The following is a 72,089-nucleotide window of genomic DNA, read 5'->3' as shown; positions in this document are numbered from 1 at the left end:
AGCATGGAGTTAGTTGTTATGTACTTATCAATGAAGTCCACAACATCTTCATTGGGATCTTTCCCGTAGATAGGATCATTTTCTATCCATAGGAGCCCATGATCATGCTGGCTACCTCGGCTCTGAAACTCGGTTACAAAAAAGTAATATTTGAGTTTTTCCAATATGGTTATATCCTTGGTTAGCAATTTCTTCATCCCGTTAAATCGGTTCAAGTAAAAGCGGGTTGTTGTTATAGGGTCGGCTTGGACCAATCTCGTATGTATGACGCTTCTGTCTGTGTGCTTGCATGCATGATGGGGTTGAGCTTAGTAAGTGCTCTAATCAAGGGCTTCCAACGTTTCTCAGCCGCGGCAGAAAATGTGATGAAGAATATTGGTGGTCCAAGTTGTCTAATCATAGCAAAGGCGTTTTTTTTTTGTTTCTTTTTGTAGTCAGGTGATGTTCGCAATGCCTCAAAGTCACGATATTCAAGTTGGGAAGACAAGACCTTCTCAATGTTAGTATCTCCAATAACCTGTGCGGCCACTAGTGTATTGTGGTTTAGCTTGCCTTTGCGCATACGGATCCAAATGGATCCCATGATTTTTTGAGTCATTACTTTGACTGTTTTGAAAAAAAGATTCTCTAAATTTAGTGAGAACCTTCTATCACTATGCATAAGCTCCCATTGAGCCACGTGCTAATATTTATGCTTAGCAACTGTATGGTATTTACGGGGCTCACCATAGAAAATAGTAGGGAAACTAAGTTCTTCACAATATTCATCTTTGAAAATACTCAAAGGATTATTTCCCTCGGCAGGAGCTACAAAGAAGATTTTGTCATTGTGATCTACTACTTGTTGTGATGACTCAATTCCATGGAGCATAACATATGTAGCTAGATCATCTTCTTCTGATGGTTGATTGTTGTCGGCAAAATCATCAGGCAAAGGACAATGAAGACTATGGAAATGGCTTACCCACTCGTTGTTCAGAGTAATATTTTCGTTCTTGTATAAATATGTTTGCAATAGTTGAGCAGTGGCTTTCATTGTAAGCAATGGTCGAACAACCCCAGAAAGGTAGCAATGATTGTACTGTAGATGACGCTTAATACCCACTAGTATGGAGGCTTCATCATGAATAAACCTTGGCAATATTTGTTGTGTTTTCCCCAAGGATGCCAAAACATTAACAACTCTATTTCGCAACCCAAATTGACCATCGTATGTAAGCTCCCTAATTTTGGTGAAAGGTAGCCTAGGACTTACAGGGCGGCTTTCTAAACGATTTAGCTCCTCTACTATAGCCAAGGGGAGGTTAAATCCTATGGAATTCAATTGGGTGAGCAGTGCACCATGTTCTTGCTTTCTACGACCGCATGAAGTGCAAACATAGTTTTTGTGTATCTCATTGTTTCTAGACCTCCCAAGTGCCGACCTACGCCCTTTTTGAGCTAATTGTGAAAAAAACATTAAACGTCCACATTTATAACATCGATATATAGGAACATCGTTTGCTGTTTCTACGTACTGTTGTATAGCTTTTTTTGGTGGGGAGGCTTGTTCAATGTTTATGTTGAACGGAGCTGTGGGGTGTAATTTTTTTTAAGTTTTTTAATTTTTGATGTTATTGCACCTATTTCTCAGATGGTTCTATCACCTAAGCAAGCAAAGCAATGGAGATAGGGAGTTCATTCGGTTGCTGGAGAATCAAAGCTGTCAATGACTCTATCTCATTTTTGTCCCAAGTACGAGGCTTGCGTTTGTGTGAGGATCGATTGTCCCCCAAGTAAAAAAATAGATTACCACTTCTATCAACAATGATGATTTTGTGAAATTTCGTTGGATTGGCTCCACTATTGAATGTTGTGTTTTTGAGTGAAGTTCTTGGCACACCGTAAATATAGACATCACATGCAATACTAAATCTAAAGGAGAACACATGGATAATATCAAGCACAATACTAATAGATGATGTGTGGCTATTTAATACTTGGGTCAAAATGAAGGAATCATGTCTACTGGAAGCCAAAAGCAGTAGAGAAGGTGTGATCATTGGTGTTTGCTCCAATGATACTCTCACTGCCTCTATCATGATGTTGGTGATTTTTTGTACTGACGAGCGCGAATTTATTATTTTATTGAGCACAAGGAAAACATTATTATTCCATGGGTGATTAGCAAGGAAAGCACTATCAATATCATTTTGAATGAGTTGTTCAAAAGATGCATTATGGTTGGTTGAGGAAGCTATGTACATGCAGTTTTTCCTCCCCTTACGCTATGGGGTGGAAGGAAGATAAGTAAATGAAACATGCACACACTGAGAGAGAGAGAGAGAGAGAGAGAGAGAGAGAGAGAGAGAGAGAGAGAGAGAGAGAGAGAGAGAGAGAGATATGGGAATTTACAAGATGAGCAATGGATGAAAGCAATATAATACAAAGGGTGTTCTTCGGCGTGGAGGTGATGGAGCTTCAATGTTGTAGAGGAGCACTACTTTGTCGCTTCGATAAAAGATGTGATGAGGCCTAATTTGTTGACATTGAATTTGCCGGTACGAACAAGGGAGGCTAGTAGCTCACGTGCATCTAGCACATCAGAAGCATATAAGTCAACAAAGTTTCTCAAGGTGCAATACTTTGTCGACTATGTCACCCGCTAAGGAAATATCAATTGGGGAAGCTTTGTTGGCCAAAATCTTTCCTTCAAGCTTGGGCACCAAAACAATAGTTGTATATTTTGAGCAAATAGAGCAAAAGTCCGCCTCTTGTTGGTGGTGAATTTTAGTACATTTGCATTGACCGCAAAAACGTTCCACCAAAATTGAGTTCACATTCACAAAGTACAGTGTGCCAGTTACCTATGTATAGGCACCTGACGAGTTAGAGCTTTTTTGAGTTATTGCGGTGAAAAAGGAAAAGCAAGATCAATACTTACTTCTTGATTGTGACCAACATCAAGAATATGGGCCTTATATGCTTCCTCCAAACGGTGCTTGAGACGAGGACTTTTGGCATGTGCTAGGATAGTAATATCCAAGACTGAGAGTGTATTGCTTCGACCTGTGAAGGAACCTATGTTTCGTGCAACAAACATAGGATGCACATCGGTCTCCAGAGCACGAAAAATAGCGTGGTAATCGTCTTTACGTGCATTCACGAAGCTAAGCTGTGATGGCAAGAGAGGGAAAATATTAGAAAGCTGCAAATCTATAGAAGGGCGAAGATAAGTAAGCCTTACAGTGGCACGGTCCTTAGCTGTTGGCCCATCTGCAACAAAAAGATCACCTTGGGAAAGACTAGCTTTTGAAGTGCTAGCATGGACCTGTATAACAACAAAAGCTATAGTTCCAAAGTGTGTACGGGTGACTTGTGCATGCAAGGACTGTGCCTCATCCAAAAATTGACGCACTTTGCTCTCTGGGTAGAAACTAAGGCTGACTTCAAAAGGCTTTTTCTTTTCTATAACTGTGGAAGCATTGAAAAATAGTACATAAGGAGAAGTGCAACCATCTGACTTAGTTTGTCTTAATATCGTGCCGTTTTCAATTTAAAAAGTGCTGATTGAGGGCATGGAAAAAGGAGAAATTCCGCCCCAAAATAGACAAAAATAGTGTTTTTTTTATAAAAAAAAGTGTAATTTTTTGTAGTTTCCTCTTGAAATATTGAGATGGGAATTTACAAGATGAGCAATGGATGAAAGCAATATAATACAAAGGGTGTTCTTCGGCGTGGAGGTGATGGAGCTTCAATGTTGTAGAGGAGCACTACTTTGTCTCTTAGACAAAAGATGTGATGAGGCCTAATTTGTTGACAGTGAATTTTCCAGTACGAACAAGGGAGGCTAGTAGCTCACGTGTATCTAGTACATCAGAAGCATATAAGTCAACGAAGTTTTTGTCAAGGTGCAATACTTTGTCGACTATGTCACCCGCTAAGGAAACATCAATTGGGGAAGCTTTGTTGGCCAAAATCTTTCCTTCAAGCTTGTGCACCAAAACAATAGTTGTAGATTTTGAGCAATTAGAGCAAAAGTCCACCTCTTGTTGGTGGTGAATCTTAGTACATTTGCATTGACCGCAAAAACGTTCCACCAAAATTGAGTTCACATTCACAAAGCGCAGTGTGCCAATTACCTATGTATAGGCACCTGACGAGTTAGAGCTTTCTTGAGTTATTGCAGTGAAAAAGGAAAAGCAAGATCAATACTTACTTCTTGATTGTGACCAACATCAAGAATATGGGCCTTATATGCTTCCTCCAAACGGTGCTTGAGACGAGGACTTTTGACGTGTGCTAGGATAGTAATATCCAAGACTGAGAGTGTATTGCTTCAACCTATGAAGGAACCTATGTTTCATGCAACAAACATAGGATGCACATCGGTCTCCAGAGAACAAAAAATAGCGTGGTAATCGTCTTTACGTGCATTCACAAAGCTAAGCTGTGATGGCAAGAGAGAGAAAATATTAGAAAGCTGCAAATCTATAGAAGGGCGAAGATAAGTAAGCCTTACAGTGGCACGGTCCTCAGCCGCTGGCCCATCTGCAACAACAAGATCACCTTGGGAAAGACCAGCTTTTGAAGTGCTAGCATGGCCCTGTATAACAACAAAAGCTACAGTTCCAAAGTGGGTACGGGTGCCTTGTGCATGCAAGGACTGTGCCTCATCCAAAAATTGACGCACTTTGCTCTCTGGGTAGAAACTAAGGCTGACTTCAAAAGGCTTTGTTTTTTCTACAACCATGGAAGCATTGAAAAATAGTACATAAGGAGATGTGCAACCATCTGACTTAGTTTTTTTTTTTACAGTTATATTCTCAATGTGGACAAAGTCTCCTATAGTAAGGGTGTCAATGAATTGCTCAATAACAGCACAAGTGATGGTGTCAGTGTTGAGTGGATCAACTAGGTCTGCCTTAAGGTAACGCATATACTTAGCGACTTCTGGGCTTTGTTTGTAAGTTCCATATCGGTTAAGTATGCACCCCTCGAATGCGAAACAAGGGCAAGTTCTAGTGATGTCAACAATGCGCAATAGAGGGATCTTAGTGGGAATATAAGGCCCAAGAGAAGATGAACCAGTGGGAATTACATTCTCATGGAAACACTTAGTAGCAATATGTGCTTCTAGTTTGGCACCCTCCGCAACGCTCTCTTTTTTTGCAACTACAGGTGGTGCCCCCCCCAGTAAAGGTTTGGCTGCCACAACAAAAAACAAAACTCGTAAGGGTTGGATACATCAGTAGAATATCTATGCGGTGCAAGCAAGTCTTACTTAGTTCCGTTGTCACCTCACACGTCTTGGAAAGTGTATGTGCTATTGCACCACTTTGTTCCACACGCTTGAGGGATTTGGGCCCAAAGCCAAGAGAAGAAGAAACATCAACCTTAGGTAGGCTCGAAGCGCTCCTTGTGCGGAGTGGAGACACACGATCAAGAACAAGGGCACCATCGGGTCCCAAAAATGATGCACCTGTATCACGGTGCACTATCTTGTGTAACTCTATAAAAACAAAAAGGAAAGTCACATTATTACCAAGCATATATCAAGCATTTTCTATAATTTAGCAAGCTATTGAGTCACCATTTTCAAACTCCATCGAGCGAACATCACTACATTCATCGCACATGGGTTCAACGTTGTCATCGTAGCCATCGTAATGTCCATCGAGTGGATTTCGCGAGGAAGAAGAGGCAGCCATATTAAGAGAGGATGGTAAATAATGTTTACACAATTATTACTTGATGTGTTCAAAAGAAGCAAAGGGTAAAGAACATCCTTTAGCTAAATGATAAATAAGTTCATAGAAATAATACTTCACACAGTCACAAGCATCTTAGGATCAGTAAGGGAGAGGGATGTTTTTGAACTAATTTTTGAAGCAGCAAGACCACTTATATACTACAAGCTCCCTTGCCTTTCTCCACGAACTAATTTTTGAAGCAGCAAGACCACTTATATACTACAAGCTCCCTTGCCTTTCTCAAGGGTTCACTATGTCTTAAAGCTAACCTACTATCACATCTATTAAATGGATTTGACACATAAATGGATTTGACACATTTAGACACATGCAAGAGGTGACATCAAATTCAAAGGGATTAATGAACTAGTGGACAAGTGTGTGTTGGTGGTCTAGGGTTCCCAACATGCTTATGTGTTGAACACCATAGAAATAGCGAATGAACGAGCCTAAAATTTTCTCTTGACAAACTCAGCGAAAAGAAATTCGCATGCTTGAGAAAACGATTTTTTCCTGAGCACTTGGTGGAAAAAGGATTTCCGAAAACCAGTGCTCGTTGTAAATTGTGTCTCGTCTTAGTAGTATGCTGGTTTCAATTTCAAAAATGCCACTCGAGGGCACGATAGTATTTGGGAAAAAGGAGAAACGCTGCCCTAGAATAGACAAAAAATAGTGTTGAAATTTTGTAAAGTAGCCTAATTTTTTGAAATTCCTCTCTAGTGTTCGAGAAAAATGTGTCGTCTTAATATCGTGCCGTTTTCAATTTTAAAAGTGCCGATTGAGGGCATGGAAAAAGGAGAAATTTCGCCCCAAAATAGACAAAAATAGTGTAAAAATTTAAGAAAATAGCCTAAATTTTTGAAGTTTCCTCTCGAAATATTTTCGTACCATAGCCTCAACATTGCCAAGCTATTTTTTGCGTTTTTACACTATTTTTCTCTCTTTTGAAGTTGACAACATTTTCGAAATGGAAAACGGCATGGTATTCAGTTGAGATACATCTTTCCCTAACACTACCTACAGTGAAACACTTTCTCTCTTTTGAGGTTGACAGCATTTTCGAAATCGAAAACGGCATGCAATGTTAAAAACATTTTCCCAAACATACAAAATGTCTTTCCTTATTTTTGCCAAGAGGAAAATTTAGAAAATTAGGTTACTTTTTTAGTTTTTTACACTATTTTTCTCTATTTTGGGGCGGAATTTCTCCTTTTCCCCTTGCGCTCAACCGGCATTTTGGAAATTGAAGACGGCACGATATTAAGCTGAGACAAATTTTTCCAGAACACTGACGGCATGGTATTAAGTTGAGAGAGAGGAGATCATGCTTGTTATTTTTTAATATTGTGGATGATTGCCACGTAATGGATTTCATCTTCAATTCTCTACTTCACCATGAGCCACTGACACAAACGGTCCTCAAAGGTCTAAGCCTTAAATAGGCTAGAACTGCATTTTAGAAAAACTCTCTCTCTTTTGAGGTTGACAGCGTTTTCAAAATCGAAAACAACATGGTATTAAGTTGAGACAATCACAAGCAATCGCCTCATCGACTCGTCACCAATGTACCAAGGCTTGCGGAGCCCGTGTATTGTCATGCCTCCAAGGGAGTACCTATGGAGCCTATCCCTGTGGCGCAATTCGTTGTTGAGTTTAATCAATTGCAGCCAGTCACTATGCGCACAGTACTCGCAGAGAAAGAGCTCGAGGACCTCGTGCTCAAACTCTGCAGAGCCGTACTGAAGCCGACAGCCTCACAAAGACCAGCTCCCTCGCCCTCCGCAACCTCGCAAAGAGCAACTCCGTCCAGTGCTTCTCCATCGACTGTCGAACCTTGCACGCAGTCGCGAGTACAGTGGACTGGCTCTAAGCCTTTAAGGCTCTATAGAATTTCACACGCAACTTGCCTCCACATGGAAGCCATAGGTAGTAGCACACCCAAGCGAGCCCAACACTAAGGCCAATGCTTTAGCAGGCCAAAAAGCTTTGAGGATCTACTTCCAGCGATAGCCCTTGGCTTAACCTTTTGCTTCAACCTTCCACGTCTTTCTTTCTTTTTTTTTCCAAAACTCACAATAGTGAGTGAATTATATTAATCCCCACAAAAAATTACAATGTCTTGTCATGCTCGTGTTGAGCAATGACATCATCCAGGGACCATAATTACATCGGCAGCGATCCCAACCAACTCACCCCCTTATCCTTGATACAAAAGTTTCATTATCATGTTCTTCTGAGATCTTTTAAATACCGATAGCCAAGATTTTCTCCCATCCTAGGCATACCCTCTGCTCACAATAAGGCACAAATAGTCCTAGACCAATCCTCCAAGTGTTGCTTGCGCCCGAGCGTCCAAATTAGCACACGGCGGTTCCTTGTCTGCCATACATTATGCAAGAAGAAGTACCTGACAATTTGAGGCCTTTGATAGTTGGGCAATCCATGAAGAGGTGTGCTGGATCTTCACTAGCCACCTGCACCCCAAGCACCGATCTGACCCAATCCCTCTTTCCTGAATCTTCACCCCCGTCGGTAGAGCACCCCAAATTACCTTCCACGTCTTTCTAAGCTCAAAAGCTTCCAAGGACATTGTTTTTTGTTTATTTTAAATGCTCCGTACAGCTAGATTTGGAAACGTTGAGCCTCAAAAAAGCTTCCAAGGATTTTCTAAGGCTCAACTTTCCCCAAAAAAACAAATCATAGAAAAGAACAACCTTACCCTCAATATTTTTGAAGGCTTTTGTAAGGTTTAATCTTTTGCTTCAACTTTTTAATTTTTTTTAAAGAAACTCACAATTGTGAGTGATTGTATCATAAAGTCACCAACAAAAATACAAATCAACCTCAAAGCTCAGGCCGAGTCTTGAGGGACAGAGGGTTACAACTGACCTTAGTTACTAGTACCTAATAGCTAACTATTGTATTGGGCTCGACTGAATGACGAGGGTTTCCCTAAGCCAATCATCCGAGCTATGCCTTTTACTTACCACATATATTATTTCCTTGCTTTCTTGTATAATCTCTGCAAAGCTAGACTCAGAGGTCTCACTATCGAAGACCCAATAGTTCCTGGCCTTCCAAATGTTACTAAAGAAATAGTATATGACAATTTGAGTACAAGTTATTAATGCAGAGCTTCAGAACTGTTTGCCACCAAGGCATAAATCGCTAAAAACCTTATCTTCCACGTCCTTTGTACCCATTTGCAAATCTTACCTGCAAGGCCTCTAACCGTCGGGCATTCCATGAAGAGGTGGCCGATGTCTTCACTAGCCAATTTGCACCCTGAACATCTATTAGAGTACCTTCCATAGAAATATCTTCATAAACTGGGGCCACTGTGGATTCCAAATGTTCTTCGTAACCTCTATCCATCGAGCCTCCGACCATTGCTTCTTCCACTACTTATTTAAAGGGGTGAACCAATCAACCTCGTGAATTAACGTTTGGTAAATGCCCTTGGTGTGGGGTTTAGAGAATCAGCTACTCATGGGCCATTTCCAAGCTTTCCACTAGAACATGGACCATGCATTCTACAACCCTGCTGGCAAGTAGCTTCTCAATGCCACTGAGTTGGAACTGGTCAACCACCTGCTCAGAGAATTTTCAACACTTGCTATTCCTATCCCATAAGTGGCGTAGTCATTGAAGTCCTTTGTTGTTCATCTTTCTTGCAATTTCTCTCCAATAAGGGTTCAAGGTAACCCCATCAGCTTTAGACACCCAGGGAGACCACTGGGAAATGGATTTCTGGAAGTACCTGGTTAATTCACCCATTCCAATGCTCCAGTTTCTCTACAACACTTTTGCACCAGCTCTCCCCTAATACCACCCAGTCTTAAGCTAGCCCACCCCGGGGCTAAAAGTTTGTCGTGCACCTCAATCCCTTTCCACTGACCACCTTCAGAGCAAAGATTTGCCTTGTCAATCATATCCTTGGTCATGATAGCCCAAGACTGGACTTGATTTGCGATTGATACCACAAACTTGGCACATAGGGCCTCAACATAAACAATTGGGTTGAGAATTCAAAAGCCACCTTGGACCAACGATCAAGTGATACCTTTCAACTTTGCCCATTGCCACGATGCCGAGGCTTTAGTGTTGTTCCTCCATAAGAATCTTTCAGCTGATTTTAAAAACTCGTTCCAATTACATTTGGCTATTTTGAGGAGCGGGGTCGTGAAGGCAATATAGGGAAGCATAAAAGAATTGATCACTCTGACCCGACTCTGGAAGGGAAGCAACACATACTCCCACCTCTCATTTTCCTCTGAATCTTCTCAAGGACCCATTGGAACCTTTACTTATGAGTAAGATCCACCCCAACGGGAGCCCCTAGATGTCTAAAAATCCTGCCTTTAGACACAATCTCCCCAAACCAGATTGATGGGTTGAATGAATCATTTTCTGTTAGGGAGATCAATCTAGACTTTTTGATACTACACTTCAACCCTGAATCCACAACAAATGTGTGCACAATCTCAAGGGCCTTTCTAAGTACCTAAGGGCGGGCTTTCACGGAGAGGAGGGAGTCTTCAGCAAACATCTTGGCTAGGAGCTGGTTTCCCCCCCGCTCAACAGCAACTTCGAGCATCGTTATCAGAGGATGAGACCCAATAGAAAAGAGAAGAGAGGCCAAGGGGCACCCTTGCTTGATCATCAATCTTTTGGATTCAAAGGACCCCACAATTCTATCATTGAATAAGAGCTCCGATAAACTACCCTCACCCAGAGTGTGTGTAAGCTGACAGAGGGTGCGCGACCCAAAGCCCAGTGATTTCATGACATCTTGAATGAAGGATCACACAATCCTATCATAAGCCTTGTCTAGATCTATCTGCACAGCAGAATGCACTCTTGCTTCGTAAAGGCAGCGTACTCAATGCCAACCAATGCAGTCAAGATGTTGTCATATATTGACCTTCGTTTAATAAACCCGTGTTGATGAGGGAAGATGACTCTATCAAGGAGGGGGGCCATTCTAAGAGCGACTGCCTTGGAAATGATTTTGTATGCCACCAACATCATAGTTACAGGACGCCAGTGCTTGAGCTGCGAGCAACACACCTATTTTGGGATAGGCTTGATAAGTCCTCTTTTCACATTGCTATCCAGAGATCCCTTGACCAGAGGTTGGTTAGCCATATACGTGATCGAAGCCTTGAGGTCCTCCCCGAACTCCATGAAGAATTCAGTAGTCAGACCATCCCAACCAGGGGATTTCTCCTTGCCAAGAGCCTGCAATGCAAGCAAGCATTCATCTTCAGAGAAGGCCATCTCGAGGCGATTGGCTTCAAGTTGGGAGCAACTTTCCTGTTGACACTCTCGAGCAAGGTCACTCTGGCTTCTTCCACTTCTTGGAGTGGGTTTGTGGTTGACCAATGATTTGGCTAAGGTGATCGAGCATCAACCTAGCCATTACGTATGGATCTTGTGTAGCATTCCCATTCCCGTCTCTGAGCGAGAGGACGGAGCCGTGGCTCTTCTTGATTTTTAGAGCCCTATAAAAATGCGCTTGATTGGCGGCCTCTGGCTAGAGGAAGGTCTCTCTGGATATCAGTCTCACCCTCTTGACCTCCTCAAGCTGGTGCTCAACAAGGTTGGCTTTCGCTTCCAGCCACCTTTTGTGTTCATTTTCGAAGGCCATCCCAGAAGCTTTTTTAGAAGTCAGATTGGACACCTCCTCTTCAAGCCGCTTCTAGTGCTCTTCTCGAGCCTTTTTTATTTGAGCGCCGTAGCTTTTGATCGCTTTTTGGATACTACGATCAAAGAAGTCCCAAGATTTAGGTTTTTCAAGGTTAATATCTTTATTGAGTTTGTTCAAAGATTTCTAAAAAGAGGGTCCTTGAACAAGTGAGCCTCGGTAACCAAGAAGGTTCTTACTCCCCTTGGGGTTCTGACCCCCCCCCCCCCCCTTTGGCTTTCCTGAGTTCCAAATGTAATGGTAGATGGTCTGACATGGTCTTAGTTGGTAGTACCTTCATCTCCAGAAGTGACGGGATCTAATCAACTTGGTGAGAGCAGTAGCACCTGTCAAGACGGAAAGTCATACGGGCATACCGAAGGTTAGTGTACGTGAAGCCCGATGTGTTGTTCCAGGGACCCAACTCCCAAAGGTCCATCAAAGCCCATTTCTCACAGAGATCCACCCATTCAGTTTTTTAAAAATGTGTCAACTAACTGGTTGAGCATGTTCTATCCTTTCTCTTCTCCACCATATTTAAGTCACCAATCAAAAGCCATTCTCCTTTGATAGGGGAATCCCTAAGGTGCATCCACAATTTGGTTATATCTTTTGCATTGCAAGGGCCATAAATGTTGACTATAGTGATAGGATGATCGGTCCACATAATTCTCACTCCTAGGGATCTCCCAGAGGCGTGACTAAGGACCACTTTGGGCTCGAGGTTCTTGTCCACAATAGTGAGGTTCTTGTCCACAATAGTGAGGACTCCACTGAACCCCTTCACTCCCTCTCCATACAACACTAGCTTCTTTCCCAATGCCTATTTGCTTTTGATGAAATCATGTAACTGATGTTCTTGGATGGTCTAGCAATTAACTTCCTTCTCCTTTCTAACCTCTTACCAGAAGAGGACATGCTTCTTCTGGGTATTCAATCCTTTCATGTTCCATGATTGAATAGCTAGGGCTTCCATAAGTGGGAGAGGGGAACAAACTCTTCAACCTCTGACCGCTTCCCACATTTGTAGCCCTAGGAGAATCTGGAGGTTCCTCCACGTTAGGGGATTTCTTTATTTGCAGCACTTCAAAGGGGTTGTGGAGCGGGATGGCACCGAACGACCCTTTAAGTTGGGCGGGGGTGCAGAAAAGACTTATCCCTTTTAGGGCTCCGTTAGTCTATGGTGATGTGTACTCTCTTGCCGTTGCCTTCACCCTTTTGGCCCACTGAAGCTAAACACTAGTGTCAATTTAGCTTGCATGGCTAGCTCCTTCTTAATGAGAACTGATGGAATCCCGACAGAAATAGCCTCCGCAACCTCAACCTGCTATGAAAGAGACTTCTTAACACTAGGTTGGTAATGGGACACTTTTATGCCCTGGGACACTTTTATGTCTTGTTAAGTAACCATTTTCCTTGAATTATGTCAAGAGTTTCAAAATGGATTTTAAGGTTCTATCCGTCTAGAAAGTTGTCTCATGAGCTTAAAAAAACTCGACATTTTTTTGGAATATCAATTCCATCTTTAACCTTGTCCTTGCATAACATTTCACAACATGTGAAAAAATAGGTCCTGTTTTTGGCTTTTTTCAACTTTTTGCAACTATACCACTCTAGAATTCATGTTTGTGAGGTCTATAATGCTAGAGAACTATCTTTTGTAGTCCTCAACATGTCCTGATGCTTCTAGGGAGAAATAAATGTTAAAGTTGTAAGTTATGACCAAATTACAAAAATTGTCAAATCCTGTTTTTTAGCCAATTTTAGCTCTTCTATGATTTTTTTGGTGGCTTTCATGATATCCAAATGCAGTTTTGATTTTCTATGTCGCATATTGTAACATAAAGCTAATATTCCTTGAGTTTTGGGGCACCTAATATCCTATTTTGCATAGTAGACAAGGATGGTTGATTTTTTCAATTATAGAAGAAAACGAAACATTCTAGTATATCAAGTATAGCTTTTTCAATATTGTTAGTTTCTTGTGACAACTACATGTATTTTGTAGGTAGTAACCATATCTAATCATAAGGATCAAATTTGGCTAGATATTGAATAGTTTCTATGGGATTCTACAACTCATAATGTTGAACCCAGTTTTTTCATGTTTGCTGTATTTAGCACTTCATCTTCGTCCCCAAGATTCCCCTTGGTAAGAGATGTATTATTCTTTTGACATGCTCCATGGCTTCTTATGAACCTAAAGGACAATAGGGAACTAAGAAAACATGCATATATTATTTGTATTGAGCGTGGCTATAGAAACTTTGATGATAGGTTTGCAGAATGGTAAAAAATCAACTTTTTTGTACCTATTTCTTTTGGCAAAACAAAAAATAGTGAGAGAGAAGAAATCATATGTTCTGATCACCAACCCATTGAAGTTAACTAGGGAATTTATCTCAAGTCCTACAAAAATCCCTAATCTTATTTTTGTGCAACAAAGCGTAAGAAATGGCTGTTTTGATGAAAATGTACTGGTCCATCAACTCTGGAGGCTTGGTGTGACCAAAAGATGAGAAATTTTACAAGTTTCTTATTTTTTCCATGTGTAGTAGGCCTTGAACTATAACCTCATGAAAGGATTTTACAAAATGAGTGGATCTACTATGGTTTTGGAGGTTTTTTTCAAAACCCTGAAAGGACACTTTTATGTCTTGTTAGGTTACCAACCTAGTGTTAAGAGCACTGAAGGCTTGATCCGCTAACCCGTCTTCGAGTAGCCCGTCGTCTACATGTGAGCAGGTTCTTTTGTACCATCAGACCACTCACTAGCTATCGGTTAGCTTCCATCAACTCTTTTTAAAGCCAAGTCTTCACATTCTTCAAATTTTCCTGATCTGCATCATTTGAGGTCTCGACGGTTGTGGCTTTAACGCACTCCTTAGCGTCGGAGCCCTTCAAAATGCTTGCAAACGAGATTCCTAGCCTAAGAGTAGAAGAAAACACCTTGTTTTCATTCGTGAAAATCGTGCCCTATGGTTCAACTGCCATGAGGGTTTTTACCTCAAAGTTGCATCATGTAGCATTCTGGTCTGTCTCCCTTCCTTTTTCTTCAGCTGCCCAAATTCTATTAGTAGGACTTGTTTCACTAACCACTTGGGTCAGACCTAGTGTCGAAGAAAATCCTCCCACCAAGGCACGTTCTGTGGACGCGCAGAGAGCCCATTGCCTTCATCCATCGGGATAATAACATCACTCAACAGAAATTTCCTAGTCGCGAGCGCCTGCGAGAAGTTGACAATGTCTTGCTCCATGGAAAGATCTTTCAACTCCATAGGTAACGTGACTGAGGCATGGAAGATAAAGACGTCTAGCAACAAAAGGAGATGGCGGTACGGGGAATAGGGCTACTATGCCGCGGGGGAACGGACCTTAAGAGAGGGGCCACAAAAAAGGGCGATAGCGCATGCACTGGAATGATAAAGATACAAAATTTACGCTTAAGAAATCCACGATGCAGGAGAAGATCAAGAAGGGTAAGGAGGCAAAACCCAGGCTGTCTATGGATACCTTGCTGAGTGCTGTGGATCTTGTATTGAGAAAACCAATGCCGACCCTGCACAAGGCTCTTTTGAGTAAACAAACCAGCACGCTTACTGAGTGCGCTAGCTGATGGTAAGAGCAGTAACCGGCAAACTACTCCAGCGATAGCGGATACCCTTCGCCATCCTCATCTTGCTGTCTTAAAGGAAAACGGAGTCTTTCTCTGTTTTTCATACAATGCATAACATCATGAGCTTCTGCTCGAGAGGCACCGCACACCCAACTAGGTACGATTGGGAGCTAGGGACCACTGGGCCGGTGGTCCCTTGTCCCCAATCGTACCTAGCTAGGCCCTCACAGAAGCTCATAATGTTGAGGTAAGTCACAATGTGAGAGATATTGTGAGAATTTGTCCAAAACTTCTTGTGTTAAAGAAAGCCTTTAGTAGTATTTGTATAAGGAGTATAAGTTATAGTATAGTGTGTAGGGTTAGTCACAGTGGTAGACGGCCACAAGCCTTGACCCCAACACCCGCAAGACACAGAGAAAGAGAGAGGTCTTCTATCGTGCACCTTCACGCAACAACCCATGTCCTTGTCATATTCTCTCAATTCTGGCCTTGATCAGCATAGAGAAAGAGAAAGAGACAGTTGCTTGTGTGTGTGTGTGAGAGAGAGAGAGAGAGAGAGAGAGAGAGGGGAGAAGAAGAAGAGAATTTTAACCTCTTCGGAAGCTATCCACGAGAGTTGAACTCAAGACCTGTTATTCAAGAGGGAAATGGCAACCAAAGGAGAGTTGGCACTCCTCTAAAAAAAAACAAAGGACAGGAAAGAGCATCTCCAAAGAATCTTGCTTTTTTCCTTTTTTAAAAAAATCATGGCACCCATATTGTAGAGGTTTTCTATTTAAAGACTCCTAATTTCAAAGTAGGTGAATTGATAAAATGTTGCTTAGTCTTTTTAGCCACAAAGATTTGATCAATGGCACACTGCTTAGCCTTAGTGAGCCCCCTAAAAACATCGAGCTTTATAGCTTTGGATTTGTCCTCAATCAACAAGTCTCTAAGCATGCCAGTGCACGCATAAGCTTGAAAGAAAAAAAAAGCACAATATTTTACCTTGTAGATAGCATGCAACTGTAGAGCTGCCATCAACACAGAGTCAGATGCGCTAATGACAAATGGCTTTACACAGGAACACCATCCAGCCCTAAGGCTTTATCCTTGATTACACATGGGCATTAAGTGCCTGCCATTTAGGTAATCGATTTTCATTGTAAATTCTGAGACAGAAAGTTTAATCTTTCGAGCCATGCTCAGACAGTCAATAAATGGGTCAATCTGTTTCTTTTTTCTTTTTTTTTGAGAGAGAGACAGAGAGAGACCTGTTTACCATTTTGTTCTGTGTTTTTTTCAAGAGAAACCACACCATTGAAGTCAATGGCGTCTCGCAAGGAGCTTGACTCGAGGGTGTGTGCCGTCAGAGAGACGATCGTTCCTGAGGCATTGGAGGCAAAAGCTTAAGCACCTTGCGAAAGGGTGCATCAAGGAAGGGCAGACACGAAAAGAGAAGATAAGGATGGAAGGATATCAAGAAATGGGAAAGAAGGGTGCTTACGGGTAAGAGGGGCCAAGCTGCCGCCGAAGGCGACACCGTTTTACTAGTAAGTAAAAGTTTTGAAGAAACATCAAGAACAGTCAAATGATAGAATTGTCAAGAATAATACGACCAATGTCAATCGCCTCCTTGTTGAGGTCTCAAAGAAAGTCTTCAATACTTTAATTAATTTATCTCTTGCTGCATTATGTCATATCCCAAGTATTTACATAGATAAGCAAATTTTCCGTCATTATTGTCTATATACAAATTAATTGTGCAACGAAAAATCAGCACAACAAAAGATTTTCACAGAAGGATGAAATTACCTACACAATGCTCCTTATAATGAGCATGGAAGTCCAAACGAGCGCAAATCAAATTCTTGAAGACAAACAACTCTACATGCTTGACTTAAGATATTGAAGTCGAGGGTGCTGAAGCAATGCTACCCATGGGTATCGATGCCCACTCTGATACCAAATGTTCAAATTCGGGTAGCAAGATTGCACACACAAAGCTTGGAGGGTGTTGGACCAATGTTATCCATGAGCATCAAAGCTTGTTGTGATACCATTTATTCGGGTAGCAAGATTGTACACACAAAGCTTAAAGAAGAAGAAGCTCAAGGAGCACACAACAACAACACTAGTATCACTTCTTGTGCAAGCACAAAGATAAATTATCCCTAGAACAATGGACTTATATAGAATGGAAAAATCCTAACAAAAGAAAGGTTGTATCGACGGTCCTACATGTGTCAAGCGCATCAAACTTGAATATGATAACAATAAATTACCTCATAATCGTAAATATAAACATCAACACATTTAAAAAATCGTAATGGTAAAAGTAAACATAAAACATTTAAACTCATAATAGTAAATGTAAACATCTACGCATTTAAAGAAGAAAGATATCTCTCTCCATCTCTCATTTTCTCCATAGTTCCTCCATGCTCTCTCTCTCTCTCTCTCTCTCTCTCTCTCTCTCTCTCTCTCACACACACACACACACACACACACACACACACACACTTATTGAGAATCTATACAATTATCTAGGGGGAGGGATTCCGGCCCCCCACGCGTCAGCACGAGCTTCATCCGATGATGTTCAAACCAATGCACCATGCAATCCAGCACGGTCAGCGAGACTGTGCAAAGAGAGAGAGAAATGAAATGAAATGTTAAATTAACGTCTTCAAAAAGGCCAGGGTGACCTATGAGACCAAACTGATACAAAAGTGGTGAATCTGTTACAATGTCTGAAAAGTGTGAAAGTGTGAAAATAAATGCGAAAAACTAAATACAAAGTATTAGATAGACTTCTTAGGAGAATTCTTGGTGTCTGGCTAGAATGCTTCTAATCCTTTGTTGTAGTCTCCTCCGGTGAAGTGTGCTTCTGCATCTCGGTCGTGGTCGTCTTGATTTCCTAAGCTCAATCGCCTTGTCAATGAGGGTGCCTTTGGTATGAATGTGGGTATTCCTTTGTGCTCGCTGCTGGCCTCTTGCTTCTCCTTCCATTCCTGCTTCTATCGATCCGAAAAAATCTGTGATCTGCCTCTGAGGCTGTAGTGCTCTTTGTCTTCTCATTAGATTATTCCCGTGCCGATGTAGTTCCAGTAGGTACAGGTCTAAGCACCTTTGATCTTGGTATTGCATGACTCTATCTAGAGGTCTAAAGCCTTCTTTGAATAGGCAATGGAAACGCCCACGTATCTCATAGTATACGGTGCAATGGCATATGTAGTGCAAGAGAGAGAGAGAGAGAGAGAGAGAGAGAGAGAGAGAGAGAGAGAGAGAGAGAGAGAGAGGCGAAGCCTACCAACAGTACTAGTCTCAACATAAAGGGTGCCTAACTTCTCCACCAAGGAAACTCTTGTGTCTCCATGTACTCTTTAGTCATTTTCACACTTCTAGGAAACTCTATTGTCTCCTTATACACTTTAGTCATTTCCACACTTCTAGTTTAATGTCAAAAATGTTATTGGCTTTATTCACGAAGAGAATTAAGGCATGTATATTTTTGGAATCTGGTTCAAGGTTGGTTACAATAAGGCCATTATATGTGACGTCTATACGAAGCGGAAAATTGCTTTGAGACCACGATTGATACAAAGTTCTTTTGAAAGTTGGCCGACCTTACAAATCCCATTGCATATTGTCATTCCACTTTTTCCCTTAGTTATGCTTCATTTTTTTAAAAAAATTGTTATTGTGAATGTCAAAACAGGCTTCCCAAAAAATTACTACAAGGTGGTGCAAGAACACTTTAAAGAGAAGAAAATGCTAAAGTGAAAATAAAGGAGAAGATAAACGCAAATGTGCCAATGAAAAGTATATCAAAATATTCGGACCACATAAGTCTTTGGACTTTCCACCTTCATGGATCTTTTCATTTCCCAAACTCACTCTTCACTTAATATGTTTTGAAAGCCACTTTATTTTTTTGAGATTGGGAAGACCTAATAGGCGACAACAATTAATAATTATTATATGGGAAAATCTCGAAATACCCTCAAAATTTGCAAAACTTCCCCAAAAAATCTCAAATTTTAAAAATTCCCAATGTACTATTGTATCATTTTGGATGGAGTACTCCAACTTTTGCATAGTCTAGTCTTTTTAACAATACAAACTCTCTTCATTTGTCTTAAGTCAAAAGAAGTCACAACTTAGCTCACAAATAGAGGCATTTGTGTCAACAAACTAAGAATGATTTTATCATAGGGGCCCACAATCCCATATAAAATCCTAGTTCTATCATCTTATACTAAGACCCCCCGTCCCGCATGGCGCTCGGAGGGGTTGGAAGCTCGATAAGAGCTAGTAGGTGTGCATGCTGGCTACTTGCAACACAAACAACACCTACACACAACCATTGCAAACCAAACAAAAGTCCTCTAGCCCCTCATTGCGCTGTGCGGGACGGAGAATGGTTGTGGCGCATGACAACAAAACTTCCTCTAGCCCCTCATTGCGCTATGCGGGACGGAGCTCTCTAAGAGAACCAATTTTCCTATGAAAATTGCACCAAAAAAAGTTGCTGTGGGAAATTTTAGCAAGGTTAGAGGGGCATTATGGGAATTATGGAAAAACTTAAGGGCAGTTTGGGATTTTTGCCCAAACACGAGGGGTAAATTGGAAAGTTATTAAATTCGAGGAGTATTTTAAGAATTTCTACAAATTCCAAGGGTATTTTGGTAGTTTTCCCTAGTTTTGCCGCAAATTCTCACAGGTCTTGAATCACCGATGTGTTGCTATAAAATGCTTGCAACACTACTCCATTAATAGATACTTCCAACAATTTCCCATTCAATGTTGTTTTTAAAATTTGAGAAAACAAATGGGCTATTGGAGAGGTTCTCTTAGAACACTTCTATTTTCAAAGTAGGTGCATTGATCAAATGTTGCAGATGTGGGTTCAAGCTCAATTCCAGTTATTGAGGCTGGTTCAAAATATGAAGATGTTGAAGGCCCTCTCTCTCCCTCTCAAATGTGGTAGATTGGTTATCCCATTTCCCTCTTAAATAACGGGTCTTGAGTTCAAGACTCGTCAGTTAGGTCTATGAGGCCTCTTGGGAATGTTCCTACGACGTTTAAACTTCTATTCTATGCGCATTTTTCAATTTCTTTCCTGATTCAAGAGCAATTTCTCTCCTATTTTAGGAGCCTAATCTCTTCCCGCCACATGGCATAGCTAACTTCGCTCCTTTGTCCAAATCGATACTACATAATCAAGGTAAAGAAAAAATAGAATGGCCACCAAACAAAAGAGAGAAGTTCCCTCTTTACATCAAGAGTCATAATGGAAGCTTGACATTTATTTCCCCTGCTACTAAAGGCTCAAATGTTTGTGTCAAGTCCCACCACAAGGCTAGGTGAGTGATGGAGCTAATTCTCCACAGGTAACAGTTAAATTACAATGCTATTCCAACAATGGAAGGTTGGCAGATTCATAGCTTATTTGATGTGATGATCATCCTTAGCTTTGTCAAGGAAGTTGCCCCTTAATTGTGTCAGCCTGAAGATGACAATGTCGTGATCCCCTGCCGCTGAAGCTCGGCCATGACGCTTTCCATTGACGGCGCCTTCAAACCCAGAGGTAGCGGATTCCATGGGTTGCTCAAAGCTTCACTGATTGCTTCATGTAGCAGTTCCTTTGGCTGCAACCATCACATGCATGCTTGCTCTCTCTCTCTCTCTCTCTCTCTCTCTCTCTCTCATATCAAGGTGCTTGTGTGTGTGTGTAACATTACTATTAAAAAAAAGTGTGTGTGAGTGTGTGTGTGTGTGTGTGTGTGTGTGTGTGTGAGAGAGAGAGAGAGAGAGAGAGAGAGAGAGAGAGAGAGAGAGTGTAATACAGGGTAGATTTCTTCGCAATCCGACTTGTTAAATCTCGCTTTCTCATCTAGACTACCATTCTCAACATCATCTTCTAAAAAGCTTCTCCAGGTGCCATGTGTCAATACTTCCTTGCTGGGGTATCCAGAAGCTACAAAGAATCCCTGCTCATTCAAACATGGACTCAGGGAACGAACCTGACAAAGCAAAAGAAAAAATGTTATCAAGGAAAAGCATACCGGCTGTGTTCCATAGCACGGTGCCGTTGTCAGCAGCCCTGGAGCCCATGGGTCAGCCTGCAAAGACAAAAATGGGCATATCAAAACCAGGATAAAATGCTTTAGCCGCAATTCGATCCACACAAGTAACAGCTTTTCCCTAATTAGCAAACTTGCAATATGACACTGAGATCCTTGAGCCAAAAAAACACAATGATGAACAACCTCTTCAACTTTAACTGATAAAGGGATATGACCATCTCAAGCTTACATTCCTCTAAATTGGCATATAACATGGCAATACAAACCCTACTCTCAAAATGGACACATTACCATCGGAGGTTTCCAGGAAACAGTATCAAAAGCAGGCCATGCAGTTGCACCCGCCATGAAGTGCGGCACATACTGTATAGTAGAGGGATTATCCAATTTTGGGTGACCCCATACATGAAGAGGCGGACCAATCAAATGCGGGCGCGGTTGAATCCACATCTGATTGACGTTGTGTCCAGCACCTCCATTCCATGTCCTTCCACAACTAAGCTTATTTTGATGCCGATGGCTAGATTCCACCTCTCTTGCTTGGATATGCTTTTTGTGCGACCGATACTTCTGCATATCCACCAAAATCAATTGTTCCAAATGCCTTGAGAAGGGCAATATAAGAATTACAAAACTCTACATGCTTTCAGTATACATTCACAGCAAAGTCTCTCTCTCTCTCTCTCTCCCCCCCCCCCCCCCCCCAAATATATGTACCTACATTGTAGACTCTACCAGGCCAGCCTCCTATGTGAGACACACTTGGCCTTGTCCAGCGACTTCCGCATTTTTCAGAGCAAGTGAAGTTTATAAAGCCATTCATAGACTTCGCAAGGGAAGAGCACCGGACCATGATGGGCTGGTGGCTGAGCATCTTTTACACTCCAGAGGTATGATGGGAGAGCTTTTGGCTTGTTTGTTTAACAGAGCTATGTGTAAGGGCTTTCCAAAGAGTTGGAGCACAAACACCATTGTGTCCATATTCAAATAAGGAGATCCGACCTTGCCGACTAACTATCACATTATCATGATTGGTCATACAAAGGCTGACCTGTATGCATCCATATTGGAGCACAAGCTAGGCCATTGGGTAGAGCAAGCCAAATCACTACAAAAAGCTACTGCTACACATGTGCAATACTACAAGTATGCTCATTGCAAATGATGAATCTTTATGGAGTGGAACCGATGGATTTCCTTGTGGAAAACATGATGGGGGTAGTGTAATTGACTATATGCTACTCTCTGAAGCCATCATGTATCGTATAAAAGAGTTTTACGCTTGGCCAATGGAGTCCAAAATAAGACCATCACACCTTATCCATTGACCTTATAATTGGAGGAACAATTAATCATGAAACGCTCAGCCAAAAGTTAAAACGAAGAAAAATTGTCTATTTGTATAGATTTCAAACGAACACCGACATGTATTGAAATGGTTGAGCAAAAGTTATGAATGACAAAGCTCCAACATGATGCACCATTGTAAACTAAATGAAAAGCTTTCAAGAAAGTTATTTGTTCTTGTGATCGAACAATTTTTTGTCATAAAGCATGTCAAAGGTGTCAACAAAGGTAGATCACGCAAGAAATGGTTTTGATAAAGAGTGTCAAGATGCTCAAAAGTCCTTGACTCCTTGTTAAAGAAAAATGCAACTAAGGACAACGATAACTATCAAAGTCATTTTGCATGCATACAAGGCACCAATTCAAAAGAAGAGAAGATGGGAAGTCAATCTGCATTCATTTCAAGTCCACGAAAAGACATGCATGTGTTTTGAAGAAAACTAAAGGGTAAGCCCCTTGAGAGTTTTGGTAACTTGAGTCCTATAGATATGTACACATATTGTAGGCAACTATATGAGCAACAAAACGTCAGAAATATGCCATGTTATGGTTCACTCCCATGTAAGGCCTCTTGTTTTAATATTGAAGATGTACACGGTGGGCTTAAAATGTTGACCACTAGCAAAGCTGAAGATCTTCAAGGTATCAAGCTAGAAATGATTAAATGGACGGGAGAGGCATCACATCATTGGATGTATGATATGTTCAACCTTGCACTTCAACATGGTATGCCTTGTGATCGGAGTTAAACCTTTGCATAAAGGAAGAAACATAAAAAATGTAAATAACCGCTGCACTATAACGATTGGGTCTCTTATGGAAAAGTTATTTGGTTGCATAATGGAAATAAAATTGAGTGAATGGACCGAAAAGTATGGCAAGCGTGCAAAAGGATAAGCAAGTTTCTGTCAATGTCATAGCACCGTTGAACATCTTATAACTCTTTGTGTTCTCATGGAGGAAATTTGGTTCAAAGGTTAAGTGATTGTATTGTTACTTTGTGGACTTTAAGAAAGCGCGTTGTGCTTGCTAAATGCAAAATTTTAGGTGCACAATGTCCATGTTGTGTACATGTGGAGGAGACTCATGCGCATTTGCTTTGGTTCTATCCTTCGTCTCGAGCATTGCTTCAATTGTCTTCATCTTTGATTCCCTTCTCCCACTATGGGAAGTTATCGTACCCTTCTATGAATATTGCCATCTTTGTCACTTGGGTAATTGTTGGCCTTGGTGGTCTATTTGTAATTTTCGTAATAAATTTTGTTCCTTCACCCTCCAAAAGATCCTTTTCAACAATCATTACACTTCTCATTCACCATTCAGGACATCTCTCGGCAGACCCTCTTCTAATGGTCTGAGGCTTGAGTGTAGAATTATTTTTTGTATATTGTTTTCTTTGTGGTTTTTTCCTCATCCACAAGTTCCCACTGGTAGCTTAATATTACCAAGAAAACAAAAAAGTGTGCAGAAACCAGCTAGCAGTTGAGGTAAACATTGTGTTTGAACTTTTGCACAATCAGAGGGGTAAAGCCAACATAAGCACATGCAAAGAGAAATAGAGATTCAAAAGGTGAAGCCACAGAGCTAATACCTGCAAATGGCTGGCCACATTATGCCGTGTTAAGTTCTCCACTTTCATTACCTCCAAAATACGCGATGGGATGGCCTGTTCAACTCCAAGGTACTCAACAGCTTGCACAAAACGACGATGCAGATCTGCTGTCCAGTCTACCTGCAACCATGAAGATGAAAACCTTGTTAAGACACACTATTCGTTCTTGCTTCTGGTGTCAAAATCCCGTGCATCAGAAGCATTCCTTATCAACAAACAGCATAGAAAATGGTCCCTTTATTTGTCAGTGCTCCTACAAGCACATAATCAATAACATGAGATGACATTTACATATGCCACAAGCCTTGAAAATCCACACATTTTATTATCAAAAGCTAAACAAGAAATTCCATCCAAGTCCTAGAAAGCAGCTCAAGCTCCACTTACCTTTGGTTTTTTCTTTGAGGATTTGATAACCTTTCCTCCCTTATCACAGTTCATGGGTTTTCTTTTGGTTTCACCTTCTGCATCACCATTATCTTGAGATTGCCCAAGGATTTCTGATTGACATGTAGAATCTGCATTGGGACACTGAGTACTGTCTTTCAAAGTAACCGGGATAGAGACGCTACTACTTCTAGCCTCTTGAGGCTCATAATCATCAGTTGACGACGTCTCACATGCCTCTAACGTCACTTTCACATCAAAATGTGATGTCTCTTTTACAAGTCCCTCCTTTTTGGTACTGTTTTCAGTATCTAAAACACTTTGTTCATGCATGAATGAAGCGTTTGCAGTCTCAAGATGTAATGCAGATTCGAGCATTGGAATAGTACAACAGAATATTTGTGCCTGCTTGTTCGAATCTTTTTCCTCTTTATTGACTGCTTCGTTACCTCTCCCTATGGCTGCTACCTCTTCTGCTACCCCTTTTACATCACCAAATCTTGAGGAGCATGATACTGCAGCTGTTTGTGGAGTGGTACTCTTCTTGTAATTACAAACTTCTGTGGAATCATGTGATCGAGGAGACTCATCGACTGTTGATTCTTGCAAGGGTGTTCTCCCACCTTGCTCTGGCTGGGGAGTAGATGGTGCCGCCAGTCTCTCACAAGCAACTGAAACACTCAAAGACGAGCATACTTCTGCACCACTATGATGCTCTAAGTCCACATATTTAGGTCGAGGTTTCCCGCTGTCATGTTTCAAGCGTGCTTGATGATCCTCATCTATAACGGCTGATGCTGAGGTTGTTGGTTTTCCTGGCTCTAGATATCCAGGCCGCAAGGTCTCCCTTGATGAGTCTAGAGCCTGTGCGTAAACGATCACATTTCTCAGTACATTGTTTGAGGGCGAGTGCGTGTAATGTAATTGCATAGGTATCTACAAGCATATACACACATGCAAACTACTTAATCATCTTTCTGAAAAAGTTGTTCACATTCTTAACCTTTCGGATGACATGCTGCCATATGTTCCTTAGCTTGTCCTCTGATAAGGGCTTCACCAGAAACTCCACAGCTCCAAGCTGCCAAAAGTTGAATACCATGCAATCATAAAGACAACTGTAACATATTAAGCCAGGCCATGTAATCAACACACAATTTCAACAACTTTGATGAAAATTATTTCTGTAGGTTTAACCCATACCGCAATCAACTTCACCATCAATGCCATGTTTTCCCTTGCTGACATCACTGTGACACCCAGAAACCTTATGATAATCAGCATATTCTTGAGAGGGTTCCTTCTAGAAAAGGTACCATCATGTGCACTAAGCTTTAAACTGTTTTCAAGCGTAAAATCAATCTGTTTTGAATAGTAACAATTAGTGAAACCAAACCCATGCCCCAGCCCAACCAAGCTGCAAAACTTTCAATCTATTCCCGTAAAATTAGTTCATGCAACTTTGTAGTTTGTACTTCATATGCAGACCTACGAGTTTCTTTTCTGTATCCCTGTGCAGACACTTACAGGAAGAACCCTGTGATTGTTCTATGTTTCCACTTCCTACCAGAATCAACGTGTCCGCATGCTTTTCTGTATCCGTGTGCATACACCAACAACAAGAAGAACAACTTCTGCTTTCTAAGCTAGCACACCCGTGATTGTTCTATGTTTCCACATCCTAGCAGTATTCGGGACTCCCGTATCAGTGCTACATTTGTAGATAGATGGCCATCTTGCGAAGGCCTATCCACAAAGAAGGCCACGACCCTCGACACAGACCCAAGCTACTAAGGCTGACCAAGCTCAACAAGCAAAAGACGCAAGGAGCACAAGTGGGTACATCGTCCAAGACAGGTGCCCAAGCAAAGGAGGGCTGGCAGCAGGTTCGTGACCGTCGTCGACAGGGACAGACACGCCAGTTTGGTGTCCCTGGTGGTCCGCCTGCACGAGGCAGCAATAGTGGGTTCCAGCAGGAGAACTGTTTTGACCCTCTTCAACAAGATGAGCCGGTGGATACCCCTTTCTCCTTAGCTTCGCCCAGACAACCCCTCCCCCTCTGCCTACCGTCCCCACCTCTCTACCTCCACATTCACCTCCTCCACCATCCCCCCCGCTTCTCCCCCCCCCCCCCCCCCTTTGTCGCATGTTCCCTCCCATACCCCGCCGCCGGCCCAGGGGATAGGCCACTCTTCGGTAGCTCGGAGGTCTCTAGGCAGCGCACTTGCTACGAGCCGCTTGGTGCAAGAGAAGCAGCCATACCTACGGATGCCCCTATTGGTGATGGCATCGCCTTTTACAGTAGTCCCTAGTGGACTGACAAGTTTTGACATCCCTCATCGATGGGATTTCTTCGACTCTGACTTCACATGTTTTCTCGGCGACTCTTCTCCTGACCTTGAGGCGGCTTGCTTCAGAGTTCATGTACTGTTTTTAGTAGCCAAAGGGATAGAAGCCCTAGACACAGCGGTTGGTTTCTCCTTTCCATTGTGTGGCAAGGATCAAACTAAGTGGACTATGCATACAATGCTGGACTCTTGGCTTCGTTCTCTGTGGCACCACCAGATACAACAGGATGTAGACACATTGCCAACAGTCAAAGTGCACCCTAGTATGTATATGTTCATGAGGACTCTTGGACAGAGGATGTCACTCTACGGACTGCACGCCCTGCTTGGGTATGGGTCTGACAGACACTCCAAACACGGCTTTCTGTCACAAATTGCTGACGTGTCAAGCCACTGAAGAACAGAGCCAACTTGCAGATCCCGGCTCAAAGGCCTAAACCCTAAGTGAAGAAGCTGAAGCAGCAGGAGAAGTTTTACCGACTTATAAAGTCTTGTCCAGTGGCCTATTTTTAAAGAGGAGTTCCCGCCAACTTATGGGACCCCGTCCGATGGGGCCCAAGTGACCTAAAGAGATTAAATAAAGCAGGACCACACACACACTCACACTCCATTTGCGTAGGAGTTGATGACATGGCAGACTTGTACGGATTACCGAATTTTGCGTTGTTGACGTGGCAGCCTGTACGGATTTCCGCGTTTTACGTTGACTATTGACGTGGAAGAGCTGTACGGATTTCCGTAAAACGCGCTAGCATCTTTTGGCACTAGTGCTTTTGGGACCAATCGCTTTTGAGTTTGACTTCTTTTCATGTAACTGCTTTTCAAGACCAAAGGCCTTTAAATACGTGCAGAGGGCTCATTATCTGGCATACTTTAGTGTGATGTGCATGGATTGTAGTACCGGCATTGTACTCAGTTGAAGCAATATAATGAAATACAGAAATGGGCGTCAAGGTTTGGAGCCAATACTCTCTGGGGTGGAATTCCGCCATTCTCTCTCTCTCTCTCTCTCTCTCTCTCTCTCTCTCTCTCTCTCTCTCTCTCTCTCTCTCTCTCTCTCTCTCTTTTTCAATTTAGTTGTTGTTGAAGTGCTAAAAGTCTGTTCAGTTTGTTCTTTTCCGTTGGCACGTGGTGCCCATCTTGTGACAGTGATATCAGAGATTCACGCATGTGCTTTTCTGAAAGCATACCGGTCCTACCAAAGAGCAAACAGAGCAACGTGGTCCTTCCAAAGTTTTATCTTCATGTCCCGATCTCGGACTGGTAAACCTCCGAATGACGTAGACGGGATGTATGGGGAGCATTTGGTTGTATGCTTGAACCTCCAAGCGGTGCACGCTGCGGTCTGGGAAGCGTTTCGTTGTACCAGTCATCTGAACTCATGGCCCGTCCGTCTGTCTCAAGGGAGTGCTCAGCGGCACTGTTCGTTGTGTCTTGTAACATGCATATGTGAGCATTTGTGTTGCATTGTGATGTGCCAACCACTAAATATTCCTTATTGGATGAGATACTTCTGGGAAGTCAATGACTCGGGGATATCAAGAGTTCAAATATGGAATGAGACTCCTTACTGGATGAGATTTCTTAAGGGAAGCCAACGGCCTAGGAAATCAAGAGCTTTGATTTGGAATAAGAAAACTGATTGTCCCTGGGATCGTCCCTCAAAATGTCCCTGGAATGACCCTCAGAAATTTTTGAGCTAGCTTGAGTTGTTTTGCAGATATGCTGTAATCACGGATGATTACTTTCTTTCAAGAAGGGGGGATTGTCACAAATTGCTGACGTGTCAAGCCACTTAAGAACGGAGCAAACTTGCAGACCCCGACTCAGAGGCCTAAACCCTAAGTGAACAAAGCTAGAGCAGCAAGAGAAGTTTTACCGACTTACAAAGTCTTGCTGAGTGACCTTTTTTAAAGAGGAGTTCCCGCCAACTTATGGGACCCCGTCCGATGGGGCTCAAGTGACCTAAAGGGATTAAATAATGCAGGACCACACACACACTCACACTCTATTTGCGTAGCAACTGATGACATAGCAAACCTGTACGGATTCTCGAATTTTGTGTCGATGACGTGGCAGCTTGTACGGATTTCCGTGTCTTACGTTGACTGCTGACGTGGCAGAGCTGTACAAATTTCCGCAAAACGTACTGGCAGCTTTTGGTACTAGTGCTTTTGGGACCAGTTGCTTTTGAATTTAATTGCTTTTCATGTAACTGCTTTTCAAGAACGAGACTTTTTTTAACGCGCTCGTTGCTACCCTCGCTCATCCCCCCCGCAGATGCTTTGCACCCCCTCTCTCTCACCATCGCTTCCTCCCCACCCTCCAGCGTGCACTGCCCTGCCCTGCCTGCCCGCTGCCTGCACTTTGCCCCAGCGTGCAGCAGACTCTGCCCCAGCCTACCTTGTCTCGCAACGCTTCACCCCGCACGCTCGCTCAGCCCAGCCTCAGCTCGCGCAGCCCCAACTTCGCACCCCCTTTTCTTCCGCATCGCTACCCCCACCCCCTCCCCTCAGGTCTTGCTCGGCTGAATTTGGCATCATTTTCGGCATGCTCGTCCAGTAGAGGGCCACCTCTCGTCATCGTCATTTCACCCTTCTCCACGGCAACAGACACAGATGGAGGCTCATGCTCCGCCCAAGAGGGACTTCTCAGAAGCCCCCTCACCCAACCCTACAGAGCCCACCATCCGACTTGCTCTTTCACCGACAGAGCAAGCGAGCCTCGCAGCAGAGGTGGAGCGCCTCTAGGCGACCTCCCTCAACTGCAAGATTCTCGGAACCAGACCCAGCAGAGGAGAGTTGCGTGACCTTCTCCACGCCCGCCTTCTTGCAGAGGTGGGCAAGATCTTGGACGTTCAGTTCCTCAGACGAGGCTACTGTCAAATCGAGTTTGAGACCTTCGAGATGGCGTCCAAGGTCATCGCCATGAGCCCCTTGACCATCCGAGCAGTTCGAGCCCACTTTCGACAGTGGAGACATGGTTTTGACCCTGCTTCAGATGTCTTGGTAGAGGAGGTAGACCTTCCTATCTCCGTCTATTTTCCTGGTTTGCGGAGGAAGTACCTACCACTTTTGTCCAGGATAGGCTCAGCGATTGGGATTGTCCTGGAGACACCTTGCACGGCAGCCTCAGTAGCTGCCAAGGCGGCCGGCATTCCCTCAATTCGCGTTCTGGTTAGGGACACCCACACTCTCCCGAAGGTCATCCTACTTCCTCGGGTGAGTGGGGGTTGGTTTAGACAGAGCGTGGAGTATTCAGGCCTCCCGAATCAGTGCTTCATTTGTCGACAGATGGGCCATCTTGCGAAGGCCTGTCCACGGAGGAGGCCCCGACCTAGACCACAGGCCCAGCCCCAGCCTTCAAGGGTTGGCCAGCAACAACAGGCAGAGACACAGAGCACACAGGCAGAGGCACCCTCTGAGCCTTGGGCTCCAACAGAGGAGGGATGGCAGTAGGTTCGTGGTCGACGACAGTAGGGGCCATAGCGACAGCCTGGCACTCAGAGTGGTCCTCAGGCACCTGCCCAACAGCAGTGGGTTCCCACGGGGAACCGATTCGATCCTCTTCAGCAGAACAAGGTCCCTGCCCCAGCCTCTACCTCAGCTTCACCGTCAACAGCCTCCCCTCCCCCCGAGTTCCCCCCCTCCTCTTCAACCCCCCCCCCCCCCACCCCCCCCCTCCCCGCCTCTCCTCCTCGCCCCCCTACCCTTGCCGATTCCCCCTCACCCCTCTTCTCCCCCCCCCCCGCTTTTATATCCCCTCCCGCTCCAGTCTCACAATCGACCTAGGGGGCAGGGCCATCCTCGGCTACTAGGAGATCTCTTGGCAGCACCTTTGCCACGAGTCGCTTGGCGAGAGAGGGACAGCCTTTCTTGCGACCCCCTCTTCTGGTACAGACGTCTCCCTTTGCAGCAGTCCCTCGTGATCTGACAAGCTTCGCATTTGGCACCGATGGGACTTCTTTAACTACAACTTTACACGCTTTCTTGGCGACTCCTCACTAGACCTTGAGGCAGCCTGCTTCAAGGTTCATGTTCTGTACCTTGCAGCTAGGGGGATAGAGGCCTTGGACTCAGCGGTTGGCTTCTCTTTTTCCCTTTGAGGCAGAGACCAGACTGAGTGGACTCTCGCCTCAGTATTGGAGTGGCTACAGACACAGGCCGTAGAGTTCTCTCATCACATGGGAGACCTGGGAATTACAGACATGCTTCAGACTCTTTGGCCATTGGCCAAGTTTGCTGTGACACCTCCAGAAGCAGCAACAGGATGTAGACACATTGTGGTTCACTTCTTTGCTGATACGCAGTGCCTGCCATGCTATGTACACATTCATGAGGATTCCTCGACAGAGGAGGTTGCTTTACGCACGGCTCGGTCTACTTGGGCTTAGGCCAGGCACTCTTTGTAGTCACGCCTATCTAGAGGACGCTCGGATGCAGATTACTCCCCATCCAAGCCAGCCTCGAAGATAGCACGTTTAGCTGCTGCGGCAGCATCTGTTCTCTCTCGCTCCCCATGAGGATCGTTTCATGGAAAGTACAGGGATTAGGTGGGCCCCAGTTTCAGCGTCAGAGGGGCCGACTGCGTCAGAAGCTTTAGCGATGCCTTGTGGGAGGAGAGATTGACCTTCTTATGCTACAGGAGCATCATCTGTGTGAGAGCCGCATTAGACATTGTGGTCAGCTGCTTTTGGACGATATGATACTTTTTTGTCACCTGCTTTTGCGTAGACGATATGATACTTTTTTGTCAGCTGCTTTTGGACCTGGAGGCATCCAGGGTGGGGTATGTATGACTATTGTGGATTCTTTGCAGCAGGCCATTGTGGGTAGAGGGATTATTCTGCCAGGCAAGGCTTAATGGATATACCTAGATGAATCCAGGATAGGCCCAGATTCACCCTTAAAAGGAAAGTGCAAGGTACAGACCCATGGTAGTCACCCACAAGACAATATAACCATCAGCTCCATCATGCATAGTATTGACTAATACCACGACCTCCCCACTAACGTCGTCAGTGCCCAATAGTGGGTGTAGAACTAGGTACTAACATATGCTCCCAAACACAACACACACACACATGAGCATACATCAACACAAAGTTCAGCGTATTGAGTTTCTGTCATGACTCCAGAGATCAAGGGCAGACTCAGCCATAATGAAGCCTAGCACTAAAAGAAGCATTAAATCGAAAGAATTAGCACAAACATGAGGTAGTTGATAGGGCATACGCACCGCAAAAGATTGAAAGAGTTAGCACAATATCAACTGGTCGTAACTCGGACGAAAACTTCACAATGTGAAGTCTGCATGTCCGCTATACGACTAAAAAATATACCTAGATGAATCCAGGATAGGCCCAGATTCACCCTTAAAAGGAAAGTGCAAGGTACAAACCCATGGTAGTCACCCACAAGACAATATAACCATCAGCTCCATCATGCATAGTATTGACTAAATACCACGACATCCCCACTAACGTCGTCAGTGCCCAATAGTGGGTGTAGAACTAGGTACTAACATATGCTCCCAAACACAACACACACCACACACACACATGAGCATACATCAACACAAAGTTCAACGTACTGAGTTTCTGTCATGACTGCGGAGATCAAGGGCAGACTCAGCCATAATGAAGCCTAGCACTAAAAGAAGCATTAAATCGAAAAAATTAGCACAAACATGAGGTAGTTGATAGGGCATACGCACCGCAAAAGATTGAAAGAATTAGCACAATATCAACTGGTCGTAACTCGGACGAAAACTTCACAATGTGAAGTCTGCATGTCCGCTATACAACTAAAAAATATACCTAGATGAATCCAAGATAGGCCCAGATTCACCCTTAAAAGGAAAGTGCAAGGTACAGACCCTTGGTAGTCACCCACAAGACAATATAACCATCAGCTCCATCATGCATAGTACTGACTAAATACCACGACATCCCCACTAACGTCGTCAGTGCCCAATAGTGGGTGTAGAACTAGGTACTAACATATGCTCCCAAACACAACACACACCACACACACACACACACACATGAGCATACATCAACACAAAGTTCAACGTACTGAGTTTCTGTCATGACTCCGGAGATCAAGGGCAGACTCAGCCATAATGAAGCCTAGCACTAAAAGAAGCATTAAATCGAAAAAATTAGCACAAACATGAGGTAGTTGATAGGGCATACGCACCGCAAAAGATTGAAAGAATTAGCACAATATCAACTGGTCGTAACTCGGACGAAAACTTCACAATGTGAAGTCTGCATGTCCGCTATACAACTAAAAAATATACCTAGATGAATCCAAGATAGGCCCAGATTCACCCTTAAAAGGAAAGTGCAAGGTACAGACCCTTGGTAGTCACCCACAAGACAATATAACCATCAGCTCCATCATGCATAGTACTGACTAAATACCACGACATCCCCACTAACGTCGTCAGTGCCCAATAGTGGGTGTAGAACTAGGTACTAACATATGCTAGGCTCAATGGATCACTATGCAGGTTTAGGGTTGTCTTGTTCGCTTCCTGAACATCTATGCGCCCAATGTGGCGAGTGCCCGAGGCAGAGTTTTGGTCACAGATTGTTGAGTCTCTACCGTAGGCAAAGCAGTGGTGCATAGGGGGTGACTTCAACATGTTGGAGGACCCCCTTGACAGGATTGGTGGTAGCCACGCTACTGTGCATGGAGTTGAGCTGGCAGCTTGGGAGAGGTTTTGTATGACTCTGAGGGTTTCGGATGTGTGGCAGCATTCTAGCTTTGTGAGGCCCCCAGACAGCCTGGCCTTCTCTCGTTCGGACCGCAGAGTGGGAGGAGTGAATCTATCGCGGATAGATCGCTTCTACACTAGTGACCACTTCTGTGACTTGGGTGGGACAATTGGCATTCTGGCAGGGACTTCCTTCTCGGACCATGCGCCAATGATCCTCACAGTGACAGATAGGTAGAGGAGGGGAAGCACGATGCTTTGCATCCTTGAAGGGTCTTGCTGGACTCTACACTCAGAGATCGGGTGGAGGCTCTCTGGACAGAGAGCTTAGACATGTAGGATTCTCCGGCTGACAGAGTGGCCTCAGGACTAGCTCAGCTTAGTCGTTTCTTTCTTTAGAAGTCTTTGGCACGCTTGGCAGCAACGAGAGAGGAGGAGCAGCGTCTCCGACGAGGCATTGCTTCCTTGCACAAGATGCAGGAGCAGCATCCAGACAGTCCTTGGTTGGAGGAGCAGTTACAGTAGGCTCGCCAGGAGCTTGTTAGCACAGAGGAGCGGCCCCATGAGTTTGCTTTCCATCGACAGGCATCTCAGTGGACACAGATGGGTGACAGAGTGACTGGTGCTTTCTTTGAGACATTGGGAACTTGGCATACGCATGCCAAGGTCAGTCAGTTGAGGAGGCCTGACGGGTCAGTTGCTTCTGAGCGAGAGGACAAGCGTGTAGTTGCTATTGACTTTTACCTTGAGTTATTGTCTGCAGAGCCTTAGTCAGAGCGTCAGGATGCATGCAGAGAGCAGGTGTGGGCACAGATGCCTTGTCTTGTGACTTAGGAGATGCGTCAGAGGCTTGAGCTACCACTTCAGCTTGAGGAGTTGCACACGGCTCTTAGTGCACTCCCCCGTGGTAGTTGTCCAGGTAAGGATGGCTTGACTCCCAGTTTTTTCTTAGAGTACTAGGACTTGCTTGGCCCAGATCTCTGTAGTGCTTTTCACTACATCTTGCACACAGGAGAGATGCCTGACAGCATGAGTGAGGGCCTGATCTACCTCATCCCCAAGGAGGGTGGCTCCTTGGATGAGATTCGACAGTGGTGTCCCATCACAATCCTGAACTCAGCCTACAAAATTCTTGCCAAGGCTCTGAGTTTGAGGATTCAGCCATTTCTAGAGAGCCTTATACATGGGACCCAAACAGGTTTTGTCAAGGAGCGTAGTATCCTTGACAACATCTTTACATTTTGGAAGGCTTCTGCCCTAGCGCGGCTCCGTGGTGAGGAGCTTCTTCTCGATTTTGAGAAAGCCTACGACAGAGTTGACTGGGAATTTTTGCAGGGCACTCTACGCAAGATGGGCTTCTCAGATGCTTGGATCAGAGGGGTGTCACCTTTGTACAGACGGACACACAGTCAGGTACTTTTTTCAAGAGGCAGAGGTGATCGTTTCTTGCTCACGCGTGCGGTCAGACAGGGCTGTCCTCTTGCCCCCTTCCTCTTTCTGTTCTATGTTGAGGCGATGAGCAGGTTTTTGGTGTCGTAGCAGGTTGGTTTACGGGGCTTAGCACTTCCTCTTCAAGGAGATGAGCTACTGGACGTTGAGTTTGCAAAAGACTCAGCCTTGTACTTGGATGGCCAGGAGGCCAACCTTCACAGGTGTGTGCAAGCTCTAGAGACCTTCTGTTGTGCATCTGGCGCACTGATCAACTGGAGGAAGACAGTGGCTTTCTCGGTTGGTAGTGCTCCTATGCCCGATTGGATGCCAGGTGAGGGATTCAGGTGGATTCCCCCAGGGACTGCAGTTCGGTACTTGGGCTATCAGGTTGGTTTGGACTTGTCTCCCGAGCAGCAGATGGCTCCCCTCCTCCTGTCTATCAGGAGGAAGTTGTTACATTGGAGCTCCGCACGACTTTCTCTAGCAGGCCAAGTTGTAGTGGCCGACCAGGTGTTGTTGGCTACTATGTGGTGCATCACTTCTTGCTGGATCTTCTCGAGTTCTTATATTAGTCAGGTAGAGAGGGTGACCAGAAACTTCCTTTGGTCAGGGCGTGACACTCAGATAGCCCGGGTCAAAGTGGCTTGGTAGGTCATCACTCTTCCTTGTTCTCAGGGAGGGCTTGGGATCAAAGACCCAGTACAGCAAAGCAGAGCCCTTCTTGGGAAGTTTATCGTCAGAGGACTTCTTCCAGGTGAGGAGCCCTAGAAGGAGTTCTTACTTCAACGGCTTTGTGCTAGGGTGCCTCAGGCTGGAGGTCCTTGGCGACCTTCGACCAGATGGATTTTCACAGAGATGCGCAGAGTTGGCTTGAGCAAGAGACTAGAGGACCGCTTCGCTGTGGGTTTGCTCCGATCTTGGGAGCATCTACGGCGAGGCCTGGAGCAGCGTCAGCCTACTTGCACGGAGGAGCACCTGAGACAGCCCCTTGTTTGGAACCCCATGGTTAGCACTCAAAGAGGCCACTTGGTTGATAGTCGGCCTCATGTTTCCTGGGGTCCCATGGCAACGGGTCTAACACGCTCTTTAGGTGATTGGTTACAATTTTCAAGCTTGTCAGAGGAGCTGCAGGGCTTTCAGCTACAGGGCATGAGAGGGGTGCAGAGCATGTGCCAGGACATCTCAGAGGCAGTACCAGCTGAGTGGCTCACACCTCTCGAGCCAGCAGCGCCTAGATGGATGGGAGCCTTCACGCGACTGGAGGTTCTCATCTCAGTTCGGGCTTGCTCATAGACTGTACCCTCCCTGTTTTTTGAGATACAGGGTGAGGGACGCTTACACCGAGTTGCAGTAGAGGCCCCGCAGGTGGCAGAGTGCTGTTTGCAGAGGATCCGAGTGGTGGGCATCTATGGGAGGACTTGTGTCATCGATCCTGACCCAGCAGCTCTTGAGACTGGACACTGGAGACTATGGGCTTGGGAGAGGTGTCCACTGGCACGAGTACAGTGGGATCCTGGAGAGTGGCTTTGGAGGGACCCTTTCTCCTCTGCAGACCACCTAGGTGTCCCTTTCTTTTAGTATACTGTTCAACTGGGACGTCACATACTGGCAGCACACAGAGGCTCGACCTGCTGCAGCACCTCATTGGCAGGAGGAGGGTCTCACAGCTGAGTTCTTGGCAGGTTTTTGGGAGAGGTTGTGGGACTCCAGACAGTTGAGGCGAGTCACTCTGTTCCAGTGGATGGTCGCACACAGAGCTACAACAGTTGGGAGTTGGCTTGCACATAGTGGTCTCTCGGCCGCATGTGTAGCTTGTGACCATCTTGTGGAGAGTCAACGTCACTGTCTTTGGGATTGTCCTTTGGCACAGTAGGTGTGGCTTCGTGTTCTTCGGCTGATGCCTGCTCTTTCCACGGCTTGGCAGTACACTTGGGGGGCAGCTGCTTGGTCCACTCTCACGGGCCCGGCACTTCAGTTTGAGCTATCTTCCACCAACAGGATGATAGTGATGCAGGGGAGCGATCTACACTCCAACCTGCCATAGAGCTTACTCCACAGGAGTGGTGCAGTGAGAGAGAGGAGTGCTGGGAGCTCATCAGTGGCCTAACACTCTGGTTCATCTGGAGGGCCCGCTGCTTCCGCATCTTTGAGGCTCGCCTTGTACCACCAACAGAGACTGTTCGCGATCTTTGGCTAGAGCTGATCCATACTCTCAGAGGACAGCTCGAGAGGCTTTCCTTCGACTCTGGCGTCCTAGGCCTTTTTTCACCATGGTCCAGGGTGTACTCAAATGGCACTACCGTCCACCTGTGTGGCTTTTCCCTCCTCTCATTTCTTGATTTAGCCTCATTGTACATATGCTGTTTTTTCATTGGGAGAGTCTCCCCATCATGTTTGTTGTAGCCCTCTCTTGAAGAGGTTGTTGTAGCCCTATGGGCAGTTTCATTAACTAATAGAAGGATCTTTTTCTTGGAAAAAAAAAATGTGCAGAGGACTCATTCTCTAGCATGCTTCAATGTGAAGGTGCAAGGCTCGGAGTACCGGCATTGTACTCAATTGAAGCAATATAGAGAAATACCAAAAGGGGCGCCAAGGTTTGGAGCCAATACTCTCTGGGGTGGAATTCCGCCACTCCGTGTCACATGTGCTCTCTCTCTCTCTCTCTCTCTCTCTCTCTCTCTCTCTCTCTCTCTCTCTCTCTCTCTCTCTCTCTCTCTCTCTCTCTTTTAGTTCAATTGTTGAAGTGCTAACAGTCTGTTCAGTCTGTTCTTTTTTGTTGGCACGTGGTGCCCTTCCCGTGACACTTTCTTGAGGTCGCTAGAATACGGATTACTCCTTATCTAAGCCTGCCTCGAAGATTGTGAGATTGACTGCGATGGAAACATCAGGCTTCTCTCACTAACCCCATGAGAATAGTCTCATGGAATGTGTAGGAGCTGGGTGGATCCCAATTTCTACGTCATAGGGGTCGACTCAGACAGGAACTCCAGAGATGCCTTGTTGGTGGAATGATTGATATGCTTATGAACCAGGAGTATCACTTGTGTGAGAGCCGTATCAGGCATTGTGGACAGATCTTGCGTGGTCGCTATGAGACCTTTTGGTCAGCTGCTTTTGGGCCTGGTAGCATTCAGGGATATGCTTATGCACCAGGAGTATCACTTGTGTGAGAGCCATATCAGGCATTGTGGACAGATCTTGCGTGGTCGCTATGAGACCTTTTGGTCAGCTACTTTTGGGCCTGGTAGCATTCAAGGAGGTGTATGTATGACTTTGTGGATTCATGGCAACATGCCATTGTGGGCAGAGGCATCAATGTGTGAGGCCGGACCCAAAGGGTCACTATGAAGATACAGGGCTGCCTTGTGGGTCTTCTGAACATTTATGCGCCCAACCATGCTAGTACACAGGTTGAGTTTTGGTCACGTTTCGTGGAGTCCTTGCCTCGTGCAAAGCAGTGGTGCATTGGGAGGGACTTCAGCAAGCTTGAGGACCCCTCGAACTGGATTGGGGGCAATCATGCTACTTTACATGGGGCTGAGTTGGTTGCTTGAGAACAACTATGTATGATATTGAGGATCTCGGATATATATGTAATGTGCAGCGGAAGTGAATGATAATGTATGGCTCAGGATGAGTGAGGTAAGTGCTCAAGGTTCCTTTTACTGACGGGAAGGGAGAGCCTTCCTTGACTTAATGAGAGAATGTGCAATGACCAAAACAAGAGAGTGGAATGCAAACTGTGAGTGAGAGTGCAACAGACTGCGAGAGAGAGAGAGAGAGAGAGAGAGAGAGAGAGAGAGAGAGAGAGAGAGAGAGAGAGAGACGACACCAGATGGGGTCCCAAACCCCCCTCCAAGGGGCCCCCCTCTCTATTGCTAGAGAGGTATTTGTTAGGTGCAGCGGAATGAATGTTGTATTTTCTCAAGATTAGTGATCTTTATTGCTCAAGGTTCCTTTTAGTTCTTAGGGAAAGAGAGAGCTTTCCGTCTTGTGGAGAGTGCTATGATCACGAACAAAGTGAGTGAATTGTGCGTGCAAGTGAATGAGACTGAGAGAAGGAGAGAGAAGAGATACGACACCGATAGGTTGTAAAACCCTCCTCCGAAGGCCCCACTTTCGTCGGCGAGAGTGGTCTATTCTTTGATTGCACAAAGGTGTACAACGCGTATGCAATGGACTATGCTACTTGGTCTATGCCGATGACGACGATGGTGACGACGATGACTGAAATCTGAGATCTTCTAATCGCTGAATTTCGGGACTGTTTCGGTGGCTGAAAATGACTGTTTTGGCTGCGTTTTCTTGGCTGAAAAATGAGGTTTCTTAGGGCTGAAAACTGATGGTCTTTACGGGCTGAATTTGCTACACTTTATGTGAATAATGCCGGTCTTAATTTGCTGCTGAAATCCAAAAACGCCAGGGGCTGAAATTGGTCCTTCTGTCGCCGGGGTTCTGCAAATGCAAAAACGCTAGGCTGATCTGCTGTGTCGTGATGACGCCGGGGCTGATCTGCTGTGCACAAATCGCCAAGGCTGATCTGATGCAAAAACGCTAGGTCTTCTGTGGAGAAAACGCCAGAGTAGTCGCGGGGGTTGGTCTTGCTGAGAAGTTGCCTGTTGAGCAAGGTGCTCCTGTTGCCTCTTCTGCCAGAAAGTGCTAACTTGGGTTTGCTTATATATTAACTTAGCAAAATTGCCCTACCTACTTTTGTTGGAAAGTCACTTAAAAATAATAAGTGAAAATCCCAATAAATAGGAAAATAGGCTAAATGCACTGGAAAATTCTCCTAACTGATGCTAATGGATTCTGATGGGAATTCCGATGGTCATGCTGTGTGCAACCGGAGGATATGCATCTATGCTAAGTGACTGGGCATGCACGGTCTACGAATAGACTCACAAAAGTGCCAGATCACTGCTAATCTAACTTGACTGAACTGACTGAACCCTGCTGTGGTGTAGCTTGTCCACGGACACAGAGGGTTGGGATGTGTCACGTGACATACACATTCCATGAGACTATTCTTTTCAAAGTGAGGTACTGGTACCGAACTGTATGGCGTCGAGGGAGATCGCCAACAGCATCCGGAATCCTGGAAGGGACTCTTTGCCGGCCCACTCTGCTGTGTGGGTCGAGCGGTACTTGAACTTCATAAAGGTCTGCAACGCTTGCTTCTTTGGGCCACGCCTAAAGCGACACAAAGTCTTCTGAATCTCCTTTCTTGTGTCAACTTCGTCTAGAGTCCTGCTTCTTTCGTCTTTAAGAATCTTCATAGCTGAAAATCCTTTTCAAAGTGAGGTACTGGTACCGAACTGTATGGCGTCGAGGGAGATCGCAAACAGCATCCAGAATCCTGGAAGGGACTCTTCGCCGGCCCACTCTGCTGTGTGGGTCGAGCGGTACTTGAACTTCATAAAGGTCTGCAACGCTTGCTTCTTTGGGCCGCGCCGAAAGCGACACAAAGTCTTCTGAATCTCCTTTCTTGTGTCAACTTCGTCTAGAGTCCTGCTTCTTTCGTCTTCAAGAATCTCCATAGTTGAAAATTCCTGAAACCAACTCCAACACAAAACCATGAACATACCCATTCCATGTAAAGTGAAGGAAAAAAATAGTGTCTTCTCTAAAGACTGTGTATGCAATGTAGATGAACATAGAGATGGAGTGACAACCCGTTCATCAAACACATGCAAACCATGCGCTCGAATCTTTTCTGTCTGATCGAAATCAATCAACTGTGGCAAATCACAATGGAAATGCCCATGCTTGGTGCTCATACAATCATGTGCTCTTTAGGAAACTGTGTCATGCCAAGGAAGAGACATGGAATGTGACTTCCTGACACACAAACTTTTCAACTTTTCATGAACAATGCGCATACATTCGTGCTCATCCATGAGAGAAACGTGCTCAACATACCATATGTCATGCCTAGGAAAAGGGATCACATAACGATGTTGACTAAAATATAGGAAACCTTCACGAATGAAACACTCGAACAATGCGTATGTATCAATTATACGAACACATAATACTTCCTGTGAGGGTTCTTTGGACCAAAGCTCGAGAGCCAAGATCGGTTCGTCCTGAATGATCGAATCGTCTTGTGGGGGTTCTTTGGACCTCGACTTGAAAGCCAAGATCGCTTTTTCGTGATTGATCGAATCTACAACGAGGTTAGCTTTGCTAGAAAAAGCATCAACTAACACATCATCCTTGTGAACAATCACATCCTCTTCATGCTACTCATCATGCTTGTGAGAAATCACATCTTGATCATGTAAATCATCATGCTTGTGAGAAATCACATCTTGATCATGCAAATCATCATGCTTGTCATTGTCATCCAAATCATTGGCATCCAAATCATCATGCTTATCTTTGTCATTCAAATCATCATGCAAATCATTGTGCTTATCATTGTCGTTCAAAACATCATGCAAATCATTGTCATTCAATTCATCATCATGCTTCACACAATCATGCAAATCCTGTGTGTCATGCTTTGAAGAAGAAGAGACTGAGAGAGTCTCCTTTCCCCAAATCTCTTGCATCTGTGCCTGAACTTGAGAATAGAGTCGCCAAAACTCTTTGTTTTGTCGGTCGCTTTGTTCTTGTATTGCTTTTCTTTCTGCTTTGTCTTTTGCGTGTCTGCGATCCATTTCTACTTCTCTTGCTGTGGCTTCCAAGCGTGCTTGCTCGCTCTTACGCGCTATGGCTGCCATTCTTTCTTGGTACTGACGCTCTATGGCTGCCATCTTTTCTTCATGGTCACGCTCTATTTCTGCTTTTCGTTTGGAATCTCTTGCTTTGTCTTCTAACTTCTTGTCAATCATCCTCTTGTCGAAAGCCTCCATAGGAGTTAGTGCAATCGGTGTCGTAGATGGGGAAGGGTCAGAAAAACCTCCTGGTGGGGAAAATTCTTCTTCGCCTTTTCTTCTTCGCCTCTCTCATGCTCATCACTTCCAAGCGAAGTATCCATTCCGCTTCGAGTGATGATCATTTTGAAGTCGTAGGTTCTTGTGGGTTCTTAAGTCCATGAGGAACTTGGATTCTTAGGTACTGAAGTTCACGAGGAACTTGGGTTCTTGGGTTCTTGAGGATCTTGAGGATCTTGAGGTTCTTGAGGTTTTCTTTCGCTTGCAAATCATGTTGGAGAAGGATCTTCTCTTCACCCGAGTTCTACTCTTTTATGCGGGCGCACCCCTTAGCGGCCTTGCGCTCACACCAAGGTTGCTTTTTTCCACCTCACATCGATTGGCCGGCCGCTAAGTGCACGGTCCGCTCTCAATGAGTGAAAAGAGACACAAGGGGAGGCTGGACAAGCCCTTCTTTCTTGGGATTCCTATCACTCTTCAACAAAACACGATTAGGACTCGCCACGCCCAAGTAAACTTGGGTTCGTGCGATCGCAACAAGCAAAAAAAAAATTCTTGTGGTTCTTGTGGTTCTTTCCTTGAGTAACGCGGAACACTTCCAAAGCTCTGATACCAATGTTAGGTGCAGCGGAATGAATGTTGTATTTTCTCAAGATTAGTGATCTTTATTGCTCAAGGTTCCTTTTAGTTCTTAGGGAAAGAGAGAGCTTTCCGTCTTGTGGAGAGTGCTATGATCACGAACAAAGTGAGTAAATTGTGTGTGCAAGTGAATGAGACTGAGAGAAGGAGAGAGAAGAGATACGACACCGATAGGTTGTAAAACCCTCCTCCGAAGGCCCCACTCTTGTCGGCGAGAGTGGTCTATTCTTTGATTGCACAAAGGTGTACAATGCGTATGCAATGGACTATGCAACTTGGTCTATGCCGATGACGACGATGACGACGACAACAATGACTGAAATCTGAGATCTTCTAATCGCTGAATTTCGGGGCTCGGTCTTCGAGGAGAGTACCTGTAGAACCAACTCCTGCATGCATTGGTCTCTTTGCGTCTCTCAGTCTAACTCCATAGCTGCTCGCTTCTCTTCGGTAGCTATCCGTTGAACCTCGCGTGCTTGCTCACGCTCGAGCTCCATAGCTGCCCTTCTTTCTTCGGCCGCTATGCATTGAGCTTCGCGTACTTGCTTACGCTCAAGCTCCATAGCTGCCCTTCTTCCTTCACGGTCATGATCCATGGTGGCATGTTGCGCCTCTTGATGTAGCATCATCTCTATCATCGACTTGACCAAAGCCTCCATAGGGTTTGGTGTAATCCGTAGCGTAGATGGGAATGGGGGGGAGGATCGGGGCTAATGTAGACACTTCGTCTTCTTCAGCTCCACTCTCATCACCTTCACACAAAATATCCATTCTGCTTCGGGTGATGACCATGCACTGAGTTCGTGGGTACTTGAGGTTCTTGGGTTCTTGAGTACTTGGGTACTCGGGGTTCTTGGGGTTCTTGAGTACTCAGGGTTCTTGGCTTGCAATCTGCGTGTAAGAAGGCTTTGCTCTTACCCAAGCTCAACTCCTTCCTGCGGGTACACCCCTTAGCTGCCTTGCGCTCACACCAAGGCTGCTTTTTCCCACCTCACGTCGATTGGCTTGCCGCTAAGTGCAAGGTCCGCTCTCAATGAGTGGAAAAGAGGAACGAGAGGAGGCTGGGCAAGCCCTTCTTTCTTGGGTTACCTGCCACTCTTCAAAAACACAGATTAGGGATCAACACGCCCAAATGGTCTTGGGTTATGTGCGATCACAACAAGCACAAAAATTCTTGTGCTTCTTTCCTTGAGTGATAGCGCAAAGATGCATGCAAAAAGCAGGTGTGGGCACAAATGCCTTACCTCATCATTGAGGAGATACGATAGAAGCTTGAGAGTCCTCTCCTGCCAAAGGAGCTTTAGGAGACTCTCAGAGCACTCCCTCGTAGTAGTTGCCCAAGAGAGGATGGTTTGACTCCCAGATTTTTCTTTAGAGTACTCGTAGGTGCTTGGACATTACCTATGTAGTGCATATCAGCACATTTTGCACATTGGGGAGATGCCTAAGAGCATGAGCGAGGGTTTTATCTACCTCATCCCCGAGGAGGGGGGATCTGCCGATGAGATTTGGTAGTGGCGACCCATCACCATTCTCAACTCAGCCTACAACATTCTTGCAAAGGCTCTAAGTTTGAGGATTCAGCCACTACTTGAGAGCATCATACATGAGACTCGGAAGGGCTTTGTCAAGGAGCGTAGTATCCTTGACAACATCTCCACCTTTTGAAAGATGACTGTCCTCGTCCGTCCGCGAGGAGAGGATCTTGCGATGCGCCTTCTCGACTTTAAGAAGGCCTATGACATTGTTGATTGGGAGATCCTGGAGGCCACTTTGTGCATGATGGGTTTTCATATGCATGGATCAAAGGGGTGTCTCCTCTGTGTGCTCCTAGTCAAGTGTTGCTAGCAGAAGGTCAAGGGGAACGTTTCATGCTTACACGCTCAGTACTGCAAGGCAGCCCTCTAGCCCCCTTCTTGCTTCTTTTCTACGCAAAGGCGATGAGTGTTACCATACATATGTGGTAGTGATGTGTGTGAACACACTTCGGACCGCCGGTGCATTTTTTCCCTCACTAGGAGGTTTTCTCCCCTGTGTGCATTGTATATACGTCTATCACTCTAGGTCTAACTTATCTATCATTTGCACACTAAGCAATAGACTCTTTGTTGTGTGCCTTGAGCTTCTTCGTCTTCTCCAAGCTATGTACGTTTCCCTGCAACCCCATTTCCAACAATTGGTATCAGAGCATGTTGCGTCCTCCTAGGCATAGTCGCCAACACACGCCTGCTCACTTTCTCAAATTTCGATAAAGCTTTGGTGAGCGTGAGCACGTCGACAAATACTTCGAAAATTCGATTCGGGCTCATTATGGCTTCCGTTTTCACAATAGGCAGTTCTGTGCTTGCAATTTCGTCCTTTTTCTGTCAGTGTCATTTTCTGCATAACAAGTCCCTTACAGTCTTCTTTCGATTGTGCTACATATCACGTGTTGTTCTCGCTTTGATTCTCCTCTTGTCGGGCAGTTTTCACATCACGTGCAGACACTCGCAATGGCTGACAACAACACAAATGTGTTCAAGATGTTTGTTGCTGAGGATAAATTGGATGGGGACAATTACTCAATGTGGGCTTACATGATGCAACATGTTCTTGTATCAAAGGGCGTTTGGAATGTCGTGCAGGGCATTGATGTACATCATAGTTCTGTGGATACAAGTGATGTTTGAGGATGTTGTAGGTTTTGGTGGTAGGGTTGCTGCTGCCAGAGTTGTTTTGCCTACGGCTGAGCAATCTCGTTGAGATGTTAGAGATGCGCAGGCTCATGCATTGATTGTGTTATCTATAAAGCGCACTATACTTCTCACATTCATTCAACTAAATCTGCAAAACTGGAGATATTCTCACCGGTTTTTATGCAAGTCACACTAATGAGGCTAAAATTGCATTGTTGCGTAAAGAGCTAGAGTCGGAGATTATGCATGAGGAAGATGAAATGCACACTTTCCTTACTGGTATCAAGGATATTAATGAGCAACTTATTTATGCATGCGGTGTCATTTTTGACAGTTCCCTTGTGTAGACTGTTCTTGATGCTTTGCCAAATTCTTACCAGACTTTTGCTAGTACTTCGAGACTTATGATCCAAGGAAATCCTAATGTTGTTAAGTTTTGATGCATTATGCACATTGCGGTTGCAAGAGTCACTTTCAAGAAAAAAACAGGGCTAAACAGTGTGCAGTTGAACAAGCCTTTATTGCTGCTCAAAGAAAAAGTGGTAATAGTAATGTAGCCACTTCTCATGGTTCTTCTGCGAGTGGTGAATCACATGTTCCTAATGCTTTTGCTGACAGCACTTTGTCTGGAAATTCTCGTGAAAAAGACAAGAAGATGCGTTTCCAATATTGTAAAGCTAATGATCACTTAAACAAGCACTGTCTGAAATTGAAGGGCAAAAGAGGAGGCTTGTTCCACTACAAGTGCAGCAATTGTAGAATCAGAAGATTGTGATGCTGATATAGATGCAGAGCGGGCATTGAAGGCAATGTCCGAAATTGAAGGCAAAAGAGGCTACGAAGAAAGAGGCTTGTTACACTACAAGTGCAGCAATTGTAGAATCTTTTGTGAACGGAGATTGTGATGCTGAATGCAGAGTGGGCATTTAGTGCAAAGTGCACTTATGATCCTTCTTTCCATGATGCATGTATGCTAGTTGCTGAAGATTCGTATGTGTGGTACTTTGATAGTGGCGCTACAAAGCACATCACTTCTCATCATGACTTGTTTACCTCTCTTAAAGCTGTTCCTCATGGAAACTCGGTCACTTGTGCTAACAATGCCTCTTATCCGGTCAAGAAAGTTAAAAAGATTGTGGTGATTGTTGCGATGGCAGTTCTTTCACACTTGTTGATGCACTTTATGTACTTGGCATCAAGAGAAACCTTTGTTTGTATCTGCACTTGGTAGACTTGGTCTTGTTGTCAAATTTGTGGATGACAATTGTACAATTCATGATCTCAGTTTTGGTGATGAAATTGTTGCATCTGGTATTTTGTGTCGTGGGCTGTATAAGTTCACTTTGTATGAAAAGTGTGAACAGAATTCTACAAATGCAGTTAAGGATTTAAAGACTGTTTCAGATGCAAAACTTTAGCTTGCCCGTTTTGGACATCTGAATTTCACCAGTTTGCTACGTTTGCATAAATCTTATATGATTGCTTCTTTGCCGCCTCTTGAAGCGCTTGCGAAGCATGTTTGAGAAGGTTGTATTTGGATAAGATGTAGCGTTAAAAGTTTCCAAAGGATGGTTCAGTAAGGTCTACATACAAGTTGTAGCTTGTGCATAGTGATGTTTGTAGGCCTATGCAAACTCTATCCTTAGGCAATTACCTATACTTTGTGACTTTCATTCATGATTACTCCAAGCATGCATGGGTGTATCCGCTTGAAGCTAAGTCCGAAGTCTTTATGTGCTTCAAGCAATTTCTGGCTATGGCTAAAAATGTCTCTAAATGTACTATGGACACCCTTCATTCAGATTGAGGGGGGGAGTATATGTCTCATAAGTTTAATGCATTTCTGGCTAGTCACGGGATAAAACACCAATGTACAGTGCGTAATGGTGTTGCTGAAAGGAAAAACATGTTGCTTACGGAGATGGTACAATGTATGGTCTAGAGTCAAGCTTTGCCACATTCGTTTTGGCTTGAGACTATCATGTGTGCTACTTATGTACTTAACAGGTGTCCTACGAAAGCTTTGCAATCTATGACTCCTTATGAAGCATGGCCTTATAAGAAGCCATCTATTGATCACATACGCATTTTCTGTTGTTTGGATTATGCTTTGGTGCCACAAACGCACTGCAAAAAATTGGATGGTAAGGTTGTCAAATGCATTTTTGTTGGTTACAGTACTGAAAGCAAAGGTTACAGGTTATACCATCCGCAAACAAAGCGTATCTTGGTTTCACATGATGTTGTGTTTGTGGAAGATTTTGTTCAGCCTTTGCTATCATGTACTAGAGACAGTAATGTAAGCTCACAGGACATTTATGACAGTTTGCTGCCAATTTTTAATGGTGCAAACTCGAATGTAGATTCCAATGAGGCAAATGTACAGCCTATGTGAGTTTCTCAAAATGTTACAGATCAGCCTATTTCTAATGCAGATGTACTTGATGTGGAAAGGGTTGAAAATGAGCAGGCTAGAGGTATGCCAAAATGGCTGGTGCATACTTTGCGTGACAGTAAATTGGATGCACCTATGTCTAGTCGTACTTGTTTAGGTTCTCGCCATGCATCTTATGCATTAGATTGCTATGCTTTGGTTGTTTCTAGTTTATGTGATGTAGAGAAACCTCTGTCTTTTAATGAAGCACAGAATTCAGAAAATTGGATGGATGCCATGCAATCGGAATATGATGCACTTGTAGAAAATGATACATGGACTTTTATGTGATTTGCCGGTCCTGGCAAAAAGGCCATTGATACGAAGTGGATTTACAAGTAGAAACATAAGCCGGATCGTGAGATTGATCGCTATAAGACTCGACTTGTTGCAAAAAGCATAGTTACATGGGACGGCGGGTCGAGGTCGGGAACAAAGACGGGGACATGGACGGGGACGGGACGGCAAAAGTCAAGAAACGGGGAGGGGGGTCGGAACGGCACAAAAAAAATTGAGTTTTTTTGGCATTTTTTGACCTACACACATGCCACACACATAGAGCATCACTTTGACCACAAATTTACACTAAATAGACCAAAGAGCACGAGTCATATAGGCGCAAATGTGCTAATAAAACATCGATGGATACAAAATGAAAAGTGCATGCCACACGGGCTCAAAAAGGACTTGGGACAAGCCTCAAGGATAACAAAAAGTACAAAGGGCTAGATAGACTCTAGAGGAGTAGACTCTAGACTCGAGAGTGATCAATGATCATCAAACTCAAGAAGTGCTCGCCTGCTAAATCTCCATATCGTCATCGTAGTCGAGGTCGTCAGCGACATATGAGGCCTCGCGAGGCTTGCATTGAGGCTCGAAGTTCTCCTCTAGCTCCTTGAAAAGTGTTTCGACCATAGATGGATTCTCTTGTGCCATCTTCCACTCAGTGAAGGGATCTGCCTTGTGTGTGACGCTCTTGGCAAGCATGTGCAAGTTAGCGCTCACAAACACCAAACCATTGGCCCTCTGAACCCCAAGGCGATTCCTCTTCTTAGAGGCAATGTGGTTGTACACACTCCATAGTTGCTCCAAGCAACTAGTGGTACATGCTTGGCTAAGGACACGAACAGCCAAGCACTGCAAATGTGGGCCATCTCCTCCATAGTCCTCCCACCACAAAACCGAGCCAATCTTGTTGCGATCAACATGTGCATCTACACATCCATAGGAGCCCTTGTTTTGCATGTAGGTGAGTAGCTCGTCTCTAATCTTGCACCTAGTGTCACTGCTAGGCTCAAGGCGCTCCAATGCAAGCCGCCATCCTTTGCTCACCTCCTTGTCGGTCTCTTGACGCCTTCCCTGAAACTCAGGGTCAAGCACATAAGCTGCCGCATGAAGTGGAGAGTAGTATCCATTCCACCTCGACTCACACAAGCCATGAATCTCCGCATGCTGAACAAGGTCAGGCATAAGCTTCTCAAGTGTCTCTATCATCCAATCAATGGCTTCGTAGACTTTGCCGATGCATGGCTGCAAGCCATCCACAACTCTAAGTAGGTGTAGAATAGGCTTGACCATGGCGTCAAGAGTCTTCACATCCTCCCACCAAGCGGCGTCGTCAACCAATTCTCGGCATTTCAATCCTGTTTTGCTAATGTAGACTTCGGCATGGCCTGGAACTCATCACTGAGAAAGAGGCCCCTTAAGGCTCCGGCACATGTAGACAAGCGGCCTAGCATAAGCCAATTGAATGCAAATCTTGTCTCTGAATATTTGAGCAAGGACAAGTGGCTCCTCTTTAAGAACTCATGGCGCACTTTTTGATGGTTGAGCACAAAGAAAACAATTTGAGAGGCATCACCAATGGTGGTTGAAATCCATGACAAGCTCCCTATGTCCTTGAGGAGGTTATTGAGGCAATGCGCCATGCAAATGTGACATGGATGCTGGGATACATGCCCTCAATGATAGCCCCGGCTGGCCTATTTGACGCCTCTCCATCTGCAACCGTACAAAGGACATTCTCCGGGCCGGTGATCTCTATGGTGCTTGTCCACTCCGTAGCAAGCATCTCGGCGGCCTTGCCACTGTCGAATGCATCATGTGACTCCACAAAGTACATCTCCCCTCGAGAGTAGGCCACCACTCCGTGGATGGACCGCTTGCGGGTGTCGCTCCATCCATCTACAAGGAGAGAGACGCCATTGTTCTCCCACAAATCCTTTGTTGCTTGGGCCGCTTGCTCCACGGCAAGCTTCTCTTTGTCAAGGAGGGTGGTGCGAAGCCTCTCCGATGAAGGTGGCACATAAGAGGAACCATATTCCCCTATTTTCGTAACCATGGTTCGAACGTATGGAGACCTATCCACACAAATAGAGCATGTCGTGTTAGTATGGAGATTCGAGAGTCGAGACCCCATAATGAATACAAAATGGGAGATTGCAATGTGCATATGCCAAGGGAAACTCATTGCAAAGCATGTAAGGCAATGTAGTTGTGGAAGAAGAATCGGGCAACTGACCTATCCACCTCTTCCTTCAATTTATGATTCCAATTTTCGTTGAGGGTGCTTTGGCGATGCGCAACGGAAGAGGACGGTGTAGATGCATTTGTCTTGAACGCTTGAAAGGTGGAGTCAAGGTTGGCTTGCTCTCACAAAACGGAGGGATCAACGGCAACAAAACGGCCCCTCTTGGCCGCTTCCGTGACCTCATACACCGTGAGCTTCTCAAGAAGCTCCAACCTCTTCTTGGGAGATACTCGAGGATAAAACTTCACCTCGTGACCGGGTTCATGAAGAAGATGGGCTCGCACCTTGTTTGCACCACCCGTTCTCCTGTACGGGCATAGCTTGCACGTCCATGGTCTTGCACCGCCACCTTTACCACGCGTAGTAGAGTCGACTTCATCCCACCACCACCATGTTTGCACGGCGGGCCTCCTTCGAGAAGAGCCGGCTTGAGAAGTGGAGTTAGCTTGAGATGACATGATGGTGGAGAGAGAGTAGAGCTGAGAGGAGAGCTTGTGTGGAGAGAGAGTAGAGGAGAGCTTAAAAGTTGAGAGGGTAGAAGAGGGAGAGAGTGGATAGAGAGACTCAAGGGTAGAGCTTGAGCCATGAGCGCCTGTAGGTAGACCGTACACGGCGTAGAGTCTAGATAGTAGACGGTAGAGAGGAGAGCCTTCATTGAACTTGAGAGAAGATGAGGCCAAAGGGTGCTTTTATAGGCTCCCAAGGGCCAAAGCCCCCCAAAAAAGTAGACGTTTGTTGCTACTGTCCGTTAAAAACGGTCATTTTTTTGAGAGTTGAAAAATTGCCCGTTCCCAGCCGTCCCCCATCCGTCCCCGGCCCGGTTACGCCCGTTCGTCCCTAAGCCTCGTCCCCTCTGTCCCCTGTAACTATGGCAAAAAGTTACACACAGCAAAAAGGCATAGATTATGAATAGACTTTTGCTCCCACTTGTCGTATGACTACTATGCGTTTTCTATGTGCATTGGCAACTCATTTTGGATGGGATGTACATCAATCAGACATTGTTATTGCTTTCTTGAATGGAGACATATTTGAGGAAGTTTATGTAATGCGGCCTCGCGGTTTTTTCAAGAAAGAACAAGAGGATAAAGTGTGCGAATGTAAGAAATCTTTGTATGGGTTGGAGCAGTCTCCCTTGTGCTTAGTATAAGAAAGCTGACACTCATTTGGTTAAACGAGGCTTTCATAACAATCAAACAGAAAGCACTTTGTATTTTAAGCGTGAGGGTGATGTACTTCTTATTGTTGTTCTATATGTGGATGATTTGTTGTTCACTGGTCTGAATGAGACACATATTGTTGAATTAAGCTTGATTTGAATGCTACTTTCAAGATGAAAGATTTGGGGTTGTTGCATCATTACTTGGGTATACAGTTTAAATAGTGTAATGGTGGTATTGCCTTGTGTCAAACACGTTACATAGAGACATTGCTATGTAAGTTTGGACTCGAGGACTGCAAGCCTATTTCCACCAAACTATTGTTGGATGCCTTATTTATGTATGCAATACGAGGCCGGATATTCAGTTTGTAGTCTCAGAGGTTAGCATATTTATGAATAGCCCAAGGTCTAAGCATTGGCAACCTATCAAGCGGATCTTTCGCTACTTGAGTGGCACTTTACATCTTCGTGTTGTTTTATGCCAAGGGGAGAACATGCCGCCAGATTTATATGCTTTTTTGGACTCACATTGGGCTGATTGTTATAAGCGAGTGTCCATGAGTGATTTTTGTTTCATGCTCGGCAATTCATGCATATCATTGTTGAGCAAGAAGCAACCTACTGTGGCCACTTCCAATTGTGAGGCTGAGTACAGGACAGTCTTCACAACTAGGGTTGAGTGTGTATGGCTCAAATGCCTTATGGCTAATTTGGGTGTTGGACAGGACATTGCCAACACCATCTACACTGACAGTCAAAGCGCATTGGTAGTTCCGAGGAACCCATTTTTTCATGCTCGCACAAAGCACATTGAGGTGCATTGCCACTATATCAGAGAGAGATTCTCAGTAGGAGAGACCAGCTTGGCTTATGTGCGAACACAGGACAACCTTGGAGATCCTTTCACAAGGCATTGTCTCGTGAGAAGTTCGAAGCTTTCCGCAAAGCTTTGGGCTTACTCCCCTTTGTGGATTGATCATGTCCTGAAAGCATGGCACTTCCCTATACTCTATGTGCCAACTCTCATTCACCGCGTCACTCCCAGGGGGGATTTGTTATCATACATATGTGGTAGTGATGTGTGTGAACACACTTAGAACAAGGGGCATTTTTCCCCTCATTAGGAGGTTTCTTCCTCGTGCATTGTATATACGCCCATCACTCTAGGGCTAACTTATCTTTCATTTGTGCACTAAGCAATACACTCTTTGTCGCGTGCCATGAGCTTCTTCTTCATCTTCTCCAAGCTGTGTGTTTCCCTGCAACCCTATTTCCAACAATGATCAGATTTCTAGCCTCACAGGAGGTTGGTTTGCATGGCCTACAGTTACCCATTTGGGAAGAGGAGCTTTTGGACACTAAGATGACTCAAGCATGTTTTTGGAGGGTTGTGAGGCCAATTTGCACAGGTGTTGTAACAAACTTGGACACCCCCAAGTCAAGATTCTACCACGACACAGTAGAGATTCACTTTAAAACAGTTCACAAAAGACGATACGGCCTGGCGTAGTTCCGTGCCAAGGTATTGGCTCCAAAGACTGGCACCCCTTTCGGTATTTCTTTTCATATTAATCTATGTGCAAAGTACAAGGGAGTCCGCAAGATCTCACACTCAGACTCTGCGTCCAGATGCTCTGAGTAATGAGGGCCCAACAGACATATTTATTCTTACAAGGGATGGCCAAAAGCAGAGCCCCAAAATCAATTAAAAATAACTCAAAAGCTTTTGAAACTCAACAACTTTATGTCCAAAATCTGGCAACGTAATTTTTGAAAATCGTACGGAATGCCACGTCAGCAGACCAGCGGAAATTGCGGACGTCCATACAGTTTGACACGTGTCAGCCTGGAGGTTTGCCACGTGTCACCCAAGAGTTGTCCCAGTATGATGCCTCAAATGTAGCTGAAGCTACAAAGTATCAGATTGGTCAGCTCTCTTCTTTGGTTGCTAGAACACCAATTTTCACCTCAATTTTCAGTAGGACTTCTCAATTTTCTATGTGGAAACCCACCCAGTCACACCTTTACCAAGCTCCTCGAATCTTGCGGTATTTGAAACAGCCAATCGTTGGGCATATGGTATACCGCTGAAAGTAAAGAGACTCTATGATTTCTCTTTGAGGATGGAGTGATTCAGATTGGGGTGGAGATCCATATTCACTATGATTGAATATAGGTTAACACTCTTCTTTTGGATTAGGAGCGAGTTCATGGAGCAAAAAGAAGCAACCCACTATTTACCTTGTCTTCCACAAAGGTCGAGTATCATGCTGGTTGTAGTGCTACATGTGAGTCTGCTCAGCCTCGGAGTTTACATTTGGAGATTGGTTTTACCACAGTAGACCACCAAAGTCTATTAGGACAACCAAAGTTGTATAGTTGTTGCACCGAACCCGGCATTTCATGCCCGGACCAAGCATATCTAGATAGAGTGGAATCTTCACCAAACCTCTTCCAAACGAGGTGACACCATCCCTGCACTAACTTCCTTAAATTGATTCCCCATCTGGGAGCTAAGAGGGGGTGTTAGAGTTTCAACTCTTGTCTGGTGGTTGCTCCATATCTCCCAAGAAGAGATTAGGGATGAGGGATTTTTTGTGGCTATGTCCAGCCATAATTGAGGTAGACGTACCCTTTTGGTCGCACATGCCAATTTGGTGTCCACTCAGAAGGCTGGCAGGAGGGAGGACCCTGTTCTTAGGTCCTTACGGGGTCAGAGGTCTCTGGAGTCTGTTAACTACAGTCTTCAGCCATGTGTTACTTTATGATTATTGGTATAAGTGTGCCACTTGACACAATTATGATGAGGTGACATATTTTATGGCTTGAGTCCTTTTATTAGAGGGCGCCCTCTTTATAGCGAGTCCCTTGCCCCCCTTTTGTATCAGTTGTGTCTAACAGAGCATTGCCGGCATTTTTGGGTCCTGCACTTGCTCAACTCACAGATATGCACCCAAAGACATGAAAATCTAGGGCATGCTAATAAAAATGCATAAATCTGCCAATACATGGCCAATATACTGCAGAAACAAAGACTCTAATGAACAAGGGTCCTACTATGGTAGGCTGGCACATACATTGCTCAACTGACCATTGCAGTACGTCTACCTCACATCCGGTCACGCACAGCCACAAAACAGCCCCACTCCCTGATCTGCTCCTAGGACCACTAGACAAGGGGGTGAAAGTCTAACATCTCTCTCTACCTATCGAATTTGCCTATCTTCTTGAGAGATCTTCCTCTCCATCTGTCTGTATCACTCTCCTAAGAGATTTTAGAGCAACCGCCAGACAAGAGATGAAACTTGAACATCCCTATCTCTACCAAACGTGTCTACCTACTTGAGATCTCTCTCTCTCTCTCTCCTCTTACTCTATTTGAGAAAAGCACTACCACACATGGAAAGGAACAAAAGGATTTGTAATTGATAGATCTACTCTAGTCTACTTCCTCTACACCTAACAAATAGATCTACTCTAGTCTACTTCCTCTACACCTAACAAGTGAGGACAACTCATCCATACCTTTTCGTTAGTTATGGAAATCCTAGTAAAGCCAAGGTCATCCATACCTTTTTGCTAGATATGGAAATCATCTGATAATCACCTTGTCCCTCACTCTTACAGAGTGGATTTGGCAACATTGGTCATGCTCAGTGTTCAGGAAAAATGTGTCTCAGCTTAATATCGTGCCATTTTCAATTTCAAAAAAAAGCCCGTTGATGGCAAGGGGAAAAGGAGAAGAGAAAAATAGTGTAAAAACCTGAAAAAATAACCTAATTTTCTAAAATTTCCTCTAGACAAAAACAAGGAAAGGAATTTTGTATGATTGGAAACATGATTTTTCTCGAACAATGGTCCTGCTACAAAAGCCCAAACGTAGGTATCCAAGAAAAGGGCAAGAATCACCACAACAGTATCTGCATGCATACCCAAATAAATCCAAGAAAAGCCAACATATCACGTAGACCACAACTATCCTAGCAACCCTCCCTACCTAGGGATGAACCCTGAAAAGGGCTTGTTCAAACTACCAAAGCTCGTATCAGAAATCTATTCGTCTAGGATGGTCATGGAAGAACTCCACTGACTCAGGACTGATCAGTACAAGGAGATCTTTAAGTGTCGAGAGACTCCAGTGAGGAGCATTGGAAAGAGCTTCTGCAACATCCACTCCCCTTTACCATTGGGCCAGAGACTCATGGTTTCATTCATTTCTTGGTGTAGGCTATTAGGCAGCCTGTTCGCACATTTCCCTTGCTTGAATCCTGTAAGAGCTTAGAGGAGTGAACCCAGTGTATGCAAGAATAGCTAATCCATACTTACTGATGGTAGGTACATGTTTCGAAAATGACATTATTTTGCAGCTGTCCAAACCGTCATTCTCTGCAGCCTGCATCATGCAATCAAATCAAAACGGTTGATGGCATGCACTCGATGTAGTGTAGTACTAGTGCAAGGACTCTTCAAGTTTTCAGCACATTCTTACCTCCACTAATGCTACATGAAATGTCCGTGTACAACTTACAAATGCTGCACATGCATCCTCTCCAGAAGAGAAACTTGTCACTAAGCAAGTCATCAGGGAAACGAAAGAAAAACTTAGTCATCTCCAAAAAGAATACAAGCGCGAATCCAAACGTAAGCACATGATACAACTACTCAATTTGTCACCATCATTCTCTTTTACATTGCTCTATCAAGGAATTTTTACGCGTAGTTGTGTGAGATTTGATTTTGAGAATGTTCAAATATTTTTCTGATGTTTCTCTAACGACAGTGCAGAGAAATCATGACTATGCAGCATATGTGCAGCTACTATGTACTCTTCCTTCTTTACAAGTTGGAAGCGTGTGTTTATACTGATGTCATGATTTGCTGACGGTCCGGACGACGCTCAATGCATACATAGCCTGGTACCAGAAAAATGTTCTCATCCATTTCAAAGCAACAGGCCTCTAGAGCCTTGATCAAATTTTGAAAAGGGGTGTCTCAACTAACCAGCATGAGCTATCAAACAATCAGCTGTAACTCCAACAAAATTTCTGGTAAGGAGTATTTAGAGTGCAATCAAAATTTATAATTTCTAACAGTAATTAATAGAGTGTGGCCATTTTGATGCTAGGGTATTTGATAACAGAAATCTACATGCTTTCACCCTTAACTATCTAGACTAGCAAATTCAGGACAAGGAAAGTCTGTCTTACCATTAAAATGAAAGCTTTCCAGCTTGCATGTGATATCTTGCAGAAACTGTGTGTCGCTGTCCACGACAAGAACCTGAAGGCCTTTGGGGAAATTGGGCCATTGTTGAAAAGCGTCTGCAAAAGTGCTCATGTTTTTGAATCTTAAGCATCACAAAGCGGCCCGGAAACGATAATTGCCCATCTGCAGAGCCCTTTGACAAATGTGTACTGCCATCCTCCTTAAAACAAGCTAGTGGTTGCATGTGAGCACACTACTAGCACGCCGGCATTACTGCGGGAATTCCGTCACAAAAAGGAAAAAATTTGCACAGAGCAAGCAGAGTAGTTTGCTGAGCTGAAGCGAAGCTTCACAATTGGTTACATCTCAGAGTGATTATTGGTTAATGGTCTCAATCAAAGGGAGCGTGGGAAGAAATGCATTGGTGGGTCAAGCAGAGCTCTTTCGTTTTGTAAGTACAAGTATATACTGCCCTTTTGTGAGTGTACGGGCTTTGGGGGTTGTTGACTGCTACTTTGTAGTGAGTGAGTGAGAGTGTGTGTGTGTGTGTGTGTGTGTGTGTGTGTGTGTGAGAGAGACGAGAAATGAAACCGTATAAGTGCGCCTAATTCATGTCTTCTAGAGAGCAGACAAGCATCAACTCTCGTATGTGTGGCTTATGCGAGCGCATGTTCCATGTGAGATCACAGAAGCTCCACAGTTAAGGGTGGGCCTTAAAGTTGAAGGAGGGAAGGCGCAGAGCAATGGTGATGGGTGAGTTAAAAGAGAGGTGAATTGGTGATGGTGTGCGGAGAGGGGATTCAACCAAGAGTGAATGGACTGCGTGAGTGATGAAGACTTGAGAAGTGAGGTAGGTGGGAATGTGTGTGTGTGTGTAAAAAAGAGAGAGTTGAGCTGATGAGCTCGTGATTATCGTTCTAGGCAGGACTCTATCCGGGACTGGAGGGGGAGAGAGAGAGAGAGAGAGAGAAAGATGCCGGGGTGCCCAATGATGGCTATTGCCTATTGACTGATGGGCATCGGCGCCTTCCAGTCTCCAGAGTCCAGAGAGAGAGAGAGAGAGAGAGAGAAAAAAAGTTCAGAATCTCAAATTCTCAAGAGTCAAGGCTGCGAAAAGTTCAAAGTTGAAACAAAGAGAAGAGATCGGAGAGAGCTAATAGGCGACTGAGCACAGAGAGAGAGAGAGAGAGAGACACAATGGTGAGGCTTGAGCTGATAAATAGAGAGAAAGAAGCTTACGATCGCGGAGGTGAGAGCCACAGAAGCTCAACTGCGCACGTTACAAAGTAGCTGTGGATAGTGAAAAAGGAGAGCGCGACAGGCTACTAGGCTAGAGAGGGTAACTATTCTAAACTATGTGCTGGAACCTGAATTTTTCAAAGCACTAAGCACTAGTATAGTTTTCACCACTTTTTTCAAGCACGAGAAAGAGAGCAATTGAGAAAACAAGGTGAAGAGGCACTAAGGCTTGCTAATTTAAGTTAAGAGGGAGTGAAATTTATGAAAAGTAAGTTTAAATGAGTGCCTGTAATCATATGAATTTTTTATCATGTTTTAATATAACTAGTATGTGACTCGCGTGTTGTTGCGGTTAAGAAGAAGGTACATCTTAATCATGGTGACCTTGCTCTCTTTCATTCCACAATGACATGTAAACGCGGTGATTCTCTTTTGAGCTTTTGAAGCCCTTTGATACATGCATCGTGCATCAATTATTACTCTAGCTACTTACTTTATGGTAAGGGCTTACAACTCATACATTGTAACTATTCTTCACATTCTAATCAAACCAAATGTAAAGTTTCATTTTGAATTAGCACTCTATAATTTTTCTAGGGAAAGATCTAACAACTCATAAGATGTAGATATTCTCCTCCTGCCCTCCACATGCTTCGTGATAGACCAAGATACAATAATTCTTTGTGGTTTCTATGCTAGTTACTTGCTTTTTTAGGCCAAGCCCCAACACGCTCTTTCCAATCAGGGCATGTTCATTTGCAAACCCCTCCCCCCCCCCCCCCTCGACCAAGAATCATTTTGATCTTGGAGGTTTCCTACGATTTCTCATGAAATGTTTAAAATTCTCCTTTTCCTTTTTCTTCTTTCCTTTGCCAATGTAGCATCCACTTGCTCTCTCTCTCTCTCTCTCTCTCTCTCTCTCTCTCTCTCATGATAACTTGGTTATCCAATTTCATACTTGAGTATCTAAACTTTGATATCTTGTTGAGTGTTCCTAATATCTTAGTTGTCATTTTAAGACTCCTCAAAAAGATCTTTAGGTATTCCACTCGTATGCCATTAACACTTTGAGATAAGATCTTGCTGAAGTGTTCCTCGTGTCCTAGTCTTCATTGCAAAACTTGTTGAATAGATCTTTGATGTCTCTTGGGATTGGTCCTATTGCATTAAAAAAATGTGAGGTCTTAGTGGAGTGTTCTTAATGTCTTAGTCTTCATTTCAAAACTGCTTGACCTCTAGAAATTCATGGGATTGGTCCTATTGTATTTAGAATATGAGGTCTTGTTAAAGTGTTCTTAGTGTCCTCGTGTTGAGTTGAAGACCTCATTGGATAGATCTTAAAGGCCTCTTGGCATACTCCTCAATGTCACACATTCCCTTCAGGCTTCATGTGTGTGTGTGTGTGTGTGTGTGTGTGTGTGTGTGTGTGTGTGTGTGTGTGTGTGTGTGTGTGTGTGTGTGCGCGCGCGCGCGTGCGTGGGGGGGGGGAGTTGTGGTGGAGAGAGAGAGAGAGAGAGAGAGAATGGGTAAGGGTAAATACCCATCAATCACCCAAGGCCTCTGATTATGCTTGTGATGGTCCCTACTTTCCTTTGTGTCTAGGCATTGCAAGATATCTTGTGTTGAAGCTAGTGATAGCTACCATTGAGACCTCTCTCTCTCTCTCTCTCTGTGTGTGTGTGTGTGTGTGTGTGTGTGTGTTCTTGTCTTGGGTTCAAGACTCCTCAAATAGATCTTAAAGGTCTCTTGGCATACTCCTCAATGCCACGCATTCCCTTCAGGCTTCATGTGTGTGTGTGTGTGTGTGTGTGTGTGTGTGTGTGTGTGTGTTATAGAGAGATATAGGGCATTCAACACGCAATGGTATGGTTTGCATGAATTTCATTGTAGATCGTGTAGTAGGCAATGTCTTGGTTTGCATAATATTTCAACACATGGTAGGTATTGCAATGTATAAGAATACTAAAAAATTACAACCACGTCCTCTCTCACTGATCAAATGCATAAGCCAAACACATGTGCGATCAGCCGTCGATGGATAGGTAATTGGGGTGCATGTGCACGTTGCAATGATTTCTGATCTTTGGATTTTTCCCATCACTCTTTCTCACCATGCAAATCGTACGTGGTTGCTCTCAACTCTTCAAGGTGCAAGCATAGGCGATTGCATTTGGTGGAAGGCCTTCCCTTTGCATTTGGTAAAAATAACCTAGACCCTCTGAGCCACAACCATGTTAGGCACATCCTACAATCAACGCATTCCAAGAGATGATATTTTGAGAAAAAAACTCATCAAGAACTTGATGTGCCTTTTGTACCACACGAGTGGGACTGCTGCTGCATCCATCAATGATGTTGCACAAAAGGGAAAGGTTGGGCCAATATGAAAATCATGCCTCATTGTCCTTAAGCGTTTGTCTATATGTAGATCGACTCAAGTGATTTAGAACATGTACAAAGTCCTCTTCTCTCACCGTAGAGGTGGGGTAGAGGGATTCTTTTTCTAACTTTACCCAAATTGGTAGAGTTGAAAGGCATGATGGGGGTAGAGGTGATAACACACTAAGGAGAGGGAGCGTCTTGGCATGTGGAAATCCCCAATGCTACTCCCCCCTGCCCCCCACCAACCCACCCACCCACCCACCCACCCCTCTTTCCCCACTTCCTTTTATTTGCTCCTACATCGCCTTGCTTGAATATGGATCCGTAGTTGATAGTAGGTAGTACCATGAGTCATCACTCAACATCATTTTCTTGCATTGTCAAACTTCCCTTATAACAATTTGATGAGACTCCACCAGCAAAATGATGGAGTAGTAACTTTATCATCGAAGAAAGTAAAAACGTAGGGCACGGCCATAGATGAAATAGATGGCAAAATCAAAGCTTACAGTTGGTAGTGATGCTACATCGGCCGAAATTCTTAGGCAGGTGACAAATTAGAGGGAGAGGAATGGAAGAGTGCAGGAGGAACATGGTGGGTAGGAGCAAGAGTCTACAATCAGTGGCCACAAAATCTGTACAATAGTAACAACAGGCCTGAGGTTCTTGAAGACACTTGAGTGATGGCTAGAATGTTGTGCATGGGCTACATCTCTTGTAGTGGGTATGATAGAGGTTGGGCAAGAGCAAGTACATTGTTTTCAATGCAAATTGACTACAAAAAATAGTATAATAACACAGATAGAGGTATCACTCCTTCTTGGACACATGCATTGAAGTAAATAGACATCATAATTACCACGTATGAAGCTTGTCAAGAACCTGCTATGCTTTTGGAAGTACACTCACCACTTCCTAGCCCTACCTATGTTGGGGCATATTCAACAATCATTGCATTCCAAGGTACTTTTGTGCGTTCAAAATTATACGACAATTGACCTACACTCTGAGCAACAATTTCAAGCACAATATCATTTTCCCAAGAGCCTTTGACGAATAATCCCATCATGAAGCCATTTTCTTATGTCCATGGCGCTTCCTAGACCTCCCTAGGTTGCCCTTGTTGACAATTAGTGCATTCCAAGAACGTTTTGTGCATTCAAAACTAACCTAGATTTGATATACATGATGAATTCCAAGCATGATATTTGGAATCAGCCGAAACAATCTCATCATGAAGTTGCTGGCCAATGTCCACAATGTAGCATAAGCCACAATGGTCAAATACGTCTCTCTCTCTCTCTCTCTCTCTCTCTCTCTCTCTCTCTCTCTCTCTCTCTCTCTCTCTCTCTCTCTCTCTCTCTCTCTCTCTCTCACACACACACACACACACACACACACACATCGTCACATTCTTTGATTATGGTTGTGTGATAGGGTAAATAGATTTGGCATTCCGATCGACCAAAGCATTGCCAAGCTCATTATTTTTTTCCAGAAATCCGTAGAAAAGTCACAAATTCTCTCACCTATGTGAATGTCTTCCATATGTCCAAGCATAAATGAGCACATCTGAAGAAAGGTCACCCCTTTGCATCTACTAAAAATAGCCTAGAGCTTCCTCGCCATGCAACTCTCTCTCTCTCTCTCTCTCTCTCTCTCTCTCTCTCTCTCTCTCTCTCTCTCTCTCTCTCTCTCGTTCACACCCTCGACCGATCGTTTTATACATTCTCATATCCTACTACCAACCTACTTGTTGCATTTGTTAAGGCACGTGCACATGCATCTTTGCTAATTCCTTCACAAAGGCTTTTAATTGTAGGGCAACTGGCTCTAGCTCCTCTACTATGACACCATCGCTCCAGCACACCAACAGACCCAACATTACAATGCTCTTCCTTTTCCCTCGAAAAATGGGTGCCAGAAATCAGGATCACATGGAAGTTAGTGTTAGGGAAAAAATAGGGTCCGGTGTATTTTAACTGACTAAAATCCTAAAATCTCGATTATATTTTGAGCTTTCTTTGAAGAAAACCGAAAGATTTTCACAAGTTTTAGTGTAATTACCAGCAAAAGCTTCAAATTTTGACCTAAAAACTGGAGGAATTTCAAGTTTGCCCTTATTTTCGTCAGTTATGAAAAATGTATTTTTCTAGCCCTGATGAGAATGCGACTTCCCACGTACTTGAATCTGGAGGTAATTTAATTTTCAAAGAGTCTCTCTCATGTGCGAAGAACCTCTCATATTTGAAAGAAGCATCTTCACATCCACGTAGTGTTCAAGAAAAATGTGTCTTGGATTAATATCACGTCGTTTTCAATTTCAAAAATGCTGGTTGAGGGAAAGAGGAAAAGGAAAACAATCGCCTTAAAATAGAGGAAAATAGTGCAAAAAATAAGAAAGATAGCCCAACTTGTTGAAATTTCTTCTCGGCAAATTCAAGGAAACGAATTTTGTATGTTTTGAAAAATGATTTTTCCCGAACACTGCATCCATGAGGTGTCTTTTTCTTGTTTGCCCCTATAGTCGCTGCTGCCTTTCCCTTGAAGCTGCCTTGCGTGCGCGTGGTGTGTGCAATTCGTCAAGTTATATGCCTTCCATGCTTTGATCCCTTGAGCAATGCAAAAGTCAAGCCACGAGCGTTAATAGTGCATGGCTATGTAGCCTTCATGAGCGACATTATCACTCCATGCGTTGCAGCTAGAGCTATCTCTTGCACACCAAATTACTGAATACTTTTGGTGGTTCTGAGAGATTTTGATAGTCTTGACTCTTCATGGCTCGTGCTACTGCAACTCAAGTCAGAGAGCGAATTTGAAGAAAACCCATTCCTTCTCATCTGCTGAAAACAGCCCGCTTTTTCGCCACATCTCTCTCTCTCTCTCTCTCTCTCTCTCTCTCTCTCTCTCTCTCTCTCTCTCTCTCTCTCTCTCTCTCTCTCTCTCTCTCTCTCTCTCTCTCTCTCTCTCTCACACACACACACACACACACACACACACACACACACACACACACGCACGTGCGCATTACTGGCGCAACCCAATGAGCACATGTGAAGAAAGGTGATCCCTTCGCATCTGCTAAAAACTCCCCAGAGCTTCCTCGACGCCACAGAGCTCTCTCTCTCTCTCTCTCTCTCTCTCTCACACACACACACACACACACACACACACACACACACACACACACACAATGTTGGCGCAACACAGTTTGATGACCTCTCTCTTTCTCTCTCTCTCTCTCTCTCTCTCTCTCTCTCTCTCTCTCTCTCTCACACACACACACACACACACACACACACACAATGTTGGCGCAACACAGTTTGATGACCTCTCTCTTTCTCTCTCTCTCTCTCTCTCCCCAATCAGGTGCTCTTTGCTCATGGCGTAGGGGTGGGAAGCAGTTGCATTCGTACCCAACATTTAGTTTTTTGCTACAGCGACGACGTCGACACACACACACACACACACACAAACACAGAGAGAGAGACTCACGAGTCACAGAGGAACAATTGGTAGTAGGCTGCAGGCATCCACTTGTGCACACCTCCCTATGTGTGTCAACTCTTGGAGAGCTTGCACGGCTTCGGAGACCCTGGCCGAGTCTCTCTCTCTCTCTCTCTCTCTCTCTCTCTCTCTCTTACTTCTTGAGTCCGGATCGCTTCCCATTGAGGTCTTGGGCATGGAAAGGGTTGTGGAGTACATGCGTAAGACACAACGTAGCCCTTTGCATCGACTTCCTAGAATCGCATATGAAGCAAGTCAAAAGGTTCAAAAGACATGTAAGAGCAAAATACTAAGTTCGGGGTGGATGCTTGATATCAAGAAATGGTTTGGAAGATGGGATGCATGTCACTTGGTCAAGGATGCGTCGATCGACTCCCAAGTTAATGAGGCCTTCTTACAACGCCAATGTATCATGGCTTGGGAGAAATCCGGAGGTTCTCGCTTCAGCCATTACACCACACACGTTGCCCCAAACTACAAATCTCTCTTCTTCTCGGAACGAGGTAACCGAACCCATTCCTACATCCTTGAGCCCATCCCGTTGAGTGCGATTCGCACCATTGCCTCCATTCGTCTTAGCTCCCATTCTCTACGCTGCGAGACAGGACGTTGGGGCACTGGCGAGGAGTGTCATCGACTTTGCACCTTATGCCCTCGTCAAGTGCGAGAGAGTGAGTACCACACACTACTTGAGTGCTCAGCTTTTGACCACATTAGGTCCTCTTTTCCCCATATATTCAGCCATGAGCTCTCCCTACATACCTTCCTCTCCCAACCACGATGTGGACTCTCTATTGCGACGCTCATTTCAGCCATTTTTGAGCATCGAGAGTCACTTATGAACTCCACTCACACCACGTGACATGTTCATTTGGTCCCATAGGTCATATTTGACCTCCCAGGACGATAATAGAACTATCTATCTATCTATCTATCTCTCTCTCTCTCTAGCGACAGTGAACACACAGTTGGACGACTACAAAGAGTTGACATGGGGGCAGAAAGGCTGCAATCCTTGCAACTCGCTCTCTCTCTCTCTCTCTCTCTCTCTCTCTCTCTCACACACACACACACACACACACACACACTAACTATGCAAACATGTACAACACCTACTTATTGCAAGTCTCTCTCAATGACGCTCATGCTAATCATCGAGCTAGCCGGAGAGTAGGTCTAGTAAATGTGAGCAGAGCTCCTTGCAGAGGAAGGAGAAGCCAACACGTGGGTGCTTTCTTTGGGCTCAAAATTTTCAAGCTCTATTATATATGTAATAGATATTATATTATCTATTATAATCACAAATGGAGTATATATTAGAAAAAGTTCCACATAAATAATAAGGTGAAAGATGTACATTGCACATTATTATTTTATTAAAAATTTAAAAATATACATTATCTTGCTCATTGTACATATACAAGCTAAATTCAATAGAGTTGATAGCAAAAACCTCATACTCTTTTTTCCACTTCTCTCTTCATTCATAAGGGACGGAGGTAGCTCTATAAAATTTAATTTGTATGATTTTGACATCAAATGAGCTGTAGTGTAGTGGTATCATTGTTGAGTGCGTAGCTGTTGGATTCCATTCAATCACATCGATTCACGTTTCATGTTGAAAAGTGGACAGTAGAACTGCTCTTCCGAGGGAAGGAAGGCATGCTTTTTTTTTTTGTCGGTCCAAAGACGTGTAATTTTCTTTTGTGCCAATGGACAACCTCCATGGTGAAGGCATATTCCTTTTTGCATGTCTTTCATCGCCTCTCGTGAACCCAATCATAATCTCGAATGGTTTATATATTAGAAAAGGCTCCACTTAAATAATAAGGTGAAAGGTGTACATTACACATTATTATTTGAGAAAAAAATAAAATGAAAAATAAATAAAATATAAAACACATTAAAAACTAAAAACAAAATAATATATTAATGCTTTCATTAAAAAAGATAGATTTAATAAGCGTAGAGAATAATAAATTGATTCAATAATTTAATAAAATGAATATTTGTGAAGTCTTTAAATAAAAGAACTCTTTACAAGAAGGGGGTACCAGTTGGAGAAAAATTAAAAAATGGTGGTATTAATTTGATATGAAAAAAGATGGGTTTACAAGGGACTTAGGGAAGGAAAAGGAAAGACGAGGAGGTAGGTAGACCACATAGAAATGGGGCATTCTTTCCCTATTTCATCTCTCTCTCTCTCTCTCTCTCTCTCTCTCTCTCAAAACAATTGACTCCTTAGTGCACCCCACGCTTTGCAGTCCCACTACAAAACTTTTTGCGTGAAGAAGGGCGATTGAAGTGCATATATTGTGTGCTCGCACACGAGAGAGAGAGAGAGAGAGAGAGAGAGAGAGAGAGAGAGAGAGAGAGAGAGGAAGGAGAGGAGGTAAATGAGAATATTCTCTCTTAATGCATTTTTCTATCGTGTGAGCAAGTATATAGTGTGTGTGAGAGTATATCCCTACTATATTGAAAACAAGTGAAAGGGTTACGATGGCTTTCAAAAACAATAAGAAAGTGATAAAATTGTTAGTTTGAATTAAACTAGTATCAGTGTTTGGGAAAGGATTGCCTCAGCTTAGTCTTGAGTTGGGTGAAAATCGAGACTAGCTAGCTGCAAACCACGGGAAGAAAAACCGATGAAATATGTGAGAAAGTTGTTCAAAAATTTTGCAAATCTCAAAATTTATGCTAGTATTTTGGGTTTTCTTCTTTGTGAGGAGGAAACTCAGTCAGCAGCAATTGCTTAATAAAAGAGACTTTCTCGAACGTTAACATTGACTGGAATCAAGCTATAAAATGCAAAGCCATGTGAAGTTGTGAAATGAAAGATGAAATACAAAGAACTAATTACTATATATGTGTGTGTGTATAGATTTTATTAGAATTATGCAAAGTGAAGCTTCACTTCAGCATTTGAAAAACAAGTGAAAGGGTCAGGACAACTTTCAAAAACAATAAGAACGTGATAAAATTGTTAGGTTGAATTAAACTCGTATCAGTGTTTGGAAAAGGATTGCCTTAGCTTAGTCACGAGCTGATTGAAAATTGAGACTAGCTAGCTGCAAACCATGGTAAACGAAAGAGAAACAGATGAAATATGTGAGAAGTTGTCCAAAATTTTGCAAATCTCAATTTTTTTGCTGGTATTTCCGGTTTTCTTCTTTGTGAGGAGAAAACTCGACCAACAACCACTTAATAAAAGAGATTTTTTTGAACGTTAACACTGACTGGAATCAAGCTATAGAATGCAAGAAATGTAAAGCCATGTGAAGTTGTGAAATGAAAGGTGGAATAAAAAGAACTAATTAATATATGTGTGTTATAAAATTTATTAGAATTATGCAAGGTGAAGCTTCACTTTAGCATTCTAAAACAATAGAATGCAAAAGAAAAATGTATATATATATATATATATGTGTGTGTGTGTGTGTGTGTAAAATTTATTAAAATTATGCAAGGTGGAGCTTCACTTTAGCATTGTAAAACAATAGAATGCAAGAAAACTAAAGACATGTCAAGATGTGAAATGAAAGGTAAGTCTCCGTAACCCAACACAACACTGAGGGTTTCTTTTACAAAGCCAAAAAAAAGATTGAGTGAATACTTTACATTATGGATCAAAATACTCTTTAATCCTTTGTTCTTTCAAGTCTTTTTCAGCATGCCAAAAAATAATGAAAGAAGCCTTGGGAAATATCATTGGAAAGGAAATTCTTTCTTTCTCTTCAATTTTTAAAGGTACTAGTATAGCCGGCGGCTCCGTCGCTCTCTCTCTCTCTCTCTCTCTCTCTCTCTCTCTCCGTCACTGTGTTCCCGGACACTGCAGGCGATGGGACCCACAGGATGCAGGAGAGGCTGACGCGTGGCAGAGGAGGGGGGGGGGGGGGGGGGGGGGAATTCGCTCCCTCTTTATCTATTAGTATAGATACATGCCAAGCAAACAAATTTGAACGATCTTCACCCATATGGATACTAAGGCCTTTAGCAGAGCCAAAAAGAAGAGCAGTCTTTTTTGTTACCATATACATGTGGTAGCGATGTGTGTGAACACACTAGGATCGCCGGGGCATTTTTTTCCTCTTTAGGAGATTTTTTCCCTCAAGATTGTATATACGCCCATCACTCTAGGGCTATCCATCTTTCCATTGCACACTAAGTAATACACTCTCAGTTGTGTGCCTTGAGCTTCCTTCGTCTTCTCCAAGCTGTGTGCGTTTCTGTGCAACCCTAATTTCAACAATTGGTATCAAAGTAGATTGCGTCCTCCCGGGCTTAGTCGCCATCATCTCCAGCACACGCCTGCTCACTTTCTCCGATTTCAGTGAGCTTTGGAGAGCGTTTGGAGGTTGATTTTTTTTTTGGGATAGGTCGTAGAGATGAGTCTGCTCAGATTTTTGATTCGGCTCATTTTGGCCTCCGTTTCCACTACAAGCAATACTGCATAGGCTATTTCATCATTTTGTGCAGAATTTCTGTTAGTGTTGTTTTTTGCATAATAGGTGCCTTACAGTCTTCTACGGTTTGTGCTATATAGCACGTGTTGTTCTCGCTTTTTTTGTCCTCTTTTCGGGCAGTTTTCACATCAAGTGCAACATTTACCATGGCTGACAACAACACAGATGTGTTCAAGATGTTTGCTATTGAGGACAGGTTGGATGGGGACAATTACCCTATGTGGTCTTACATGTTCTTGTGTCAAAGGACGTTTGGAATATTGTGCAGGGCATTGATGTATGTCCTGGTTCTGAGGATCTAGGCAATGTTGAGGATGTTGCAGGTCTTGCTGCAAGGATTGCTGCTATTAGAGTTGTTTTGCCTATGGCAGATTAAGCTCGTTGGGATGTAAAGGATGCGCATGCTCATGCATTGATTGCGTTGACTGTGAAGCGCACCATTGTTCCTCACATTCGTTCAACAAAATCTGCAAAACAGGCTTGGGATATTCTAGCAGGTCTTTATGCAAGCCGCAATGAGGCTAAAATTGCTTTATTGCATAAAGAGCTGGAATCGAAGATTATGCATGAGGAAGATGATATGGACACTTTCCTTGTTGGTGTTAAGGATATCAATGAGCAACTTATTACTGCAGGTGAATTCATTTTAGAAAGTTCCCTTGTGCAAACTGTTCTTGATGACTTACCAGATTCATACCAGACTTTTGCTAGTACTTGGAGACTAATGACCCAAGGAAATCTTGAAGTTGTCAAGCTTGATGCATTATGCACATTGTTGTTGCAAGAGTCACTTTCCAGTAAAAACAGGACTAGGTAGCGTGCAGTTGAACACGCTTTTATTGCTTCTCAAAGAAAGGGTGGTAACAACAATGCAGCCACTTCTTATGGTTCTACTGCGAGTGGCAAAACTTTTGTTCCTAATAATTCTGTTGGCAACAATTCATCTGGAAATTCTGGTGATAAGGGAAAAAAGAAGATGCGTTGCCATTATTGTAGAGCTAATGATCATTTGATCAAGCAGTGTCATAAGTTGAAGGCCAAAGAGGCTAAGAAGAAAGAGGGTGGTTCCAGTGCAAATGCTGGTTCCACTACAAATGCAACCATTGTTGAGTCTTCTGTAAAAGAAGACTGTGATGTTGATGTTGATGCGGAATGGGCTTTTAGTGCAGAGTGCACTTACAATCCTGTTGTACATAATGCATGCTTGTCATTTTCTGCAGATTCACATATGTGGTCTTTCAATAGCGGTGCTACAAAGCACATTACCTCACATCGTGAATTGTTCACCTCTCTTGAGTCTGTCCCTCATGGGAATTCAGTCACTTGTGCCAACAATGCCTCTTATCCGGTTCAGGGGGTTGGAAAGATTGTGCTTAGTGCTGCAAATGGCAGTTCTTTCACACTTGTCGATGCACTTTATGTACTTGGGATCAAGAAGAATATTTTGTCTGTATCCGCACTCGCTAGACTTGGACTTGTAGTCAAATTTGTGGATGACAAATGTACAATTCATGATCTTAGTTTCGGTGATGAAATTGTTGCATCTGGCCTATTGTGCTGTGGGCTATATAAGCTCATTTTGTATGACAAGTGTGGACAAACTTTTGCAAATGCAGTTGCAAATTCAAGGGCTATTTCAGATGCAAAACTTTGGCATGCACGTTTTGGGCATCTGAATTTTGCCAGTTTGCTGCGTTTACAGAAATCTGATGTGGTTGCTTCTTTGCCACCTCTTGAAGCACCTATCAAACATGTTTGTGAAGGTTGTATTTTGGGTAAAATGTAGCATTCTAAGTTTCCAAAGGATGGTTCAGTTAGGGCCACATGCAGGTTGCAGCTTGTGCATAGTGATGTTTGTGGGCCCATGCAAACTCCGTCCTTGGGCAATTACTTGTACTTCGTGACTTTCATTAATAATTACTCCAGGCATGCATGGGTATTTCCACTTCAAGAGAAGGCCGAATTTTTTATGTGCTTCAAACAATTTCTGGCTATGGCTGAAAATGTATCGAAATGTACTATGGGCACCCTCCGTTCTGATCATGGGGGGGAGTATATGTCTCATGAGTTTAATGCATTTCTAGCTAGTCGTGGGGTAAAACACCAATGTATAGTGACGTATACGCCTCAGCAAAATGGTGTTGCTGAGAGGAAAAACAGGTCTCTTACGAAAATGGCAAGATGTATGGTCAAGAGTCAAGCTTTACCACATTCGTTTTGGCTCGAGGCTGTCATGTGTGCCACTGATGTAGTCAACAACTGTCCTACGAAAGCATTGTAGTCTATAACTCCATATGAAGCATGCCATGATAGAAAGCTATCTATTGAGCACATGTGTGTTTTTGGTTGTTTGGCTTATGGTTTAGTGCCTCAAGTGTAGCATAGAAAATTGGATGATAAGGCTGTCAAATGTATTTTTGTTGGTTATAGTGCTAAAAGCAAAGGTTACAGGTTGTATCATCAGCAAACAAAGTGTACGGGATGTAGTGTTTGTGGAAGATTCTGTTCAACCCTTGTTGTCATGTACTAGAGACAGTAATGTAAGCTCATAGGACATTTATGACACTTTGTTGCATCTTTTCAGTGGTGGAAGTTCGAATGAAAATTCCAATGAGGCAAATGTACAGCCTATGGGGTTTTCGAAAATGTTATAGATCAACCTATTATTCATGTAGATGTACATGATGTACTTGATGAGGAAAGGGCTGAAAATGAGCAGGCTAGAGGTATGCCAACATGATTGGTGCACACTTTGTGTGACAGTAAATTGGATGCACCTTTGTCTAGTTGTACTCGTTCAGGATCTCGCCATGCATCTTATGCATCAGATTGTTATGCTTTGACTGTGTCTAGCTTACATGATGTTGAGGAACCTTTGTCTTTTGATGAAGCATAAAATTCAAAAAATTGGATGGCTGCCATGCAATCAGAATATGATGCACTTATAGAAAATGACACATGGAGTTTATGTGATTTGCCTCTTGGCAATAAGGCCATTGGTACGAATTGGGTTTACAAGTTGAAATGTAAGCCAGATGGTGAGATCGATCTCCATAAGGCTCGACTTGTTGCAGAGGTTTATGCACAACAAAAAGACATAGATTATGAAGAGACTTTTGCTCCCACTTGTCGTATGACTACTGTGTGTTTTCTATGTGCATTGGCAGCTCATTTTGGTTGGGATGTACATCAATTAGACATTGTTACTGCTTTCTTAAATGGTGACATATTTGAGGAAGTTTATGTAACGCAGCCTCGCGGTTTTGTCAAGAAAGAACAAGAGGACAAAGTGTGCAAATGTAACAAGGCTTTGTATGGGTTGACGCAATCTCCTCGTGCTTGGTATGAGAAAGCTGACACTCATTTGGTCAAACAAGGCTTTTGTAACAGTCCAACAGAAAGCACATTGTATGTAAAGCGTGACGGTGATGTACTTCTCATTGTGGTTCTTTATGTAGATGATTTGCTGATCACTGAACCAAATGAGAGACATATTGCTGAATTTAAGGCTGATTTGAATGCTACTTTCAAGATGAAAGATTTGGGGCTGTTGCATCATTACTTGGGCATACAATTTAAGCAGTGTGATGGTGGTATTGCCTTCTATCACAAAAGTTACATAGAGACATTGCTATGTAAGTTTGCACTTGAGGATTGCAAACCTATTTCCACTCCAATGGAAACAGGTTTGAAATTGAGTCTACATGATGCTAGTGATCTTGCAAATGTCACTCTTTACCAAATTGATGTTGGATGCCTTATTTATGTATGCAACACGATGCCAGATATTCAATTTGCTGTCTCACAGGTCAGCAGATTTATGCATAGCCCAGGGTCTAAGCATTGGCAGGCTGTCAAGAGGATTTTTTGCTACCTTAGTGGCACTTTACATCTTGGCTTGTTTTATCCCAAGGAGGGATCATTGCCGCCAGACTTACATGATTTTTCGGACTCAGATTGGGCTGGTTGTTTTGACACACGAGTGTCCATAAGTGGTTTTTGTTTCATGCTTGGCAGTATAT

At 43.8% G+C, this 72,089-nt stretch overlaps 1 protein-coding gene across 8 annotated transcripts; it reads right to left on the bottom strand.

The window, feature by feature from the left end:
• Nucleotides 1-20,307: 20,307 nt before the first annotated feature.
• On the bottom strand, nt 20,308-57,376 carry LOC147447185 (two-component response regulator-like APRR2). 8 transcript variants are annotated; one of them, XM_086523057.1, is made up of 11 exons: nt 56,479-57,376; nt 55,761-55,840; nt 55,598-55,664; nt 25,655-25,701; nt 25,455-25,532; nt 24,452-25,315; nt 24,044-24,184; nt 21,511-21,675; nt 21,085-21,141; nt 20,866-21,009; nt 20,308-20,667 (listed from the first exon to the last, which is right to left on the bottom strand). In XM_086523057.1, exons 1-11 carry the CDS (start codon nt 56,606-56,608, stop codon nt 20,521-20,523), a joined length of 1,920 nt encoding a protein of 639 aa, XP_086379183.1. In that variant the 5' UTR covers nt 56,609-57,376; the 3' UTR covers nt 20,308-20,520. The 8 variants fall into 8 exon arrangements, with proteins under 8 accessions (XP_086379183.1, XP_086379182.1, XP_086379184.1 ...); XM_086523056.1 differs by having other exon boundaries at nt 21,397-21,675; nt 56,479-57,368; XM_086523058.1 differs by lacking the exon at nt 56,479-57,376 and adding an exon at nt 56,273-56,416 and having other exon boundaries at nt 21,397-21,675; nt 25,655-25,813.
• Nucleotides 57,377-72,089: the final 14,713 nt, after the last annotated feature.

The sequence above is a fragment of the Adiantum capillus-veneris genome, chromosome 11 (genome assembly GCF_014529385.1).
Source record: "Adiantum capillus-veneris isolate H3 chromosome 11, ASM1452938v2, whole genome shotgun sequence".
Lineage (NCBI taxonomy): Eukaryota > Viridiplantae > Streptophyta > Polypodiopsida > Polypodiales > Pteridaceae > Adiantum > Adiantum capillus-veneris.
The sequence above is the reverse complement of the archived record's forward strand: the minus strand, read 5'-3'. Positions and strand labels throughout refer to the sequence as shown.

Coding starts and splice junctions, on each gene's coding strand:
- LOC147447185 (XM_086523056.1), bottom strand. CDS start 56,608: ATGAGCACTTTTGCAGACGCTTTTCAACAATGGCCCAATTTCCCCAAA. Junction 55,841..56,478: donor GGAAAGCTTTCATTTTAATG/GTAAGACAGACT, acceptor TGACTTGCTTAG/TGACAAGTTTCTCTTCTGGA. Junction 25,316..25,454: donor GGCAGCATGTCATCCGAAAG/GTTAAGAATGTG, acceptor GTTTACGCACAG/GCTCTAGACTCATCAAGGGA.